The 72,089-nt window shown below is 44.4% G+C and overlaps 2 long non-coding RNA genes across 2 annotated transcripts; one reads left to right on the top strand and one right to left on the bottom strand.

Moving 5' to 3' along the window:
• Positions 1 to 25,623: 25,623 nt before the first annotated feature.
• Positions 25,624 to 57,397, bottom strand: LOC122221572. Its single transcript, XR_006203301.1, has 3 exons — positions 57,304 to 57,397; positions 55,183 to 55,404; positions 25,624 to 26,371 (listed from the first exon to the last, which is right to left on the bottom strand). It is a non-coding gene; the product is annotated as an uncharacterized LOC122221572 (long non-coding RNA).
• On the top strand, positions 49,884 to 53,913 carry LOC122221576. Its single transcript, XR_006203307.1, has 3 exons — positions 49,884 to 50,094; positions 53,114 to 53,408; positions 53,786 to 53,913. It is a non-coding gene; the product is annotated as an uncharacterized LOC122221576 (long non-coding RNA).
• Positions 57,398 to 72,089: the final 14,692 nt, after the last annotated feature.

Genomic DNA, 72,089 nt, shown 5'->3' with positions numbered 1-72,089 from the left:
AGGAGATCAGTTCTCTCAAATAAAGCCTTCAAGTAACTCATAGAGAGATCACGTCTTTTATCTTTATCCCCTATTTCTTAGAATAGTGCCTTTCCACAATTCAAAAAAGTGAAACAATGAGGAAGAACCCAAACTCCAAAGTAAGAGAATGGGAGGCAGTGTTTGTTATCACCCAATACTCATCCCCCTTCCTGCCCACTCTTTTTCACTGACAGAAGTCTAGTTTATACAGGAGCTAGCTAGAGACCCACTGGTTCAGCCCCTTTCCCAGTCCCAAAATATAAACCATGATTACTCAAGACCAGCCACAATAATCTCATTTTGCTCGGCCTTTGGCTGAAGGATAGCACAGGACCCTGTTTTGACTAGTGAGATGTAAGGGGGAGTCTACCGAAATAAGTTCAGTTTCCCAAATGAAAAGGTAAAGTCTCCCCACAAGCTGTTTTTCTCCTGCTTTTTCTACTTTCCTGAAATGGGGAGATTGTGCCTTGAAGTGCAGTGACCACGAGATGATAAGCGTGAGGGTGCTAAGACGCTAGATCAGCAAAATGGAGGGTGCCTGGGTCCCCGAGGGCAACGTGAGCAACCGAACCCCTCTAGCAATCGCTGGTCTTCATACTTACTGTTAAGTAATAAAGGTGAATTCCTACTTAAAAAAAATTTTTTTTTAATGTTTATTTATTTCTGAGACAGAGAGAGACAGAGCATGAGGGAGGGAGGGGCAGAGAGAGAGGGAGACACAGAACCAGAAGCAGGCTCCAGGCTCTGAGCTGTCAGCACAGAGCCCGATGCGGGGCTCGAAATCACCAACCATGAGATCATGACCTGAGCCGAAGTCGGTCTCTCAACCAACTGAGCCACCCAGGCGCCCCATGAATTCCTACTTTTAAAGGCTATACTAAGTTTGATTTTTGCTTACACCATCAAAAACATTCCTAAGTGGTACACAGAATAAATAGAACAAGAGTGACTTGATTATCCAGGGCAATGAACTCTCGAGCCAGATTGCCTGGGTTTAAGTCTAAGCTCTTCTATGTGCTAGTTTTGCGACGTTGGTTGGGTTCAACTTTTGGCACCTCAGTTTCTCTATATGTAATATGGAGAAGCTAATAGCTATTACTTCCCAGGTTGTGTGTGGTAGTCTGGAAGAAATAACAAACATCAGCTTGACTTTTTTTGTGGGGTCCTATCAGTATATAGGTGTCCAAAGTTAGAAAATTGTGCTTAGATTATTTTTAATCAAAGAATGCAGGGATGCCTGGATGGCTCAGTGGTTGAGCGTCCAACCCTTGGTATTGGCTCAGGTCATGACCTCACAGTTGTGAAATCGAGCCCCGTGTCCAGCTCTGCACTGACAACACAGAGCCTGCTTGGGATTCTCTCTCCCTCCCTGCTCCTCCCCTCCTCACACTCTCTCAAAATGAATAAACTTTAAAAAAAAAAAAACGCAAAATCTCTGGTAACACACTAAGTACACTTGGACTGAGAAATGGTTTGTAAGTTTTTTTCAACTCTTCTCATATTTATTATGGCCAAATGTAAAAATCATGAGTCTTAAAGATGGTCTGGAATAGATGTTTGGGATTTTCCAGTCTCATTAAACCAAAGAGCAGAGTTATTCCACATGTAAGTCCTAGCCTTAATCTGCTCTAAGGAGTGGAACCTGGTTGTTTAACAGCTATAGTTCTAAGTTCATATTTATGTGGCCACCTTTTTTCCCCTCAATGTAGTGTTCCTTCTTAAGTTTCTTTTCTTTCTTTTTCCCCCCCGAAACTTCTTTAACTCTGCGTTGGTATTTCCGCCTCTTTGTTTCTTTGGGTTGTAGCTTTTTAAAAAGATTAATCATCAAACAACAGAAATGCAAAGGAAGTAGGGAAGAGGTCTTTGCTCTCCTGCTGTTTTTAGTTTTGCACATCGGGATATGAAGTCACCTGATGTTCTGCTTCTACAGGTGGGTTTATTAAGCAGGAGGCATTGGACATTTATATCTCAGTTGACCAAAAAACTCAGAGGTCTTCCCATGCCATTTCTGATGAGCAGGTGGTTACCTGAAGAGAACAAGGCAAAGACCTATTTAAATTTGGTGCTCATGAGAACCCTTGGGATTGTCTCTTATGGGGTATCCAGGCTTCTGACTCTAAGGTAGTTGTGCTTGTCTGCTAAGTTATGCAACGACAATGGAGTGCTAAGAGGTAAATCCAGCATTCTCTATGGGATAGCGTCCTTTCTGACTCAAAGGAGAAAGATAGATCAGTTTTGGCACAGCTGGTAAAATGGGATTAACCATAGACCAACTCCTCCGGGCTGCTAATCACAGCTTGGATGTCATTTGCCTCAGGACCAACAAGGATTCATTAAGCCCCCATGTGGTACACGCCATTGGATTAAGAACTCAGATAATGCTGAGGCTCTGAATGTGGACTTCAATCTTACACTTTTGCTTGAGGTAATAAAACATTCATAATAACATTCCATTGAGATTCATGACTCCGCTCTGCCTTCTAATTTCATAATACTCTCACGATGACTCAGGAAAGCATCATTTCAGTGAGCCAACATTAGGTATCTATCCCATCCTCTAGCAACAGAGGCTCAAGGTCTGCTAAACTAGGGAAGAAGAATTTAAAAGTACTAAAACCACCTCAGTTTTTAGTCCAACCACCTGAAATCAGACATTTATAGACACAATCATAGCATGTGAGAATCAGGAGGTTATTTAATGAACATTTTGGCCCAAAGTTCTCCAACTTTCACGTCCATTGGGATCACTTGGAAGGCATGTCAAAACACAGGTGAAAGTGCATAGTTTCTGATTCGGTACGTCTGGGGTGGGGCCCAAGAATTTGCATTGCTAACATGTTCCCAGGTACGGTTAATACTTCTGGTCCCCTGTACCACACCTTGAGAACTACTGATTTAGACAACCCCTGCCCTTCACAATTAAGGAAGCTGGAATGCAGAAATGGGGGGGGGGGGGCGGAGGGGGGACTGTCCAAGGTAATTGAGGAAATGGAAGAATGAGAACCCAATTCATTTCTTTCGTTTCGGGTTTTTGGCTTTTCTTTCCATTCTACCATTGATGCCACAGATTAAATGCGTTCATAATAATTGCTTCAGAACAAAAGGACAGTAGAGCTCACAAATCTTAGCTTTCCCATCAGGTAACAGATGGACATTGGGAAGCCATGCGAGCTCTTTATGGTTTCAGTTTCTAAAACAAAATAACAGAAGTATAGGACCTGCCTCATAGACTAGTTGTAAGGATAAAAATATACTACCTTTGTAAAGTCCTTAGAATCATGCCTTCCCAACTGCTACAGTTATTACTATTATTTCTTATTAACTTGGAAATAGTTTATATTCCCAATGTTCACTTTATCTGGTCAAACTGGTGGGTACAAGAATGGTAAAGGTGACTAAAAGGAAAACTTCAGAATTTGTTAGTCCCAAAGATGGTGATTCAAAATAGCTAGATTGTAGAGTTTAGGTGTTAGATCTTTTTTTTTTCTTTTTTTTTTTTTTTAATTTTTTTTTTTTTAACGTTTATTTATTTTTGAGGCAGAGAGAGACAGAGCATGAACAGGGGAGGGGCAGAGAGAGAGGGAGACACAGAATCGGAAGCATGCTCCAGGTTCTGAGCCATCAGCCCAGAGCCCGACGCAGGGCTTGAATTCACTGACTGTGAGATCATGACCTGAGCTGAAGTCCGACGCTTAACCGACTGAGCCACCCAGGCGCCCCTAGGTGTTAGATCTTCTAAGTTATCTGCTCTATCCCTGTCTTCCTATGTGGGGAATGGAAAAGTTAGAGACTTTTATACCTAGTTAGCAACACTGCCAGTTTGAGAGCTCAGTTTAATTCAATTCATTACTTTCTTGATCTACGCAGTCTTTTTGCATGTGGCATTGTAGTGTCCCCTTACAGATTTTTCTCTTTCCTACTGGTAGGGATTCAGCTCAGCCATACAGTTGACAATGGACCACCACTTTAATCTCATTTTTTCTTGGCTCTGAACGTCTTTTTTCTGGAACCCTTTTTTTGTTATTGTTCCTGCATGCAGTAAAACGAGAGGACCTTATTTCTATCACGTTCTAACAATACTCGCAAAAGTATTTGAAACCACCCAGCTTATTCTACACTTTCTTGCCCAGTCTTCCTTGTGTGGAAAGGAGTCAAAACCATGAAAATCAAGTATTACTCAGCTTAAAAATAGGGATTCATTTAAAGTATCTAAATTGCAACTTGGACAGCAAAAGGTTAATAGTGCATTGAAAAAAAAATTCCAGCAGTCCACAAATCTAAGCATAATTATGTATGAACATGAGGCTTTTATTGCTGTCAAAATTAATCACTTTTCAACTTCCAGCTGTTAAAACCCTTCTGGCAGTTCTCCAAGCAATTCCCCTACAGTTACTTTTCCTTCAATTAAATTCTGGTGCGGTTCACAGGCTCCTGTTACATAAGCAGCAATTTAAAAATGGACTTCTCGGGGTTTTCTTCCTGTCTTTTTTGGTCTTTGCTTGAAACTAGCAAAGGACAGAAAATGAAGTTTGCTTCTCTTACTCTTTCAGCTCAACTTTGACTTAAGCTTCAGGCCTACAAGACAAGCAATAGGGGATTAAAGCATTAGTGTTTATTATAAAGCACTTTCTATGTGTGTAGTGATTTGTAATAATTTTTATTAGCCATTTCTCTCAACTGTCCTCAGAGGTCAGTGATCGTTGTTATATTTGCTCTCTGCAACCTCCCCCTCCTCCCACTTTTCTTTCCCCCACAGCAACTCTGCAGGAAATGTCGTTTACAAACCTTCGGTGGTAGGTTTAGTCCCTATGTGATGCTACTGTGAATTTCTAGGACAGTGGTAACACTTGGTCCTCCTTTGTCATGGTAGGAATGATCCTGCAAAGTGAAGCCACCTGAAGTGTCTGAAGCTGCCCAGCTTCCTGGACGCTCCAGTGGTGGACCGCACCTGCTGATTCCAGAAGCAGCTGCAGAGAAGCCCGTTGAGCAGTGAAGCACAGAGGCTCACGGCAGGCTAAGGCCACTGGGCCGAGTATGGATCCTCAGGGAGATTCAGAAATGGTCCCAGAATACGATTTTGGTTTACAAATGGAAAGGAGTCCACATCTTTGCATTCCCTTGGCACAGAACTGAGTGCTTGCACACACAGATGTTGTATTGGAATTATGGTCTTTCAGAATCCCAGAAAGGAAACGTGGGAAGAATTGACCTTTTGTCCTTTTTCAGAGCTGTCCAGGGATGAAATGAGAAGTGAAGCTTTGCTCTACAGGGACTGGCGATTCTGAGCCCTCTCACCTTCCCTGTGGTATCAGGGCACACGCCCTTCAACATTGGAGTTCATTCAGCCAGGGTCACTTCCCTGGCTTGTCTCTCCCAATTCCCTCTGATGGTGCCTGCTGTGTTTGAGTCTGGGCTGGAGAGCACCTTCCCTGGTCACTCCTGTGGGTCTCTGAGCCTTCTTCCTCACTCATGCTGTATCATGCTGTGGCTGTGTGTTAAATGCAGTAATGAGCACATGTCTCCAGTTGGCAGTCTCTAATTTCTGCTCTCATCCTCTACTTCCATGCAAAATTAATCTATTTCCAGATGCTCATTTCTTCCTGAGCTTTTCTACCTGATAGTAGCAGCTGGCAGGAGATCAAAGACGGGTCACGGGGTATGAAGAGGGCTTTGTGGCAGAGATAAGAGTATAAAGGTCTTGTATGTCCAAGAAAAATAAGAACGCAGCAAACACCTTGTAGTGTTTCCATTGTACCATGAATATGCAGTTCTGTGGTGTGTGGTTGGCAAGAGAGACTGCAGGTGCAGGGGAAATCATTCCACGATCATCATCCACACTTTAAAGTGACTTGTCATTAACAACTTGGACTCTGACAACCTCAGCCAGTCACGGTTTAGGATATGGAGCAAGATTCTTTGTCCAAATAGAAGTCTTGCTAGTCAGTGGCCCAGGGAGTCAACGGTGTGAATTTACTAGAGCACTATTCCCCTCAGGCTGCCCTGGTTGAAGATCGCTGCTGGTCAAATCATATCCATGCTCCGGGAAATAGCTCCAGGCCTGGGCACCTTTGCAGGAATTTGGAGAAGGGACAGATTCATTGAGAAGTAATCAGGTTCTCTGTACTGCAGTGAGAAACTTGTCAATCCCTCCCTCATTCCTTCATAAATTAGTTACCTCATTAGTTTGCTCTACTATGATGGAGTTGATTTACTCCAACCAGTGTCATTTGGACAAATCTTCCTGAGCTTGGCTTGATGGCCTAGAGAGGACTGAATCAGGATTAAGAGCGGCTTGGACTTGGGGCGCCTGGGTGGCTCAGTTGGTTAAGCGTCCAACTTCAGCACAGCACAAACTCACAGTTTGTGGGTTCAAGCCCCATGTTGGCCTCTGTGCTGAGAGCTCAGAGCCTGGAGCCTGCTTCAGATTCTGTGTGTCTCTTTCTCTGCCCCTCTCCTGCTAATGATTTATCTCTGTCTCTCAAAAACATTAAAAAAAATTAGACAAGAAAAAAAGAGTGGCTTAGACTTGACACCCAGAGGCCAAGACTCCTCCATTGGGAAGCTGCCAAGATGTCCAAGAGACAAGATGGAGGTCATGTTGGCAGATCCAAGGCCAGGAAGCACTGGTTACAAAGTTTTGCCCTTCTCTTCATTATTAACATACCTTCTCTTTGCAGGGCATTTCTTAGAAATTGCCACATGCATAGTTTTTCTTAATTGACTTATATACCATATTTGTATATACCATAAATATTTCCAACGCAAATATTTTGCATGTATTTTATTTGCTTGTTTTCTTAGTTTGATAATCCATGGGTGGTTTGGCCAAACTTGGTGTCCCTTAGACCTTTCGATTCTAGGATTCTAACTCCCAACATCTCACCAAACCCTACCCGCTGGTAATTAAAAACGAATATATAGGCAATCAACAAGTTGGGGAGAAAAAGTTCTGCTTGGAGTTAGAGTCATTTTGCATTTGGCAAAATACAGTTACACTAATTTATATTGCTCTTATTCCATCTGCTTTCTGGTTTAAAATGTCCTGGATTGCTCCAGACTCTGTATATGCAATAGTTTCCATTTACAAAATTTTCCTGCCTAATCCATTTTATTTTCCTGAGAGCTTTTAAAAAATGATATTGGTTAGTTTCAAATTTGCAGAGTTCAGTTTTATGTGTTGATTTCTGTTCTTTTAAATGGGTGATACAGCCTAAAGATATAACGAAAGGAAGCTTTTAGAGCTAAAATGTTTGTGCCAGGAGCTCAGTGCAAGTGATGCCAACCAATGGATGGCTTGGAGCAGCTGGTCTGTGTAGAGGCAGAACTCATGCATTCTCAAGTTCTTCTAGGGCCTAGAATTTTCTATCACCACTCTCTGGTTTGCTTAAATGCATGCTGCCTTAGTGGAACTGCCTTTTTTTCCCCCCAGATCCACGGAGGCATGAATAAATTTTTTCTTCACTATTCAATTATGGAAGAGGAGTAGAAATGAGTAAAACTGTTAAAGATAACAGGATAACAGTACTGCATTAAAAAAATTGTGTTTGATGTCTTGACACTGCTTCACAATACAAGTGTCAGAAAACTCTTGGATTGTGGGAGCTGGTGAGAGGGAGGTAACCGTCTACCAGAATCTGGTACTTCTCCTGTCTGTTTATTTGCTGGCAGTTACACTTACACACTTCTGTTTACAGCCCTGGGGAGGGCGGGGTGGGATGGGAACCCCAGAGTAAAGGGACTCATCCATTCCAGCCTTATTGCCTGAGTCTCAAGTGGTAAATAGGGTTGTTCTGAAGACAAATTGGCAAGGCTCTTGTCATGATGATAGGCATTGTTTAAAAGGCAAATGATTTGAATTTGTTTTGTCTGGAAACGTTAGCAAGGATTTTGTTTTGCCTCTTTGAGCACATTATTTAGTTTACTGTTATCCTCCAAAACTGCCTTCAGATAAATTTTCACAGTACCTTACGTTTGAATGTTACTTTCTTTGTCCACATAAATTTCGAAGTTATCTCATTCAATACTCAAATACTCCTGTGTGCATGACTTAATTGAAACTGGGAAGGAAGCTGTGATTTTGTTGATGTGGGCATATAAATTAACCTTTCCTGCTGGAGTTTTTGGATACTCCACAGCCTTTGCCCGAGCGCTATATAGGACCCATTTCTGGAGCTTTCTGCTGGTCTGCCCAGGGCACTCAGGTTCCAGAGGTATCTGGCTACTTTGAGCTGCATGAAGTTGTGCTTAGGCACCTGGGAAGGGCAACTTTGGCTTTGCAACATGTACCTGCCCTAATGCTCTCCTCTGGTTACTGCTGTTCTCTCCCCTTTGAGCTCATCTCTTGTGGGGGTGTTCAGGGATGGACATTATTCTGCAACGGATAGTTTGGCTTCATTCCAGGAACTTTTGGTGTTGTGGTCTTATTGGCGGACATTCTGAAAGCTTCAGAGAGAAGGCTGATTTAACTGGTCTAGAGTGACCGTGGAATATCTGAGTTTTGCTGATGTGTAATCTCTCTGCTTTTGATTCTGGTGAGGAGCTTGATGGAGGATTGATGTTACAATCACCAAAAAAGCATGCTGGTTTTCTTAAAAGTGCAAAGATAGAAGATACCATCGTTAGCTTGTCGACAACTTGCACATTTTATTCTCCCCAGCTTCCCAACTGCTAGAGCTTAATAATGATGCCCAACAACATCTACTCTTTTCTTGCAATTTAAGCTTGTTAATGGACATACATGACTTTTTGGAAAGAGCTCATACTCTTGGTTTTTAGAAATGTGGCGTGGTTCTGTTTAGGTCAAGGATGACCTTTGTTCCCTCTGCATATTTTCCAAGCTTCAGGCAGAATTTATAACCAGGTATGACTTGTCTTTCGCTCTGTTCAGTCTCCACTTGAGAGCCTTCTCCACTTTCTAGATTTTTCCCTTTCCCATCATGGGCCCAGTACCTCCCACCTGCTCACTAGTGTTGCTGTGCAGCCCCAGCTTGGTCTGCCTTTGATAGCATCTTTGGGTTATTACTAGACTGACTCCTCCCTCAAAATTCACCTCTTGGCAGCCCTTCCCTTTCTGTTAATGGCAAACCATAACCTCCCTTAAAAAAATAGCCATTTTAATTGCCACTATCATCACTAACACATCACCATTCCTCCTAACATGTACTGGGCCAAGCCCCGAGGACACACAAGAAGATAAAAAGAATTTCCACCCCAGGAGGGTTTATAGTCTAATGGTAGCAATGTAAACATTATTGATAGCTCATGGATTCCTGTTTTACTTCTAGAATAAAACGTCTCTGCGTTGTTATAGAGAAATTATAGAAATAGGAGGACTTAGCCCAATGGTATTTTTGGTAGACCAATGGGGATATTCAGAAGAGGAAGAAACCCGTAAAAATCATAGGACATCAATGGGGGTCTACAAAAGCCTACACCATACTTCTTCCCTCTCGCACCTTTCCAACTGAAGACCCTGTAGTCATTGATAGACAATAAACCACATGGAATCAGCTTGTAAGTGGGCCCATCTGTTGCTGGAGGGATTCAATGGCTGTTGCTAGAGCTCATTCTAAATCACTTTTGTTGAGCCCAGAGCAAAGCGGAAGTGATGTACAGGAGCATCAGACCAGAGCTCCTGCCAAACAGAGGCAGGATACAACAAGACACACAAAAGCAAAAGTCTTCCTGTTTCTGTAACATTTCCAGCTGGAAAACAAATCAGAGCCACACATTCCAGCTATGCTTAGGAAACACTCAAATATCCAACTAGTAATCATCTAGGTATGCTAACTGCAGTGCAAAATAATTCTGGGGTTGCCAGTGCCCTATGCTTTGTAGGCTTCCAATTAACTCTTTTCTCCAAGGGCCAATTATTAGGCAAATTCAGCATTTCTATCTCCCATCCCCATCTTTTCAGAGAAAGGTTGTTACACACCAGAATGTCTGACCATTACATTAAGCCATTAAGCCATTGAAACGTAGATGTTGGAAGAATTTAGCCGTTGAAACATAGATTAAAGACTTAAGCATTAAATGAAATTCTACATTCATAAATCTTAAGAGTTAGAAGAAACCCAAGAGCAGGGTGACCATACATTTAATTAGGGGACCCTTGTCTCAGTAGTAATTAATGTTGCCTTTCTTCTCCCAAACATGACCAGTTTGGACCTTAAGTTATATGGTCATTTTGCCTGAAATGTTATCCAGTCCAGCTTTTAGTTTGCTTCCAATTTAATATAGAATTTACTTTTCTGCTTTTTCCCTTTTCCAAACAAGCAGTGGAGGGCTCACTACTTTGCAAGGAAACTCTAAGGACTTCTTGGTTCTGCATCAGAATCTTCCTTCTCCTAGCCTGCACTCTTTGATTGTCATTCAACAGTATAGACCAAGTTTCTTCTTTCTTCCATAAAATATTTTTCATGTTGGTAGATTTGTTTGTTTTTTTTTTAAAAAACATGTTTACTTCTTTCAACACTTGAAATTCCAAGGAGCTGAGTATGATTTTGCACTGATGCATCGGAGAGACAAAAATCAAGAATTCTGTTTGGTTTCCATCCAGGGGTTCTATGATTAGAACCCAACACATTTGTTTGGGGATGGTGGATAAAAGATAATTCAGAAGTTACTAACAAAGTAACCATGCCAGCATCCTGTAGTGACAATTTCTTTATAATTTGTTTTATGAATGCAGGTGAATAATATTTCTACAACTTTATAGGCAGGAAACAAGCATAACATGAAGAAACAAGGCTTTATTTTTATTCATTAATGTTTATTTACTTTTGAGAGAGAGAGAGAGAGAGAGAGAGAGAGAGAGGTGGGCAGAGATAGAGGGAGACACAGAATCCAAAGTAGGCTCCAGGCTTTGAGCTGTCAGCACAGAGCCCAATGTGGGGCTCGAATTCACAAACTGTGAGATCATGACCTGAGCTGAAGTTGAACACTCAACCAACTGAGCCACCCAGGCATCCCAACAAAGCTTTATTTAAAGGCTATTCTAAACCAATGACAGAAGTAGGATCCACGTGCTTTGTTTTTTAAAATATATTTTATGATTGTAAAAATAATACAGATGATTGGAGATATAGAGCGTCTTAAAAACTAAAGAAATCCCTACTTGTAATCTCACCTTCAGAGAGGCGATTACTGTTAATATTTTTGGTACTTGATAAATACATTATTTGACAAAATAGGGATCAGGTATTGTTTTCTCTGATTTTATAAGTGTATGATAATCATTTTCCTATATCATCGAATAGGCTTAAAATCCTGGCTTTAATGGTTGCTAAATAGGCACTTGGCCTTTTTTCGAAAGATTCTTCTATTGTTGGACATTTAGGTTATTTTTAACTACTCCAATAATGCCATAGGACACATCCATAAATTCTTGTCAACCTTACCGACTATTTCCTTAGGATAGACTCCTATAAATGGAAATTCTGCTTAAAGGATTGTATTAGCCTGCTAGGGCTGCCATGAAAGAATATCATGGATTGGGGGGCTTACACAACAGAAATGGATTTTCTCATGATGCTGGGAGCTGGAAACCTCAAATCAAAGTGCCAAATGGTCGATTCAGTTTCTGGTGAGAGTGTTCTTCTCGGCGTGTAGATGGTGGTTTTTTTGTTTTTTTTTTTTTTTCCACATGTCCTTGCATGACAGAACTCTTCCTCTTCTTGTCAAAACTCCACCTTTTGGATTGGGATCCCACCCTCGTAACCTCATTTAGCCTTTGTCACCTCCTCATAGGCCTGATCTCCAAGTGCAGTGTTATGGGGAGGAGGAGGGGGGCAGTGGTTAGGGCTTGGACACATCGATTTTGGTGGGGGGGGGACACACAATGCAGCCCATACCAAGAGTGTAACCATTTTCATCTTTTTGATCAACTGAAAGGTTGAACCAATTTAGAGTGTCACCAGCAAGGTGGGGAGAGCTTCTAAAGAGCATGATCTTTAAAGATGGAAAAGAACTGATCATGTGTTTTTAGAGAAGATTTTGCTTTAATTTGGGTTTGATTCCTAAATAAGGGGAATATTTTTTTCATGCTTATATGCTATTTGTGGTTCTTGCATGGATGAACTCTTCAGGCTTTCCGTTATTTGTTAACTTTGCTTATCGATTCGTATGAGCTATTTACGGGGTGACAATAAGGGACGATCGATGTTACTTAGCATTTTCTAGACACCAGACCAGGCACCAGGCACCTCACATTCTGAATAAAAACTCTATTGTTTTCACACCCCATTGTAGAGACAACAACCCTTAGACACAGGGAAATGAAGCCAATTTCCTGTATGAGAAATTTACCTTTGCAGACTGCCATTTCTACGTGTGCTCCTGGCCTCGGTCCTACAGCATTTGTGTCTGGCTTTTATTGACAACAATCATTTGTTGATAGAATTTCTTTTCTTCATCCTCTGCACATGCCATTTTTTTTTTTTTTTTTTGACTTACAATACCAGCACATTTTTTTGCCTCCCTCTTCTGCCTCCACCTTTTCCCTGTTCTCTGGGAGAGCTTCTCAAGTTCATTCTGCACATGACGGACTTGAGTTCCCGGTGTCTGTTTCACTGTCTTCAGTGAGGTCTTGCATTTTAATTCCTGCCCCCAGCTCCCCTGGCTCCCCCCACTGCATCTAGTTGCCTTTTCATTTGCTCACGCTCTTGCAGTTCAGCTGCTTGGCATTCTGCACCTGTTTCTAAGAGGCCATAAGTTCTTAGATCCTAGTGAAGATATAGAACATTTCGTAATACTTTCTTTTTATGAAGAGTCAATCATTTTCAAAGGTGTGTGCATCTTCTGGATCTTTAGGGTATTGTTCTCTTTCCCCTGAGCTTTTGCCCTTTTTTCACAGGCCTCCCTGTGCAGCTTATTGTTTTCTAACCCGCAGATTAGACAAGTTCCCTCTGGATTCAAGGTTTGCCAACAGATTTTTGTGGCTCTGCCATGTACAAATGGGATCTTCTCACCTTCTTGCTTGATTTCTCCGGCACTCTGAAGCCCAGGGGCTCTGAGAACATACAACTTGAGCAGGCACTGCTGTTCAAACTCCATACAGCCTTCTTTCTTGCGATCTGGCTTCAGTGTCAGGGCTTCAGTGTCAGGGCTCCAGTCCCTAGGATACGAAGCATCAGGTAGATCCCTTCAGCTCCCTGATCATTGTGTTCAGTCCATAGATGGGACAGACATTTGGGTGGGTTGGAATTAGGAAAAGAGGACACAATGCGGAAGAGAGGGCCAGGCACCTTAGAAAGAAACACCTGTACAGCGGCGGGACAGTTACGCAGTTTTCCCTCTGGCATTGAACCTGGACCTGCCGGAAAGGGCGGACGGTGGGCGAGGACAAGGGCCCACCTCACTTTCTTCGCCTTGTGTGTGCTTTTCCACTTCGGGAGAGCAAACGACAGCCTGGCTGCTCACCCTTTCTCCAAATCTACCTTCAGCCACGTTGGAGCCGGGGGAGATTGTTCTCACATTCTGGCAACTGATCTTTCACTTTTGTGTAGTTTTCGTGTTTCATTCTTCCAAATGTGTAGTCCTATGTAGGTTTAGTGGGAAATTGGGAGAAGTTGCGGCAGGGGCTGCTAGCCAGGGATCATTTATTAAAAAATTTTTAAAAATATTTTTGAGAGAGAGAGAGAGAAGAGAGAGAGAGAAGAGAGAGAGAGAGAGAGAAGAGAGAGAGAGAGAGAGAGAAGAGAGAGAGAGAGAGAAGAGAGAGAGAGAGAGAGAGAGAGAGAGAGAGAGAGAAGAGAGAGAGAGAGAGAAGAGAGAGAGAGAGAGAGAGAGAAGAGAGAGAGAGAGAGAGAATTGAGTGGAGGAAGGGCAGAAAGAGAGACACACACAGAATCTGAGGCAGGCGCCAGGAACTGACCTGTCAGCACAGAGCCTGATGTGGCGGGCTCAGTTGAACTCACAAACCTTAAGATGGTGACGAGAGCTAAAGTTGGATGCTTAACTGACAGAGCCATGCGGGTTCCTCCCTGGGGATCATTTTTTTTTTATGTTTATTTATTATTGAGAGATAGAAACAGAGCATGAGCATGGGAGGGGCAGAGAGAGGAGGAGACACAGAATCCAAAGCAGACTCCAGGCTCTGAGCTTTCAGCACAGAGCCCGACACGGAGCTCGAACCCACAAACTGTGAGATCATGACCTGAGCAGAAGTCGGACGCTCATCCGACTGAGCCACCCAGGCGCCCCCGCCCAGGGATCGTTTTAAACTGGGAAGTCTTCACATTGCTATTTTTTGCTCACGGTTTCCTCCCAGACACTGAGCCTGCCTCAATGTGTGTCGATGGCACTCTAGGAGCAGAATCATTCCAGACACCTAAAGTTTTCTTTTCTGTGTGGTTATCTTTCCATCCCCACTGTTTCCACCATGGGTGGTTTAGGTCTTCAATATTTGCCAAAGTGTTCTGTGGTTGCTGGGATCCAAGCCACCAGTCTCTCCCCCCACCACCACCCCCAATTACTTTAATTACACTTTAATTGAGGTCAGACTGGGAGTTTCTTAGCTTTCCAACTGGCAAAGCGGATCCTCTCTGTGATACTCATAAATTCCAGATTTACCTTGACATTCTAGGTCCTCTATGACCCATGCTCTACCTGACCAATCTGAACACCTTTACTCCTGTGCCTTATGCTCTTATGAAACTGGCTGGCTCATCGTTTCCAAATATGCTCCATATTCTTCTGCTTTGATCTCTTATGTCATATGTCTTCTTGGATTTCCCTTTTTTTTGTTGTTGCAATCTTATCCATTTTCTAGACCCTCGTTAAAACGCAATCTTCTGAGATCTGAATGCAATCTTTTCTCTGTCTGAGCCCTGACATCTGGATCATCAGATTAATTCTTTGTTTTGGAGTTTGTATGTGCCTATGTGTTGTGCGTTACCTGCTTTCTCTTTTAGATTATAGCTTACTCCATCTTGCTCGGCCTTATTTCCAGGTCAATACAATTAGTATATTATTAGTGCTTAACTCATTCATTTGAGGCATTGTGAAATGGGCTAAAGCATCCGAGTTTTAAGCACAGAGCTTACCACAGTGGGAATGCTCAGTGAATACTGGTAGAACAAATGAACATATGGTTCTTCTGATTTGCTACCTTGATTCTATATTATTTCCAGGGTAAGGCCTTTTCTTATCCCAAACCTCGCTAAGTTTGCAAGGGTCTCAGTACCAGTAGCCTTCTAGATTTTTCCTGAGCACTGCCAGAAAGTTTAGGGGCAAGGAGGGAATGATCCAATGTAACAACCCTGAGTGAAAACCACAGGCGCTAAGCAGCTGGGTAATGTGAACAGACAAGTTCAGCTGAATCTCCAGAAACGCATCAATCACAGGATGATGGCAGCCTTTTGGGAACATTAAGAGATGTTTGAAAAGAAGCCAGAGCACAGAATAAAAAGATTGTTAGAGTTGTTTTTCAAAACCAAAGTCTCCATCATGCCCAACACCCTTTGGAAAGATGGCAAATTGACGTGTAAACAGAACTCATTTTCTTGAGACCCTTAGGAAATTAGAGAGGTTTTTTTTTGTTGTTGTTGTTTTTTGTTTTTTGAGCAACTTAATAGAAACTGCCTCAGGAATGGGGTCTGTCATTGCTTTTCCATGCAATACTGTTCCCCCTAAGGGGCTTTGCCACAGGCTTCCAGGGTGAATATTATAAAAGACACTAATAATGGTCCTTCTCAGGTAACATTTTCTGGCATAAAATATTTTGGATTCATATAGTCTAAACACATTGAACTATAATGTGGTCAACACGACAGTGTTCTGACATACAAAGCTATGGTCTTTACTGCTATCCTGGTTTCTGTAGCCTCAAAGGTCCACAAGGAGTCAAGAGGATAAATCCTTAGCGAGGGCAACATAGAAGCTACCATGGTCCCATACAGGATTTATAGTCCATTGTTTTTCTCCAGAGAGAAAGCACGGACCAACGTAAAGCATAAATTAACGTGAACAACCCTGGCCGGGGAGTCAGGCTTCAGTCCTAATACTGCGAGAGGGCAAAGCCAATAGGACCTGGGCCCAGCATTTAACCACTGTGTGCCTTATCAATTAGTTAAAAGGAATTGAGCAACAGAGTCCTTAAAGGTTTTCCAAATATGGACTTTTTAATTGTAAGATTTCTTCTGGCTGGAGAGTAGTGGGTCTTGATGACTGGGAATCTGGCATCAGCAAGGTTGCTTTTGAATCCAGACTAAGCCTTTTTGCAGCTAAGATCTTAGACTCTTACTTGCTTATTCTGTGCCTCAGTTTCCTTTACTGTGAGATGGGGAGAGTAACAACTTCTTGTTTCAGTTTGGATAGGTAGCAGCTATCGATTCAGGGGCTCAGACTTATTAGGGATCCAGACTTTTTATGTCAACTTGACCATCTTAAAAATTTTTCCTGCCTATTTGTTGCTTTTAGAAGACAATGGAGGTCTCTCCAGATAGGGTTTTCTTTCATAAGAAGAAGCAGGGGGTGGTGGTAGCAGGATTTAGGGGGGAAAAAAAAATGGTATAAATGGAGGAAAGGTCCGTATTTCAGGACTGCTTCCTCCAAAAAGAAGGAAACCTTCCCACAAGTTCCCAAAGGATTTCTCTTTCGATTTCATCGGCCAGAACAGGGCCACAAGGCCCCTCCTCTGTGAGAGAAGGTGGCAAAGTCTTTCTCAGCTTTTGTACCAGTGGCTGGGAGCGCCACGGGGTTGGCCAGCAAATAGGTGCGACACACGGCCCCGTTGTGATGGCAGGAGGTCACAGGGGGATCACAGCGAATTCTAGTTGAGGGCTTGGCCCAGAGACTGACCCAGAGCTTCTTTCCTTTGCATCGGATTCAACCTCACCACAGTGATTTTCAACCATAGGTGTAAACCTGGAATCATGGACGTTTGGTACTGTTTGACTTCTTCCCCTTATGGTAATATCACTTTCCTGTGTATGCTCGGCTCAGGAATTAACCTAAATCAGTCCCTCTATCTTAAAATGTTTTTTTAATGTTTATTTCTTAGACACAGTGTTGGGGGGCGGGGAGGAGCAGAGAGGGAGACACAGAATCCGAAGCAGGCCCCAGGCTCTGAGCTGTCAGCACAGAGCCTGGCGTGGGGCTGGAACCCACAAACCGGGAGATTGTGACCGGAGCAGAAGTCGGACGCTTAACCGACTGAGACCCCCAGGCGTCCCAGGCCCTTTATCTTAGAGTCACTCCTTGAATGCAAGGTTTTAGAGTTCTACAGAAGCTAAGGGGCACAGTGAGGGGACAAGTAAGCAGAGGTCATGAGGAACAGAAGCTATGAATAGGGGCAAGCCGGGAGGTAAATGGCTGAGGTCATTGCAGAAGCTGTAGAAACAGAACAGAGAGGGGCCGAGTTAGCGTGATGGGAACAGCAGCTGGTACTGCAGGGACAAGAAGATCAGACACCTGAAGCTGCTGCTTTGCCCAAGGTTGCTGGAGCTACCCTGTGTCCTGAGCCATGTTCCAATTGTACCCTGGCTGGGTACCACCTTCCTTGCTCCCCTCATGTCCCTATATTAGCCGCCCCCCCCAGTCTGGGGTAACTTGCAAAAGTCTCCAACCCTTGTAATTGCTGAGACTGGCTCACAAAAGAATTCAAAGAACTTGGAGAAGCGTGCTATTCTGCTCCTAACGGAGAACGAGCGAGGGAGACCAATGCACAGCCTCTCCCACACCTGTTGGCTGTTATCGAACAGCCACAGTCACGATGGGAGAAACCTCTCCAAGCACGGGCTGAGAATCTGTTTTGTGCGGTCCCAGTGGCTCATCAGCCTGCGCCCCAGGGCCCCACGGCCCCCTGTTGATGGACCAGGAGTCTCATCGGGAGGGAATTCAAGAGACCCGCTTTGCCACCCTACCCTGGCTCCATTTACATAATCCTTCCTAGGCTGTTGCTTGTGTAGTTCAATTACTTGATTGACTTCATATTGTGGGATGCTGGACGAGGTGAAGAAACAACAGGTTCTTGGCTGTACCCTCTGGCCTGTTCTGTTCGGTCTTGTTGGCTTTAAGGATTTCACGAAGCTTTGCATCGCTGCCAACTGTCTCCCCGGGTGTTTTTCACAAGCAGCATCCTGCTTCCATGCGCCCATCTCCCAAGGGATCCCTAGGACGTGGGACGGGGACCTAACCCTTCAGCTGCAGGCACGTGGGTGGGGTGTGCGGGCCACAGAGGATCCTGAGAAATCCCTTCAAGGGCCCCCCAAGTTGCAGAATTTAGCACTCTCCTTCTGGCTTCTTCCTATCCTCCTCCCCCCCCACCCCCCAGGAGAGATGGGGGTATTTGTTCAGGAGGATCTCGTGCTGTCTGGCAGCTGTGACACCAGGGAACACAGCTTGAAGAACTAGCTTCCCTGACATTTTGGCTCGGCAGATTTCCGACCACGGAACTGTTAAGCCACATTTCAGCTTCGTTTCCAGGCATGTGTCTTTTTTATTTATTAACTCGAAGACTCTGCCATTTCTTACAGAGCTCCATCCCTAGGTTCTGTTGACACGTTTTCCCCCCTTTCTTCTCAGCTTGAGCGGAGCTCAGCTCGAATCAAACTCCCCCCTGACTTGTAAACAGCTTACGAGAGGTTTCCCATACGTGACTGAATGGCCCTGGACTGGGTCCCAGGAGGGGGTAGATCCCCCAGCCTATTTGTCCCCCACCTTCACTGGCTGAGTAAGCTTTGGACTCTGTGGGTGGGTGCGACACTGGGGTGGGCTGGGGGCTGGCTTGCGTCTGACAAGTGAAGTCTAAATGCATTTTCCCACAGAACAATATTACTTGTGAAGGCCTGCAAGCCCCCTTTACCTTCACAGCGCTAAACGTTGTAGTACAAGCTACATTCGTGGTTTCTAGACCATGACTATACATTAGAATCACCTGGGGGTGCGTTTAAACGCTGCCTGAGGCCCTTCACCACAGTCGGGCTCAACCACCCCTAGCAGAAGCCCTGGCACAGGTGCTTTTAACAAGCTTCTCTAGAAATTTTTAAATTTTTTTTAACATTTATTTATTTATATATTTATTTATAAGACAGAGCATGAACAGGGGAGGGTCAGAGAAAGAGGGAGACACAGAATGTGAAACAGGCTCCAGGCTCTGAGCTGTCAGCAGAGAGCCTGACGCGGGGCTTGAACCCACGGACCCCGAGATCATGACCTGAGCCGAAGTCGGCTGCTTAACCGACTGAGCCACCCAGGCGCCCCATCTTCTCTGGAAATTCTAACGCAGACGGTGGGGGGGGGGGGGGGGGGGGGGGGGGGGAAGAGCCCTGGGATTTTGCAGCCAGGCCAAGACTGGAGGGAGGCACCAGAGGCATCTGGGGGCAAAACTGAAGGAGGTGTTCACTTTCACAGCGGTGCAAATCGGCCCTGTTTTGGGGATTCCACGTTTCAGACGGACGCAAGCTTTTAGTTTTAAACATTTCTTTTTTTTTTTTTTTTTTTTTTTTTTTATTTATTTTTGGGACAGAGAGAGACAGAGCATGAACGGGGGAGGGGCAGAGAGAGAGGGAGGCACAGAATCGGAAACAGGCTCCAGGCTCCGAGCCATCAGCCCAGAGCCTGACGCGGGGCTCGAACTCACAGACCGCGAGATCGTGACCTGGCTGAAGTCGGACGCTTAACCGACTGCGCCACCCAGGCGCCCCGCTTTTAGTTTTAAACTTGCGTGAAAAAGCTTCTCACAGGCCTCCGCCCGCTTACAGTTTGGAGATTTCTCCCCTCCTTGCCTGTTTCTCTTATTGTCACATCTCTTTGTAACCCTTCCCACCCCAAGCGTTTTTCTTGTTTTTCCTCTTCCCTCCTTATGAGAACTTTCTTCTTCCCCTTCACCTCTCCTCCTCCTCCCCCTCCCCCGTCTTTCCTTTGAGAGCATGCTCTTCACCTTCCCTCTGCTTGTGTGCTTTGGCTCTTTCCCTCCCGCTCCTTCCAAGCCTGTTCACTTGTTTTGGATCTCTGTCTGGTTCCTCGCCCCGGCTGCTCCTTCCCTACAACACACAGACCATCACCCATGAGTCAGCCAACTGGCTCCCATTTAAATACCTCCCAAGGTTCTTTACGTTAAGCAAGCGTCAGCTGTGGCCAGCGCTCCAGCTGCTTTTCATGAACCACCGCTTGGCCCTCGTTGACACCAGGCGGCCCTTCTAGGCAGGGTGGGCAGCAGTGGAGGTGGTTTGGGAGCAGGAAATACAGATTGGCAAGGATAGAAAAGATCCAACAGCCACTCTTCCTCTCCCTGAAGCTACTTTGAGGAGGAAAGACACATGTCTGTAAAAGTCTTAAAACCTTGGATCCTGGTGGCCTCTAAGGCAGGTTTCCCTCCTGCCCTCCTGTCTCTGACGGCGCAGCTGCTCGGTCTAATCTTTTGACTGTTTCTGCCCTCTGGGTTTTCTGGAAAGATAAACAGTGCCATCATCTTTTTCTCAGGCCCTCCAGCACGATTGGCACTTCCGCAGCTGGGAATCAATCTTTTTATACCACAACCATGCCAGATCTTGAGAGCTGGGCCAGCATCCCCTTTCCTTGTGTGGGAAAAATGAGGACGAGGGAAAAAGTCGAGAGCCAGAAGCATCAAGTCGGAAACTTCAAAAGGCTTCCTTCCTGCCAGGTGTTGTCCACACAGGCAGAAAATGCAGTGTTCTTGGGAATTGGTCCCAGGCGTGGCCTGTGAGAGCCTCGTGGGAGAGGAATGAAGCACACAACTGGGCTCTGCTCCCTCATCTATACGCACTCGTGGTCGCTCCGGTGGCCTTAGCCTGTCCCCACGGACTTAGTTCCCACCTGCCCCCCACCCCCCAGGAGGCAGGACTGGAGGGGGTGGGGGACACGATGTGGAGCAAGCCCTCTGCCCAGATGGTGGGAGGCCCCGCCATGGCCTGACTGCTCACAAACAGTGTAGCCTGTCCACATGTGTGAGATCACCTCATCCTTGGTTGGCATTAGTAGGATGTGGCAAGGAGGCTGGCACTGCTCGTGTCATACCGGTGAGAGGAGGGGCGGCATGGTGCCCACTATAGCCATCTCACTGCAGGGATGCACAGGAGGAAAAGGAATCAGTGACCTCTTGGGCTTTGAGTGGGGTGGCCGAGAGGGGATGGGCATATTTTGGCAGGGGAAGAGCATACGGAAGTGGTGTGAGGGCAGCTGTAAGCAATGGCGACTACATGTTACATGCTATAGTCTTCCACTCATTTTCACATACACCTAATTTGAGCCGGAGGATAAGCCCGTGCAACAAACAGAGCAGAATCTCTTAACTTCATCTCACAGGAATTCAGAGGGGAAGGGAGGCCCAGAGTTCACAGTGCTAGCAAATCACACAGCGGAGTCCTCTCATGGCCCAGGCCCTGGAATTCTCTGTTGAAATGTCATCGTACTGAGCAGTCTAGAGATTGGCCCAACTGCTTTGGTGAGACCCACATTGGGTGTCATAAATGCAGTGGCATAAATGGGTAAGACAAATAGCTCCATGCTGATTTGGAAGGGGTACGAGAGCAAGGCCAGCATAAAGTTGGAGCTCTTAGGAAGCGGTGGCCAAAGGGACTTGCCCTCCTGGGAGGGAGCAATGACACACGTGCCCCCTCAAAGGCCATTGACGGAGCTCAAAGTCAGTTCAGACTGGAATGGATGTTGTAGGAGGCGTTAAAGGGCCTACGGGGGAGTGGCAGTGGGCTCTCTCAGTTGGCCAGGTGTAGATTAGGAAGACGGTGTGTCTGTTGTGGTCAGCGTGGCAATCATCTGGAACAGGGCTCAGCTGGAAGGGACTAGAAGCAGCAGCAGCACTAATAATCCAGGTACTGGTTGTAATAGTGTCGCAGGATTGTCGCATGGGGAGATGGGACACCGAGGCTTTTCTGCCCGGGAAGCAGCTTGACTCATTGCACCGGCTCGGGTTTACTGGGCTCACACCCGAAAACCTGAGCCCCGAGCGCAGCGGGGTGTAGCCTTTCGTACAATTTTTCCTCCTTTGTCTCCCGTATATGGTAACATCCAGTCTGAACGGGCGGTCTACGTTACAGACTTGTGAGGGATATTGTGCATGCACCGGTAGCCAGGTTGCCTTCCCGCGTCTTGAGGTTTTTTTTTTTTACCACATTCCGTAGGGAGGGACTACAGCAGTGGCAAAAGACTATGGGTAGCATGAAAGATTTCTCCTTCTTCAAGAGGTTCTTGCCATTACTTGGTCTGCCAGTTTAGGCAGAAGCATGGTTCTAAGAGACAAAGACCGTGATACTCTCCCCAAAGCACGATCCTGGACCGCTAATAATTCGCAATTTATCAGTTTGCAAATGACACTGTTAGATCTTTCAACCTCCATGGAAGGCAAGCAGATATTCATCATCGCCCCCATTTCCAGATGAAGCCTAGAAAATTCACCAGCATCTAAAAATCTTAGAGCCAATAGGTCTAAGCACACAGATCGGAACTTAAATCCAGGGCCTCCAATTCCTAATGAGTTCTATTTTCTCTGCTCCCTTCTGTGTGCTGAGGCATTTACTAGGCTAACGTCCTCAACTCTCCCTTGACCAGGTTTGAGTCTACAGATAGCAGCAGGCCAGCTATTCCTAAGTGTGGGAAGCTGAGGCCAGGGAGGCTGGGGACTGGATGGAAGAAAATGATGCTTTCTTATACCTCACCTCTCCTCAGAGAAAGGGTGCTCGAGGGTGCTGCTGTTGACCTAGTGTTGGCGTTAGGATGTGAGGGCAGTGATCGACTCGGGGCCTCCGGACGTCACCAGGCCCTTCGAGATGAAGGAAACAGCAAATTTCTCTCCCAAAGTCTTTGTGCAGTTTCCTTTAGCAGCAACTTGGTGTCTCCTTCCTCACTGCAGAACACATTTCCATAAACTTATTTCTGTCACAGAATAGAGCTTGGTTTTAAAGCTGCCCATATGTGAACCATGCTTTCTTTTTTCCCCCCCCTACCTCACATAGTGTTAAAATGTAGGCGTGTAAAACACTTCTGCTTAACTGCAAGTCTGTGTCACGTTAGTACTATGTGCCTGTCCGTTCCGTAACCTGATGGAACTGGGGTCTCAGAATTGTGGCTGAAGCCCCAAAGGTGAGGACAGTAGGCAAAAAGTTGTGTCCGTAATCTACCGAAATCAGTCAAGGGGTTGCAGAACAGCTCCCTCTAGGCTTTTATCAGAGGGGGCCAAACTGGCCTTGGGCCCTCCACCTGCACCATCCCATGTAGTCCATATAAGCAGAGTCATAGAAAGGGGAGTCCCTGAGTGGTGGGCTAAGAGCTTTGGGGGATAAGACTGTGGTATTTTCCCTCACTTTCCCATGGCGTGCCCTCAAGTCTCATGAGGGAAGGCCAAGAAAACACTTATCAGAACCACCCTAAAGTGGGGTCCCTGCCCTGACCTCTACATTTTAGAAAGAGGATCTCAGGAATTCCCCTAGCATACTCCTTATGGAGCAGGCAATCTGTGGCATTAGGGGACATGTCCTCTTGGAGCCCCTCCCCAGCACATTCCAGGTATCCAGTTCTCCCAGAGTGCCTTCCAGGGCCTGTTGAGGTCCATCAGTCCAAGATGGATGTGCTCAGCCCTGGGCCTGAGCATGGCCAGGGGGCAGCAGTTTTGGGGGGATGAGGGAGGATCCTGGATGTGCAGCTTGGATGGCCATAAGTGTGTGAGACAGTTATGAAGTGAGACACTTCTGGTAAGGGATGCAACTGAGGGTAGGAAGAGAAGCAGAACAGGCTATTGGCCACGGGCAGGGCCCTGGGATGGGAGACACATCTCTCACAGATTAAATGCCAAGGAGAATGAGAATCCTAAATTCAGACGGACCTTCCAGGCCATCATGAAGGGGTACATGTCAAGGTAGGAGGCTAGAAGGTACTTTTACTTAACAGTATTGTTAGCTACATCTGTAACTTTTTTAAAACATTTGGATATTTGGTATGTGGGCCTCCATCTGGACTCTTGCCTTGGGCCCTGCAACATTAGGGGTGGGCCTGCCTCAAGGAGACCTGGGGGCCTGCCCGAGGAGAGGCTCACCCTTGTCCTCTGGTTGGCTGACTTTAAGCTACAGAAGAGCAGAGGTTCACCCAGCACCTTGGGAGAGGTTTGTACTTCCCCGTGAAAGTTCGGGGGGATATGAGACCCTACAGCCTGGAGCTTGCCTGGAGCACCCTGAAATCAGAAAGCTAGCTGGAATAAGGAGAAGAAAGTTCTCATATCCCTTGCCATTAAAAAAGTATTTATTTATTCATTCATTCCTTTATTAATTTATTATTTGTTTTTAAATGTTTATTTTTGAGAGAGAGAGAGAGAGAGAGAGAGAGAGAGAGAGAGTGCAAGTGGGGGAGGGGCAGAGAGAGAGAGGGAGACAGAGGATCTGAAGTGGGCTCTGTGCTGAGAGCAGTGAGCCTAATGCAGGGCTCGAACTCACAAAACATGAGATCATGACCTGAGCCAAAGTCAGACACTCATCGGTTGGAGCCACCCCGGCACCCCTCTTTGGCCATTTCTGCCCTGACTGGTAGCACTCCTCAGCTACAGGAAGAAGAAAGCTTCAGTGTGGAGGGAGAGAGAAGTTTTGACTTAAATAAAACTTTTGTTTTTAATACCTGAAAAGATTTTAAGTGCCACCGTGAGGCTTGTTGATAGAGGTGGAAGCAGCCCAGAAAGTTCTAAGGTGAACCCAGGATGCTGTATGGGGGCGAGGGGGGTCTCAGAGAGCTTGGATTGGCATAAGGATAAGCGGGATTTCTTTTATATTCCAACGAGTCCGTTAGGCTGCTTATGTGCCAGAGATTCTGTGCTCACCACAACCTAACACCAAACTACTGACCCTTTGCCTTGGCCTTGAATCTTACCGGAACATTCTTCAGCAAGGAAAACGATGTTGACTTGGTAACTGGTCTCTGAGTATGGGACCATCCTCTCTGAACGTCATCTTGAAGATGAGAATGATGGTACCTGCTCACGGGGTTAGGAAATGCTCAGGCGCCCAGCACACGCTTACTTCCCTGCCCTTTCTTTACGGGCCAATGAGCGTACAAATATGGCATGGTCAGAAAAATGTGAAAATTCTCAATTTTGCGTGAGTGATGCCTGTGACTCAGCCTCCCAGCCTTTCTTGGGGTGGCTCCAGCCCACTGACTGCTGGGCTGAGCTTGCAAGTCTGTGTCTAGATGGCGAGCCCAGCCCTTTCCTCGGTGTCTTCAGCGATGTCTTATGCTCATGCTGAAAAGGGTGAAGGTTGCTAGCTCAGCTTCCTCCTTCAACTCTCACATATTTAGATAATAAATATCCTAATCAATGGATGTTGATGTAGTATTTATTTTAGCATGATTACTATATGGCCAAAGATTACCTTTGATACTGGCTCCTGTTTTGTTCCGTACATATTACTTTTCAGCTCAAGGTCGAGAACATTGGGGTCATTTTTTCCATCCGAGTTAGCGGGAAGGATGAACTTTCCATCGAAGACTCGCTGGACGCCTACCTGGAAGTTCGTGAATCCACTTTTACGAGCAGGCTGTGCCTTTGGGCCTGAGTGTGGTGGGAAGGGAATATGTTTCTATTTTCCTTGCTGTTCATTGCTCTGCATTAAAAAAAAAGAAAATGCCTCTTGACCCCTTTGACCAGAAAGTGGTGTTTCATTAAGACAGAGCACATATTGATTAGGCCAGCAGCAACCAGCTTAGGCCACACCAAATCGCTAGCTTCTCTGTGAGGGGACAAATGGCCTTACATCCCTTCCCGCTGGATATTCTCTCCCTGCCTACTTTACTCACCACTTCTGCTTCTGTCCCCATTTGCTTGTTTGGTTCAGAAGAAGATGGCCACCCCACTTCTGTGAGACATGAATGGGAAGACCATGGAGGTGGCCAGGAAGCTAAAAATCACAGGGTAGCAAGTAGCATAGGGAGGCAGGGATATCAGAATGGTCTTGGGACCCCACATGGAAGACTGAGGTGTGAGGAAAGCTGAAATAAATAAGTGCCGTGGTCCTTCCTTAGCTAAACTTTTGATCTGTGATGGGAGGGTGACCACGAGTTTCTGGGTGGTATGGAAAGGCCCATTCTGGAGTTTCCTTGGTATTATTTGCCCACTGCCGGAGACGATACCTAAGCTTTGGGGGTGTGTCTGCTAAGGAGTCCCTATATGGGGATGCTCTCTTTGGTGGCCAGATCTAACAAGGCACTGGTGTATCAGCCATATTGTCCTCCTCTCCCCCAGCTCAGAAAGGCTGAAGGAAAACAGCTCCTCAGGGTGTTTAAGCAGGTCTGATTCCATAAGGGTATGTGTTGGCCTTGCCTCAGACCGAGTCCTCTGGGAGCCAGAAGTCCTGAATGATGGTATTGTTGCATTTGAATACCTCTGGGAAGCTGTCTGAAAGAAAAGAAGAGATAAAGTTGAAATGTTAAACGTTTCCAACAAAAGCTATTAGGGGAGAATTTCCTGACTCAGCACTTGTTGACATTTTTTGAGGGTTTCACAGACAACAGAAAGTTACTCTTTTTTTGCGTGTGGTTTTTGTTGTTGTTGTTGTTGTTTAGGATTTTTTTTTTTTCCGTTTTTAAAGCTTATTGGTTTTCATTGATGAGAGGGTTGTGCAACCCAGGGCCCAAGGCACTGCCAGGAAATGCCAGTAATCAGTGGGTGAGCGCTCATTCTTGGTGCCAGAGAAAGCCTGAGCTGGCCTTTCCTTCAGCCTCTGCTGAAGTTTGACCCACCCTTATCTGAAGACACCAGAGCTGTTCTCCAGGTAGCTCTGAGTCTCACCTCTCAGGAATTCATTTCCTCCCTACTCCTGTGGAGCTCTGGCTTCTTAACCAACAGGCCGTGTGGCCCTAAACTTGTGTTATGGGATGAATTATGTCCCCTTCCCACATTCATATGTTGAAGTCCTAACTGCCAGTCCCTCAGATTGGGACTTTATTTGGACACAGGGTTTTGGGAAAGGAAAAAAATTGTCCCTGCCCTTCAAGATTTTCCTGGCTGGTCCAAGAATCAAATTGACATAAAACAGATTAACAGGAGAAAAGGAAATTTAATTAGGTATGTGCAGGGGCTCCATAAGAATATAAGGCCCACAGACAGTCAGGCAATTAAGGCTTAGAAGGAGAGAAGGGTGTAGGGATTTGGGAAGGAAGACGATCCACAGAAAGATGAAAAAGAGTAAATGTTTGGTGAACAAATGTTGGCTGGCCCTACAGACACAATGGGGCAAAGAGAGGAATTTTCACAGACTTGGCTATGTTCCTCCCTGTCTACTGCCCCTAGTTCATGTTATACTGTACTTATATTTGTGGTGATAGCTCCCTTCCTGGAGCAGGACTTCTATCTACGTTCTTTCAGGCAGTTAGGAGGAAAGTCGAAGTTTCTTCCTGAGTATTTTGTTTCTTAAAAATAACCAGCCTAAAATAGTCCACATGACAGAGAGACATATTTGAGGGTGGCAAATTTTGCTCATCTACAGGGTCTTTATAAGAGGTAATCGAGTTAAAATGAGGTCGTGAGGGTGGGCCCTAATCCAATGTGACCGGTATCCTTATAAAAAGGGGAAGTTTGGAGACTGACCCACACACAGGACGGAATCCGTGTGGAAGATAAATGCAGAGATCAGGAAGATAAATGCAAGATAAATGGTGTTTCTACATGCCAAGGAACGCCAAAGACTTCCACCACACTGCTAGAAGTGGGTGAGAGGCCCGGAATAGATTCTTCCTCACAGGCTGGGAAGAAAGTACGCTGCCATCTTTGACCCTGTTAGGTCAAAGGACCTTGACCTTGGACTTCTAGACTCCAGATCTGTGAGACAACAGACTTCTGTGGTTTAAGCCACCCGATCTGTGGCACTTGGATACAGCAGTCCTAGAAAACTAACGTTTTTCTCCATCTTCCTACTTATGGTTTTTCCCTCTGTCCCTCCTTTTCCCTCCCTCTTCTCCCCAACTCCTATTACATCATAATAAATTAGACCATGCTCTGGAATCAGACTGTGTTCAATTCAGAGCTCTGCCATTTACTAGTATTGTGTCCCTAGACTCTTGTCTGCCCGTGTTTCCTCGGCTGTAAAATGGAAATAATCATAGTAATACTGACTTCATAGAATAAATGGAAGAATTGACGGAAAGCCTGCTTTAAACATGAGAAGAGTCCAATCACTGTGCGGAATCCTAGTCTGAAGACTTCACGTCTTTTATCACTCCTGGGACTTTATACTGTGATCAGAGACATAAAACATTTGTGTGTGTGTGTGGGGGGGGTGGGGAGGGGAAACAGGCACCAAAAGCACATTTGTGGGGGAACAGTTCATGAAGCAAGGCTTTATGTGATGATGGGGTCACAGGATCTTTGTGCCGGCTCCATCAAGAAGTTCTTGATCACAAGACCCCACGGGTTGTGCTTTGAAAACAGACTGCTGCCCGGGCCCTTTCCCCAGACCGGCAACAGAGTTTCCGAACCTTAAGCGAATTGACTGATGAGCCTTCGGAGCTTCAGTTTCCTCATCCGCAAAATTAGGGTGACACGTGTAGCCCGGTTTCTGAGGGCTGGGGTGATAAGCCGTGGGCGTGTGCGGCCGGTTGTGGTGCTGTCACAGGGCAAACACTCAGTCACATGCGCTCCTCTTGGTGAATAAACGTTCAAATATTCTCCCTGGTAGCCTGTGCCCCAGCTTGACAACATGTCTGTGATTCCTGCCGGTTTGACAAACTCTGGCGTCTCTGTCGCGTAAAGGCTGTGGCACTTTCAGAGTGCTTAACACCGAGCGTGTGGGCTGGAGGGGGGGTCGCCTGGCTAGAGGGTTTGTCCTCAGGAGCAAAAATGGGACAACAACCTGTGGGTCACTATTGAGGAGCTCCATTCTCTTTTTTTTTTTTTTTTTTAATTTTTTTTTTAACATTTATTTATTTTTGAGACAGAGAGAGAGCATGAACAGGGGAGGGTCAGAGAAAGAGGGAGACACAGAATCTGAAATAGGCTCCAGGCTCTGAGCTGTCAGCACAGAGCCCGAAGCGGGGCTCGAACCCACGGACCGCAAGATCATGACCTGAGCCGAAGTTGGGCGCTTAACCGACTGAGCCACCCAGGCGCCCCAAGGCTCTCCATTCTTTAGCACGTTCCAAGGCAGCACAGAGTTCCGGATCTTAATTTTCGGTCTTGTTCCGCATCTCTTGTCTCCTTCTTCTTCCTCACTTTCTGGGCCTCCTTTTTTTTTTTTTTTTTTTTTTTTGTCTCTTCATTCTCCAGCAACACGGCTAGAGGCTGAGAGAAAGACCTAGGCTCCAATTCTGACTCCTACCTACTCCGATCCTACCAGCTGTACAGTGGAAAGTGAGGCTCCCAGTGGCTCTCAGCTTCCTTGCCCTTATGAATGAGGAATTTCAAGTCGCACGTTAAATGCCTCTCTTTTGATATTGAAATGAAAGGCTGAGAAGCCCTGTTAACCCAGTGGACACTGCTCCGTCAGTGTCATTCACGATCACTCATGTGGCCTAACTCTGGTGGGGACATTTGAGGCCAAAAGGTGCTGCTCTTGGTGGCTGGGGCTCAGAGGCTATCTTTGGATAAGGTGGGTCAGCTCTGCTAAGGTGGCAAGGAGGGACTGAGCCTTCAGGAGGCTGGCTTTTGTGAGACTCCGGCTGAGGTATCTCTTTCCCAAGAATCTGAAGCGCTCAGGCCGGCACGGCCTGTGGATTCATGCTTTGAAAGAGATACAGCAACAACAGCTTGTTTGGGCCCACATCTTACTCCCGTATCTCCCACCGCTGGCCTGTGCCAGTACGATCAATTGTCCCTCTGTCTCGTTTGGTAACTTGGAAACTGTGCTGGGCATCTACGATAACCATTTTGGCTGGAACTAATGTCCTTTTGGAGGTGAGGAGGGAAAAAAGGAAAGCGATGTGACATAGACAAGGGACAGACGATTCTGTAAATGTTGGCAGGAGGGGACCAAGTTTTTAAAAGCAAGCCACTAGAAAGAGAATATTGTTCTACTTCATTCTTTTTTCTTCCTTCTCTGGGCTCACATTTCTAGGAGCTTTAATTTTCAAAACTTGAACAAGAAAGTGTATTATCTTAAATGTCTCCCATTAATCACCAAGTCCAGCCCAGTGGCGAGAGAAAGATGACTCATTTCCACAGTTGATTTCTTGGTAATGGTGGGTCAAGGCTTGCCCTTACATTTCCCCCTCCTGTCTAGCTAATGGGGAAAGCTTCCCCTTAGGAAGTACCCATCCTGGAGCAATTTTTCAAAGGAAAATTGCAGACGGGAATAGCCACTGACATGAAAATATTTCTCATAGGGAAACAAGGTGAGCAGGGTAGCACAGTGATTATAAATACGGCCTTACCTTAGAGACTTATAGGATTAAATTGGAGGACCAAATAAAGTGCAGAAAGTCTCATTTAGCAAGGTGGGATATGTTGAGTAGGTCTCAATAAGCAGTACATACTTACCATTCCCCTTCTATGTGCCAGACCCTGTGCTAAACATGTAACTTTTGGCATTATATGATCCTCATTATATTTTATGTGACAGGTGTCATTTCCCCCTAGTTTATAGAGAGGAAAAGCAAGATGCTAAGTGAGCTGTTTAAGGTCACTTATCTAGTAACCTATGGAATCAGCATCTTTTCCCATATTGTCACACTATGTTATTGTAGAATTATGTACCTTCTTCTACTCCAGTGGCTCTGGGATCCCTGGGAGCAGAATAGCAGACATCGACCCGTGAGGAAATTAATTGATCCTCCCTTCCCCGACAGTGCTGACCAATATGGAGGTCTTCTCTAGAAACTTCTCTAGAAACCAATATGGAGGTCTTCTCTAGAAACTTCTCTAGAAACCAATATGGAGGTCTTCTCTAGAAACTTCTCTAGAAACCAATATGGAGGTCTTCTCTAGAAACTTAGAGTTCTACAACACTGGTGAGTCAGAGTACAGGGGTTGCTTTTAGCCCCCCCAGGAAGCATTGCAGGGGTTAAGATGCTCTTTAAATGATTTTAAAGGGATGCCCTTTCTGGCCCTGGCGAATTTCATCTCATAAATGTCAGAGAAGCTGCTCTGTCACCCTGCAGGCCGTCTGTCCCGACTCCTTGTCAGTGCTGAGTCCTGGTGGGGCAGGGGGATGGGGTGTGGGTTCTACAGAGTGCCCGGTCCAGATGTGTGCGCCCTGGGGGCCTGGGGGAGGGCTCCCTGAATGTGGGGGTGGGAGGTAGTCCTGAAGGGCTACTTCAGACTCTGGGAATACAATGAGCAGTGAAAAGGCAAGTTCATTTTTATATGGGTGAAGAGAGCCATGCCTCTAAGAACGTTGGCAGAGATGCGAGTCTAGCGGTTTCTTGAAGTGACTGTGTTCCCAACTGGCAGAATCTAGAAAAACCCCATGGGGTTGGAACGGCCCAATCTGGTGACTCTTAAGCCAGGCTTTGGTCACCCTACAAGCCATTCTGTCTGCACGCGGTTGCATGGGGGTGAGGCTGCGAGGGGAGAGCGTGTTCGGGAACACCTTAATGATGTCAGGATGCTTTTCATTGCTCATTTATCACTTAACAGCTCAGATTTGTAATGTGCTACCCGCGTTCTCCCTTTAGCCCAGACAATGCATTCTTTCAACAGTGTGCGGCTCAGGGGGAAGAGCCCTGCTGAAAGCAAAGCGGGGGTGCCTGCAGCCTGCCCCCTCGGGGAGGAGGGGCGTGTGGGGGGCAGGTGGGGACCAGATGCCTGGCTGCAGCCGGGCTGGGGGATGAGCACATGGAACAGCCACTTCTGGTTCCACTTATTCATTTCTCTGTGCTGAAAGGTGTCATATAAATGCTAAATAGGACAGAGAGAGATGGGGGCCTATCTATTTGCATTTTGTCTAATGTGAGCAGAGGCAGAGAGAAAAGCGGCTTAGCCGCGCGGCTGTTCACCTGCCCCGCCAGGCTAAAACATCTTCAGTTCCTTTCAATGCAGCCCACGGCAGTTCCGCTCCGGTGCCGCGGCAGACGTGGTGCGGGGCACAAAGGGCCGCAAGCCCTCTGTCCTCAGTGGGTTTACGAGACCGGTGGGGGAGGCAAGTTTCACCGCAGGAACCATCCGAACACAATACAACCCAGCATGTGGTTAAGTGGGAAGTCACGGGAAACAGATGAGGTACCGCGGGAGGCTGCGGAAAAGGGAGGACCACGCTTGCGGGCGGGGCGGGAAGCCTTCCTAGGGGCAAAAGGACTGGACTTGCCCCGTGACCGCTGGCCGGAGGGCAGATGGGCAGACGCGGCCGTGGAGATGGTCTGAGCATTCCGCAGGATCTCGTCATCTGCTGTTCTCCCGATACGTCCCCTCAATACCCCTTCTCTCTCGAATCGCTGGGTCCTCCTCCTCTTTTAGGACTTGGCTCCCATGTGACGCTTCCAAGAGGTCTACCTCAGCCATTGTGGCAAAGTGGCAGCACTCTCCGCTGCACCACCCTCTCTCAGCGTCTCCTCCTTCTTCCTACCCCCACTTAACACAAGGGGCAATTAGGGATTTGTTCGCCACTGTCTCCCCCATTGGATCGCGCCATCACCCAGGAAGGGACTCCGCACATCAGTTTCACTCACCCTTGTATTCAGAGACCAGCACGGTGCCTACAGCCTGCGGGGCTCAGTAAATACCCGTCGAATGACAGAGTGACACTTGAGAAAAGTCTCCTTTAGCAGACGTATTTGTGGGCCAATTGAATCGGAGCTCTTGTTTTACATACCGGGAAGAAAATCTATAGATTCCGTAGGTTTGGCATGCAGCCGGATGTCTTTCAGGAGGAAGGGTTTTCATTAAAACACACAACCACAACAAAGCAAGAAAAACAGAGCAATTGATGTAAGCATGCCAGTCAGGGCTGCGTGTTAAGAAGTAGGCTAAAAAGAAATAAAAATTTATGAAGAATTGCAATAGGGCCCTGCACAAACATGACCCACGATTATGCATAATTCAACGCATGGCATTTTAGTCTTGGACCCTGTCCCAGGTGGTTTATTCCTGGAGGAAGCAGGAGAATCTTGTGAAAACACAGCTTTACCTAAAACATGGTCCCAGCCATGGATCCAGGGAACAATGTCTCAGGGAGGCTCCAGGATAGTTGTAAGACAGGAATAGAGTTCTGATTTCATTCTCTGCTCAACTTGGGGCAGTGAAGAGATGAGTAGCCTGGATTATTCCCCTTTTTAAAACCAATTGTTGTGTTTGGTGAAGATGAAAAGAGCCACGTCAGCTCGAATACGGAACAAAAATTTTTAAAGGGAAATTTCCTTGGGTATACGGTGGCTGCTCTTTTATTTAAATTTAAACCGAGAAATACTTCATTTTAATTGTAGAAATTGGAGGCCACGAAATCAAAAATATCCTCAAGTTTCCTTAAATTATTAAAAATGATCTCTCTTCCCTTTGGTAAAATTTTATTTGGGAAAAGACAGGGGTGGGGAAGGGAAGAGGGGGACGATGGAGGGAGGATGATCAGAAAATAGAGAGACTGAATTTTGAATGTTGGCTTTGTGCAATGAACATCTTGCCATTTCTTATGCAACTTCAGCGGTAGAACCGGAAAGTTAGCATGTCTGTAGAGATTACTCCTCTCCACTCCCCCACCCCCACCTTCCACTGGCCCATGAAAGTCAAATTGTTGGGAGAAATACATTCTCATATTGAAAACAATATTCTGGTTGGCCTGTGGCTGATTGTCGAAGCTGCCATCCCGCGGTCTTTTGCAGGAGCTTTGAGATTCTACAGATCAGGTAATTTATGGTTTATAGAATACGAAAAATAAAGCTGTTGGTTTGAGTTAAAAAAAAAAATTTTTTTTTTATCAGGCCTGCCTACGATCTTCTTAACATTAACTGAGAAGAAGGCCGTGTTTTTAACCATTATGTTTGGGTTGAGGTGGTGATCCAAAGTTAGGCTCCATGAGATGCCGGTTCTTGGACTGGCCCCACCCTTCCCAATCCCACCCCTCCCCCATCCTCCCCGCCCCCTACTCCCAGGCCTGAGGTGGGTTTCTCAGAGATGCTGCTACAGCCAATCTCAGGATGACTGTGAGGGATCTATTTCATCCTTGCTCATTTGTACTTCAGAGTGTTGTGTGCAGGACATCGATCCATCCTCACATTCTGTCTATGGTGTTTGTAACTGTTCCAGAAGAGAACTTTTCCCAAGTCAAATTCTACACCATAAATATATAGAGACAGCCGAACCCTGAAAAGTACTATAAACTACAGGTCATTATATAGTTTGGATAGTCATTTACAAAAAGCAATGCAATTTAAAAATTTGTTCTCTAAGCTCTGAAACTGATTCCACACCCCCCCAACCCCCCCCCCCCCCCCGCCCCGCCAGTCTTCTTTATACATTTGTCCTTTCAAAAACTGGGATATTTGGTCCATCTAAATTAATAAGAATGTTGATTATGAATGATGCATGGTCACTGGGATTTACTCAGAAGATGTTAGAGAATGGGTATCAACAGTGGGGTATCTCTATTGATGGAGAAATCAAGACTCATCCCTTTTTACTCACTGTACTTAGAATTTATTTTTCCTTTAACTGTACTCCAAATACCTAGATCCGTCTGCAGTGCAAGTGGGATCTCCAACATAGAAACCAAAGGCACCATATGCCTTCTAGCCTACCTTCCTAAAGAACCATAAGGCGCTTACCAAACTTGTAGGCTTGTGTTTCGCATCGGGACGATAAAAAATGTATAAGTAGATAGAATGTATTAGGCTCAGTGATGCATTATTTCTAAGCTAGAGAATTAAAATGAAAAAAACTGAGAATAGAGAAATAGATCAGTGCAGTGGTATAGAAAACAAATGGCTCAGTGTATATATGGAACTTGGTTGTTTATGTTAGAAGTGGTACTAAAAAATCAGTGGGGAAAAGGTAACTTATTAAATTAATGGTGTTGGAATGATTTCCAAGTAGGAAAAATTCAACTGTATTCCTTCCTCATATCATACAGAGAGGTAAATTCAAGAAATAAAATTATAAAACTATTAGAAGAAAACCTAGAATTTCTCTACTACCTCAAAAGTGAGAAGGCTTTCCTTAAAGTACCAGAAGTGCGTCCTATAAAGAAAACGATTTATAGATTTGACAACATTGAATCGAAAACTCCTATATGACAGAAGACAAAGATAGGGTCAGAGGCAAGAAGTGATGGGGGGGTGGTGGGGAGGGACAGGGAATTTGCACCAGATATAATGGGCACAAGATTAATGTCCCAATTATATAAAGAAACAAGTACATAAAAGAAAATAGAAGCCACTTTAAAAATGAGCAAAGAGAAAGGCAATTCAGATTAGACTAAACCTAAATAGCTAATAAACATATATACATATGTTTATTATATTTATATTATTTATATTTATATAAATATAAATAATATATATAAAACTTTTTCTTTTTTTAAAAAATTTTTTTAACTTTTATTTATTTTTTTTTAATTTTTTTTTAACATTTATTTATTTTTGAGACAGGGAGAGAGCATGGACAGGGGAGGGTCAGAGAGAGAGGGAGACACAGAATCTGAAACAGGCTCCAGGCTCTGAGCTGTCAGCACCGAGCCTGATGCGGGGCTTGAACTCACAGACCGCGAGATCATGACCTGAGCTGAAGTTGGACGCTTAGCCGACTGAGCCACCCAGGCGCCCCAAACTTTTATTTATTTTTGAGATAGAGAGAGACAGAGCATGAACGGGGAGGGTCATCGCCCCAAACTTTTATTTATTTTTGAGATAGAGAGAGACAGAGCATGAACGGGGAGGGTCAGAGAGAGGGAGACACAGAATCTGCAACAGGCTCCAGGCTCTGAACTGTCAGCACAGAGTCTGACGCGGGGCTCGAACTCACGGACCGTGAGATCACAACCTGAGCCGAAGTTGGACGCTCAACCGACTGAGCCACCCAGGAGCCCCAATATAAAACCTTTTCTACCTTACTAGTAATCAGCAAAATGCAAATAAAGACAAGGAGATACCACGTCACATCCAACAAACTGGCAAAATTAAGAAGACTAATGATAGACAGCATTTGTGAAGAATACACAAATTACATAAGTGTATTAGTATAGTTTATTAGTTCATTAGTTTAACAATCGAGAGCAATCACTAGTTTTTACTAAAACCTTTGGCGCATATAATCTAAGACTTAGCATTTCTATATCTAGGTTCTCTTCTTGGTAGGGGTGAAGAATTGAAAACCTATGTTCCAGTCAATATAGAACAGGAGGGATTTTCAAAATACTTAGCCATAGAGTAGATACAGGCTCCAACCATTCAGAACAGATGCTGGCCATCGACCCGAGGAGAGTCCTACTAGGTGACGGCAGGGCTCTGAGGACAGTATTTGCACAACAGGTATGGCTGTACTGGTAGGGATGCATGAGCATTAAGCCCAAGTAATGTAGAGTAGAAGTCGAGGGTAGGGGTTCCAGAATCATCTCCTCTGGGGTTGAATTCTGGATCTGTTGCTTATCAGCTGTGAAACCTTGGACAAATTCCTTATCTGTGGCTGTAGTTTCCTCATTGTGTACAACAGGGGTTATAACAACCCATTTCTCATGGATTTGTTACAAAGATTAAGGGAGCTAATACATAAAAAGCTCCTAGAATACTTCCCCACATGCTTATTGAGTAAGCGCTCAATATATACAGTAGGAAAATGGAAACGAATAAATAGAAGGTACTGTATATTTATATAAGAGAATATCACATAGCAGTTAAAATGATTGAACTTTATGCACTAACCTAGATAGAGCTCAAAAAACATGTTGAGTGAAAAAAAAATCTGCAAAAACAATTTATTTATGGATGCAAATCGGAAGTTAAAATGGAAAGGTCTGGACCGGGAGGATACCCACCAAATGAACACCGATTATCTCTGGGGAGTCTGTAGGGTACCAAATGGATTTCAACTAATTTTTTTTAAATCTAAATGAAGAAAATTCTCAAAAAAAGGACAAAAATTCAACATTTGTTAATTCTGAGTTTGTGGCTAGACATTTGGAATATTCTCTGAACTTTTCTGTATTTCAAAATTTTTAAAAAGACATGAACAAAAGTAGGGCCAGGTGTCAGGAGATCTGAGTGCTAGGACCAATTTTCCTCTAATTGACTTTGAGCCAATTGACTTAAACCTTTCAAGATCTTAGTTTCCTCCTCTGAAAAATCAAGTTAAGAATACTATTTATTTCAAGGGAGAGGGGGTTGAGAATTAAATGATTTTTGGGGGAAGTTCTATAAATGTTAAGGCTCTATTCACATGTTAAGTAAAATAAAATTGAGTTGTTGGCTTGATAATTCCTAAGACTTCCCTAACTCTAATGGCATAAAGCTAGTAGAGGTGTTTTGAGGAAGAAGCAAGATAATGTATACAAAGCTATTAGCCCAGGAGCTGACACATAGCTTGTAGCAGAGACTGCTGGATGCCTATTCAGCAAAGAGTGTTTCCTTTTCCTCACCAGTAGAGTCTGAATTTATTCTGGGTGGTGATGTGCCTGGATAAAGAAATACTTTGCCAAGTCTCCTATGAAAAGGAGTTGTTGATTGGGCTTCTCAAAATTTTTAAGAATGCTCCCTCAGCTGGGAGAAGTTTCTTTTTGCCCTTTTTCTACTTCCCTTTTCTGTCTCAGAAAGTAAAGATGATGGCTGACATTCCAACAGCCATCTTGAATCCTGGAGTGACCTTGAACATGTAAGACATATGCTCGGCCTGATGGAGAAGAAAGATAAAAAGTGTCTGAATCCCTGATGACTGTGGAGCTGCCATTACAGCCTTGGGCTGCCCACTTGAGGACTTCTTTTACATGAGGGAAAAGAAATGTGTATATTATTAAGTCACTTATTTGAGTTTTTGTTAAAAGCAGCCGAACCTAATCCTACCTGATATATTTTTGTCATTCTGAAGCTGTTTGCTTTCCTCCAATGCATTTTGAATAGGTAAACTAATAAAGAGGAAAATAAGGGCACAACACCTGTCCCTCTGCTATATGGAAAGGACAGGAAGCCCTCAATCACTCTCCTTCTTCCTCACTCACCTGTCTCTTTGCAATGAAGCCTCTCAAGGGTGTGCCTCCAGAGGAGACAAAGCTCAGGGAAGACTGTGTCAGGCCCAGTGTACCTTAGCTGGGCACATTAGCTCCCACTAGACCATTCTTGGCCTGTTGGTGAGTGAGGAGGAACCCTTCTCCCAGGAGTCTGAGGTGGTCAGTGTTTTATTTGTTTCTCTAGGTCATACTCAAGGGTAAGACAATAGGAGACAAGATAGCTCTCCCTGGAAGTGGAAAGGTGAGGAGAGACTATGATTACAGGTTCATTTTTGTCAAATCTTACACTTTTGTGATCCAAAGCTTTCTGTGACCTGATTCTGGAAATGGCAATAATGTACCCTGTAGGGAGCTATAAAGGAATACTAATCAATATTAACCAATAGGCAAGACCTCAGCTATACTCAGGACATATGGAGAGCTAGATTATCATTTTTTAATATAGTAGGAAGAGGAAAGAGAGACACAAGATATTTCCCTAAGCGTTAGTAATAAAGAGGACATAAAAAAGATCCATCAGCTCTTTGGACATGTGTGTAATATGCAAGGTCTCCTGTGAGCAATTCTCTGGAACCAAATGCAATAGCTCCAGCATTTTTCCCCAAGCTACAGAGGTTGGTAAGCAAGTATATTGAAAAAGTAGGCAAAAAGACGGAAAGAGAGAAAGGCAGAGGGAGAGAGAAAGAGCGAGAAACAGTAAAGAAGGAAGGAAGGAAGAAAGAAAAGAAGAAAGAAATGAGAAGTGACAAGAAGCAAAGCAAAGAAGAAAAGGTCCAGAAGCTCCGATAAACTTTCTCCATTTCCTTGAATCAAATGGAAGAGACATAGGTTTAGTGGTTCACTGATGTTCAAAGGGTGATTTCCCTGAATTGGGGAGAGAGCCCAGGAGAGGTGAAATTTATTCTAACTAGAGCAGTGGGACTAACTGCATCTGTACACAGGGGATTCTAAGTCATGTTCTTAGGGGTGCCACAGAATCTGAGGTGCTCACCTTCAGGAGGTAACTTGAGCCTTGTTCTTAGCCTTATCTGGGTTTTAATTCAGATGCTGCCATTTGTGCCATGGGCAGGCCCCTGAGCTTCTTGTCGTCTGTTTTCCCCCATTTCCAAATACTGGGATTAGAACCCCTCATGTGGGGAGCACCTGGGGGGCTCAGTTGGTTAAGCATCCGACTTTGGCTCAGGTCATTGATCTCATGGTTCGCGAGTTCGAGCCCCACATTGGGCTCTGTGCCGACAGCTCGGAGCCTGGAGCCTGCTTCGGATTCCGTCCCTCCCTCTCTCTCTGCCCCTCCCCAATTTGTGTTCTGCCTGTCTCCCTCAAAAATAAATGAACATTAAAAAAGTTAAAGAAAAAAATGAAACCCTCATGTGAACAGTTGTTGTGAAGCATGAAGGCGCTGTTGTGAGTGGAAATGCCTGGTGGTGGGCTGGACACAGAGCAGCTTCTCAATAATGTGACTCCTGCCCAGTACCTTTCCTCCTTACTCTGGTCCTGTATTGGTGCACATGCCCTGGGCTGCCCCCACTGAGATGATCCCCGAGTCTGGACTCAATGGGCAGAGAATAACAGGCAGAGGCATATAAGGGTGAGGCCATGAGATTCCACCCTGATCTCCGCGACAGGGGATTGAAATGCGTGAAGAATTTAAAAACAGTTATTAAGCCAGCTAAAATGGGCTTTGCTACCACCTTGGGCTCCCGATTCGAAATAATGTCACGATAAAATATCCTCCCTGAAAAAATCTTGTAATGATCTAAATTTGAAACAATAGCTGCGATTATTGTTGGTTAAGTTTTAATGCTATGTGTAAGCTTGAAATCAGCATGTTTTTATTACGTATTCTTTCATACACATTATACTTTATACGAAAGTAAATTCAGAGACTTCCTGGCTTTGTGGGAATAAGCTACATGCTTTTATTTCATGAACCAGTTCCTAATGGTTCAGAATCAGTTGAACTTATATATATCTGTTTCCCTACACCATCATACCACACATTCCTGTGTCACAACACTAGATTTGGGGCGCCTGGGTGACTCAGTCAGTTGAGTGACTCTTGATTTCGGTTCAGGTCAGGATCCCAGGGAGGTGGGATCAAGCCCTGAGTTGTGTTGAGCGTGAAGCCTGCTTAAGATTCTCTTTCTCTCGGGGCACGTGGGTGGCTCAGTTAAGTGTCTGACTCTCTATTTAGGCTTAGGTCATGATCTCTTGGTTTGTGAGATCCAGCCCCTTATCAGGTCCTGTACTATCAGCTTGAGATTCTCTCTGCCCCTCTCGTGGCTCACATTCTCTCTCTCTCTCTCTCTCTCAAAATAAGTAAATAAACTTAAAAAAAAAAAAAAAGATTCCCTCTCTCCCTCTGCCCCTCCCCCACTCATGCACAAGTGCCCTCTCTCTCTCTCCGTCTCAAAAAAATTAAATTAAAAACACCCACTAGAGGGGCGCCTGGGTGGCTCAGTCAGTTAAGCATCTGACTTCGGCTCAGGTCATGATTTCACGGTCCGTGAGTTCGAGCCCTGCGTCGGGCTCTGTGCTGACAGCTCAGAGCCTGGAGCCCGTTTCAGATTCTGTGTCTCCCTCTCTCTCTGACCCTCCCCCATTCATGCTCTGTCTCTCTTTGTCTCAAAAATAAATAAACGTTAAAAAAAAAAGAATTAAAAAAAAACACCCACTAGATTTGAAGTAAATAATAATTTCAGAAGATAAGAAAACAGTTTGAATTACCTCATTTCTGTCATTGTCTTTGAGCATTTTGAGTGTTATTTCTGTTTGAAATTTGAAACCAGGACACTGATAAACCTGTGGGGTATAATGTTTTTGTTAAGTGTAAATTTTAGTTTGTACCTGAAATATCTTACTGAATGTGAACAATATCTTTAAAATTGAAATGTGGTCTTTAACAAAATTTTTTTTAATGTTTATTTTATTCTTGAGAGAGAGAGGGAGAGACTGAGCGTGAGCAGGGGAGGGGCAGAGAGTGGGAGACACAGAATCCGAAGTAGGCTTCAGGCTCTGAGCTGTCAGCACAGAGCCCAACGCGGGACTTGAACTCACAGACTGCGAGATCATGGCCTGAGCCAAAGTCGGACACTCAACCGACTGGGCCACCCAGGTGCCCCAAAATGTGCTCTTTTAAAAGTATGATTGTTTTTAAATGAAAGAGTGAATCCAGTAAATAAAATGTCACCACAATGTTATCATTTCATAGTTAGCCAATTTGTACTTCTTGCAAACATTTTGATTTGATTAAAATTTATTTAGAAGCTAGTGAATGATTCTTTATGTAAAGTAATATTATCACATATTATAAAGAAAGGATCAAAGTTCAAACTGTAATTTGAATGTAAAATTCTTGGACAAAAAGTGCTTTTTCCTTTCACGTACATACAGTAAACTTTTTCTTTTCTTTTTCTTTTTTTTTTACTGGCAAATTATAAAGTATAATAAAGGAAAATTTTCACTGCCTGTGAGATTTTCACTGGCTTTTCTGGCAATGCTATTTTTAATTTTATTTCAAGATTTTGATGAAAATAATTCGGTTGAATGGAGGAAGGGATGTTAACAATGATCTGTTTGGGGGATTAAATACACCAGGTAAGGCCAGTGATCATGTCCTGAGCATGGAATACCCGAGGTGGCTGCTGGGGCCAAAAGTATAGGGCTTCCCAGCTGCTTGGAGAGAAAACTCTTTCTTGTTTCAGGGCACTGGTTTTTCACAGTCCTGTAGACTCTAACCTTAAGGAAAATAGCAGCAGCAGTAGTCAAAACAAATAGCTTCTCCAGGCATCAGGCAGATATTTCCATCATTTTCTTTCCCAAATGGCCCAGACTCAGACTTCCTTTAGTCTCTTTCAGACAATCTAACAGTCTCACCTTAAAACCCACCCACTCAGCCATCTATGCAGGAAGGAGTGGCCAAAGCGTGACCCTTTCTCAGTGAAGTTCACTGATTGCTCCCTCTGGTCCTGTGCTGGGCTGTTTTTCTAATGCCCCCTTGACACTGAATTAAACTTTAATTCTATCTGGGGAGGAAGCTCTGGGTTGGGTTGTGTGGCCCTGCTGTACCATCCACGAGACCGTCTGGGAGTTAATTATGCTGTAACTCTTGCTGCTTGGAGCTCATTAATTCCCCACCTCCCCAGCCCCTTCCCTTCCAAGCTGTTTAGTTATTTGCAGCTGAAGCTGCTCATCACGCTGAAAGAGTCCCTAGGACTCAACTGCACCTCCAACAGTAACCGGAGCTCTTTCTGCCCCTGCTATCAATGCTCTGCTTTGCTGGAGATGGCTCTTTGGGTGATAGAAGCCTGGATTTGCATGCAGCCAGGTCAGAGCCCTCTGTCAAGCTGTCCTGGGCCAGGCTAAGGGGATGCATCGAGTCACTGGCAGCCGGCAGCTAATCTACCTCCTGCATACCATTAACATAGGTGAACACAAATCCACATCAAACCTGGCTCCTTTTTAAAAGGCCATGTTTGGGCGCCTGGGTGGCGCAGTCGGTTAAGCGTCCGACTTCAGCCAGGTCACGATCTCGCGGTCCGTGAGTTCGAGCCCCGCGTCAGGCTCTGGGCTGATGGCTCGGAGCCTGGAGCCTGTTTCCGATTCTGTGTCTCCCTCTCTCTCTGCCCCTCCCCCGTTCATGCTCTGTCTCTCTCTGTCCCAAAAATAAATAAAAAAACGTTGAAAAAAAAAAAAATTTAAAAGGCCATGTTTACAGCCCATTAGTAGTCAGGGCGAGTGAGAACAAGGCTTTTGGTGGCAAATATGCAATCCATCATAGTAATTAAACGGGGTTAAGTACGTACAGCACTAACCTGGAGAGACACAAAGAGTGCTCTTTTGACATCCCAACTTAAAAAACTGAATAATGGCAAGGAAAAGTTCTTGTCTATGCCCCCCACCCCCATCGGTCTCTCTTTCAGTTTATCTCTGCTTCCAGCACCTCTCTCCATCTTTGTTTTCCTCTGTGTTCCGGGTCTCTTTGAATTTCACTCTATCTCCGTCTCTCTTTGTTTCTCCAGCAGATTCCTTTCTCTTTTTATAAAATCCTTCTTCCTCGATATAACATTACAACATGTAATAACTTAAGTAAAGTCTTCCAGAAGTTAAAACAAAACAAAACAAAACAAAACTTCACCCCGCTGCCCCTGCTCTCAGCATCTTGTGCCTTTTTTTAGGCATCCTGCCAATTCTAGCCAGAGTAAGGCACTTGCCATGTGGTTAGATTTTTCCTCAAGATTTCAGAGAAGTCCTGGTACCGCCTTCTATCTCACCTCCTTTGGTTTGGGTTTTTTGGCTCACAGGCAAAATTTCAAGCCACTCAGCTGATTATATCACCCATCCATCCCCAACTTGAACTTCCCCATAAAATATGGATCTCTGGTGCTTACAAAAGAAGTGACCAAAAGCGCATCTCCAGCCTGGAACATATAATTTCTACCTATACTCTGGAGCGTGTCATAGACCCTAGTGCTGATGTGCTGGGGTGGCAGGGATATTAGACTCATTTCACAGGGCCTTGTTTAATACACAAAGTAGTGCACACCAGTTTAGGATGGGAAAAGAAGAAGTGGACCATATCCAATTGCAGCCATGGTTGGGGGGTGGGGACTGGAGTAGACAGGACGTCATCACCTGTGATACACCTCTCTTCCCTCTAACATCGAGGAAGTTTATAAATTACTTCCCATTAAAAAAATAAAAAATTGCATGTGGTCATAATGTCAAGCAAAGCTGGATTACAGACCAGCTTTAAAATTTGCCTCTGTAGAAGAGATGACTCCGGGAAGGAGAAAGCAAACACTACGAACCGCATTTCTGAAGGTCCTGCTGCAGGCAGACGAAACAAAGCAAGAATTTAGCATCTTCAAAAAAATATATGCGGAATCAACTTATTTTCCATAAACACATATTTTATGCTACAGTAGCCGTGGTATACCCTTCTTCTAAACTGACAAGTTTTACATTGATTCAGGGGGCTTCCCTATTAATAAGTGACTGCAAGAGGGGTCCCTCTGTCCATTAAAATGGACTCTTTAATTAGGACGATGATGTCTGAATTTCTTGTGACATTTCTTTTATTTCCTTAAGTTTATTTATTTTGAGAGAGAAAAAGAGAGAGAGGGAGAGGGAGAGAATACAGCTGATGTGGGGCTGGAACTCATGAACTGTGAGATCATAACCTGAGCCTAAATCAAGAGTTGGATGCTTACCCGACTGAGCCATCCAGGCACCTCATGACATTTCTTAACCATGAGTGTCTGTCCTCAGTTTTTTTCCCCTTTACCTCTTTAAAAAGTTATTAAATATAGATACTTATAGAGAAGTGCACAAACTATTAACGTACAGTCTAACAAAGATTGAAGAGGAAACTGCCTTGATCCATTTCAAGGAATGGAACAGCATTACAACCCAGAAGTCCCCATACCCCCAACCCTCTCATCTTTCTGTGGAGGCTTCTCTGTTCTTGCATTTATGGGGATCACAGCTGCCCTTTTCTTTATAGTTTGATTATATGTATATATGTATATATCTATATATCTATATCTATCTATCTATCTATATATATCATTAAATACTATAGTTTAATTTTGCCTGCCTTGAACTTTATATATAGAAAATCATAAGAGTATATATTATTTCATGTCTTGGCCTCTTTCAGTCCACATGTAGTATCCCACTGTATGAACATACCACAATTTACCCACTCCCACTGGCTCTTTACTGCTATGAACATTTGTGTTTGTTTCCTGGTACACATGTTTCTCTAGGATTTTTAATCTAGTCTTGATGATGCTTGATCTGGAAGTCTTAAAAGATCAGGAGGAGTTTTTAAGGCCCCCACAAGAAAAAGGACATTCCAAGCACAGGAAACAGGGTGTGGTAAAGCACAGAAGAGTGAAACCACATGATATGTTGGGGGAATCACAGTCCTGTATTATCGGGGTGTGACACAAGTAATTCCAAATAGAGTTCCCAGTATGAGCACGGCAGTAAGTGTTACAGGTGCATTTATAATCCAGGGTAATAGACACATGTCGAGTCTTCACGGTGTGAAGGGGGACCATGTAGTTTGACCCAGTTCTTGTAGGACCAAGATCAATTCTGGGCAGTCTTATATGCTAGGGATCATCAGATTTTAAATGGCAAACAACATTCATCTTGTAGCCAGGTCTGAGCTGGTAAGCAGGTGCCCAGAATACGACGTTTTGAAGAGTCTGAGGCTCTGTCGGGCATCAGCCAGAAAGTCTTGACTGATGGTGTGGAGGTCATGTGTCACGGATGTGCTGACTTTTATTCAAATGCCCCTCTCTGCGGTAGTTCGGGCGCTGCGGAGGAGCGCTTCAGAACAGCTCATGCTGTTTCACATATTGTTTACTTTACTGCATGTATAATGCTGCTCTATTCACCAGAGTTGCCATTATAAACGGCATCAGCCATCTGTGTGCCTGGAAAGAACAGCTACTGGGGCAAACTAAATTTGACCCCCTCCCCCGGCTTTCAAATGACAGGACTAGGAGGTACTGAATATCAAGGTCTTATTTAAGGAATAAAACGATAAGCTTTGAGCCTTGCGTGCTCTCATTAGAGCAACCGCATTTATTAAGAGGAGAACAAACAACAATTTATGTGTTGAGCCTCTCTCTCTGTCTCACTCTTAAACCAAAATGATCTCAACACTCTGGCCCACAAGCCGAAACGGTACAATGCATTTATAGCAGGTGGCTTGGTTCACTACTCTGACATTGTCAATTTTCGGGTATTAAAAACAAGCCCTCTGAATTCGAGCAAGGCTTTGCCTCAGGTAACCTGGTTATGGAACACGTGCGCCTTGGATTCGGTGACCAGGAAGAAACAGGTCTATATGCTAAATTAATATTATCAGTGGGTTATTGGCACACCTATGGAAGGCAAAGAAGTGGCAGCCACACAGGTGGACAGACCACAGTCGCACGAGATGGTTGGTGCCTGGCAAACCTAAGGGATCTTTGACTTAATAGAGACAACAAACGAGACACTTGCAATGCCATATGAGCACGTCTAAGAGTAGCTCCTGGTCATGGTAGGAAAGAAAGGTCCCAAACATTTTAACACTGATATGCAGGCCCAAAAATCCCAGTAGAAACCATTCTTTGTTGTGTGAACTTGGATGCATTCTTCGTCATCACTGAATTTCACTTTGCTTGTGTGTACAATGAGAAAAATGCCTCATAGTGTTAAGTGAATCTAATCAAAGGAGATCATGTATATAAAAGTCACCTTTAAATTATAGAGCACTGAACAATATTAGGTATTATTATTATTATCTCATAAGGTTATTGCAACGTTCAAAAGAGATTATGTACAGGAAATCACTTGGAAAAATCTGTCTGGAAGGGTAGAAACATAAGGTGGTAGTTGCAGTAACAGTATCAGAGCTTTTAGTTACGGGGGGCTAGAGATACTGTGAGAAGTACGTTAAAGAGGGCAGAAGAGCATTGTGGGAATAAAAAGTTAAGAGCATTTTTTAAAATGGGATACGAGCCCTGGAATTTTCCAGAACGGAAGCATCGGTGTCAACAGAGCTGTACACAGGTTAAAAGTCATCATTCAGCTGAGTCCATGTGGCATCTTATATTTAATAGGCACTTTTGATCATAGGAAAGGGAGACTGACTCAGGTTACAAGGAAGAAATGGAGATTCATTGATGGCTACATGCAGGCAGAAATCTGTACCACACCTCATGGGAAACTACAAAGAGCCAAGTCTCATGGCAAATGGAATGTATAGCAGGAACTGGGAGGTTATGCAGGATGAAAAGCAACTCTAGGAAGTGGATTATCTTGTTGCCCTAGAGCGGCAGGAATTGTCTAATTTCTGCTGTTCGTGTCACTACACAACCGAGTAGCTCATCTTCTCTTCTGTATGTCCCTTGGTTTCTGCTTTCTAGTACTCCAGACTTACCTTCGCTCCTGCCTACCCAAGGTTTCTCTTGCCTGTGGCTTCTGCTCTTCTAGGTTTCCCACCTTCCAACTCATGAATCTCTCTCTCTCTCTCTCTCTCTCTCTCTCTCTCTCTCTCTCTTTTTCTTTTTCTAATTCACAGACTCTTCAGGCATGAGAATCTGAGAGGTTCCACTTGTCCCCATTGTCTTTACTGGCTGTGACTTTTGTATCAGGCCAGCTCAGACTGACTGCTCTTAGGTCAGGCATCTGTGCCTGGACCAGTTACCTGTGGTCTAGGAGGTAGAGTCACATGATAGGAATATAGTAATTTATGCTTCAAGAACCTATTAGCTCGGGCCTCTTAGTGGGACCCTCTTGGATCAGTGTGAATCAGGGGTGTGTTGGTGGGCATGTATTCCAAAGCTTCAGTATGTACGTGAGGGAGCTAGGAGTTCTGCGGTTTACTTCTCATTACTAAGTCAATCGGAGCAGTGCGAGGAACTTTCTGTAAAGACAAACAAATGAAACGCCCCCTTCCCCATACAAAAATATGACGACAATAGTAAAGAAGGTGAAGAAGAAGGAGGAGGGAAAGAGAAGGAAGAACAACGTGAGGCTTCTGAGGTATCTTGTGGGATAAGCCTTTCTATGAAAGCCATTCTGGAAAGAGACAGGAAATGCGTGCTCTAAAGTGTTAGGAATGGTGTACTTGGCCAAAGCCAAGCATTATTTTGGATTCCGGTTATTTTACCTAAAGTAGAGTCTAAGTAGCTGCTTTGACATTGTTAAGAATCCCAGAATTTTGGAACAGAAAGAAAGCTCAAGGTAACCCCCTCCTCATGTTGCATGGCCTATCCCCTTCACTTAGAGAAATGGAAGTGAGCGTCTCCAAGGCTGAGTGGCTTGAGCAAACTGAGGGTGCCTCTGCTCTGGGACAGCAGAACAAAGGAGCGATTTCAACCTAGCGATTCTCTGCCCTAGAACTGCTAACTCTGGTCAGCTGGATTCCACTTGGGCCCCTGTAGAGATGAAAACATCATCGGCTTGAAAAAGTTACCCCTGCCGTTTGGAGCAGCTGGCCTGGAATTCTTGTCAATATCGCCCGTATAAAATAGAAATCTGCTTTTCCTGTAAGAGTGTGGCATATTTTCTATGATTTGCCTTCAGCTCTTGAGTGTTTACATGCCATTTCTGTATGTCCCATCCTCGCCTCCAATACTCAGCCTCAGAGTTGTTACCGGAAGTCTAGAAGAGGAAGCCATCTTGATTTCCGGGTGCTTGTGAAGGCTGTGGCCCCTCGTAGCAAAAGCAAACCAAACAGCAATAGCAAAATGCCCCTGCTGGCTTAATCAAACTCTCAAATTTAATCACACAACAATGGCTATCCTGGGCGAACCTTTTTCTAAGTTTTGCATTCTGCCAAAAAAAAAATTTTATGTATATTATATAAATTATTTATAGTAAAAATTATTATATAAATTTACATATTATATAAATCTAAATATATATATACATGTATATGTGTATATATATATATATATATAATTGAATGTATTATAACAGTAGCCAAGGTTCTCATTATTCTAAAGTGATAAACAAAACAACCACGATGTGTGTTAGGTATCTGCTGTTTTAACTGTGTGGCCTTGGGCAAGTTACCTAGTCTTCGTGATTTACTTTGTTTCTCATCTGAACACTGGGGTATTTATTTTCTTAGCACTGTGCCTGGCTTATAGGAAATGCTTAATAAACATTGCCTAGTAATATATACCATTTCAATTAGTCATCATAAGAAGTTTATGAGGAACACAGCTCATACGACATGAAGTAATTTGCTTAATTTCTAGGACATAGTAAGGATGGAGTTAGACTAGGGAACTAATTTTTTTACTGCAGTTAGGTGGTCTTTTTGCTTCAAACACCCCCTATAGTTAGGAGGATGTCCTGGAAAAGGTCTCAGTGCTGGAAGATTTATTTCTTCCCAAAGTGGGCTGGGCAGGGGGAATGCCAGTGAACAATCTGGATCTGAGTCTCTTCACCCAGCATTCGGGAACCCCAGTGTAGTCCCTGCCTCAAGGCCCCTCTCGTACTCGGCACTTGAGGGCTTCCTGAATGCTCACCACCCCTCTGCTCTGACAGGTGGAAGGATCTGGGACTCTGGAGGTATTTGACGAGAGCCGTGCTCCTGCTCCACCTCTGCCTATGGTTTGGACTGTCCACCATGCCCTAAGGGGCCTCAACACTTCATGTCACACAATCTAGGCTCCTCACCTTGGAAAATCAACACGGTTGATTTTCCCTTTCTTCTTCGGGTAGTCAATGTGTGTGGAATCATTCAATGAGATTTACTGAGGGCCCCCCACAAAACTTGATAGGCTTTTCCTAGGTGACGAAAAAAGGTGGCCTGACCGGGGAAAAGCCACACTGTTGGCCACCCAACACTTTGTGGACTAAAGTTCTGAAAAGTCCAAAGCATGACACGGGCAGGATTTTATTGGCACCTGGAAATAGGCCGATCGGCAGCTTGTTCTCAGAAGCCAGAGGCTGATCTGCCCGCATTTGGTGCCCTGGGAGAGAGGAGCGAAAACCTAAGTGAAAGGAAAACTGGGATTCGGAGAAACCAGGAGGAGTTTGGAACAGGACTTTTGTGTAGGTCATCTGGAAAGTGTGCCCCGTTAGGACTTACGCATAAAAATAGCCTCAAGAAGAGGATAGGGGCGGGCTGGGGTGGAGAAGTGTCTGTGTGCCCAGAAATCCACCCAAACGCACACATGGCCACATGCAAACACCTCAAACAAATGTGTCCCCAAGGACTTAGACTCCAGCTTATTATGTAATCGCTGAATTTGTGGGCTTGCTTGTCTAATTCAAGGAAAGATTTAGACTATTTCCACTATCCTTCCAGAGACCGTGGCTAAATGACCAGATGGGAAAAAGCCTACTGCCTGACCTAACTGCCAGCAGCCCATGAGTGTCCCAGACGGTGCAGATTTGTAGCAAAAGAATTATTATTACTCCTTTTCCTCCCATGAAGAAACAAAAGCCTCCACTCTTGACCTTGGCATTCCCTTGCTGCTGTCTTCTCTTCCGTGACACCTACACTTGATTTTCTTTATCTGAGGTATTCCAGTGAATATTTGCTGAATTTTAATTTAGATTGAATGAAATTCAGAAGGCTGAAGCTTTCCGAATTTCAGACCTGCTGAGAAAGGTGTGTGTGTGTGTGTGTGTGTGTGTGTGTGTGTGTGTGTGAAAGAAAAGTTCTCAGCTTGTCTCATCACTGAAAGTCCTCCTGAGACCTCTGAGCTCAATTGGAGGAATAAGGCAGATTGGTTACCCTGTCTGATGGGTTTTATCAAAACGTGAGAAAACATAGTAATGAAAAATGGTGGGCTGAATTCCTTATCATTCAGGGAGGGGTTCTGTACAGGTAAACCAGCCCATAACTCACTTGCCTCACGACAGTTTTTATTGCTCTGTTTCAGTGCAGTTTTGAGGAGGGAGGAGAATTGCCCGAGACAACAGATGTGGGACTCTTTTCTTTCTCCCTGTCCTGCGGATAGGCCTAAGGCTCAGCCCAGTGACTCACTGTTGTGGTATTATATGGCTCAAGATTAAGTGTGTGCTGTGGAAAGTGTGGGGCAGGATTTATCAGTGAGAGTTCTTCCTTTGAAGTATCAGGGCAGGCTACTTTGCTGATGGTTTCTGGAACCTGGCCAAGCCCCAATATGCTGTGAAAATAGCCGTCTTAGGTTCTCTTGGCACATGAGCACATTTGCACTTGATTCTCAGACCTCCACTGCTTTCTGATGTTTTCTGAGGCGAGTGTTCTTGGGAATTAGGGCCCGGGGCCAGATTGTAACCCTGCCTGTTTGTGCCTCTTCACATGCCCCATCCAAACATAGTTTTGATGGCTCCAGATACGGGTTGTAACATCAACTTGAAAAAGACTATCCTTGAGTTCCAAAGTGCAGGCTGGCTTTGAGTCGCTTTTGGGCATTTAGGTATAAATTTCTCGATAACTCACATTTCCTGCTGCCCTGCCCCCCCTAACAAAATGTTGACGCTTAAGGGGTTTTACTGCAACATTGCTTTCCACCGCAATGTGTCTTTGCATTTCCAGCTTGAAACTAATGCAATATGCATGATGGAGAAAAACCTCAGCGATGTCATTACGACTCTACCAGTAAATTAAGAAGAAAAAAAATCTATCCTTCTCTGGTGAAAAATCCATCATCTATCTGCCTGCATCTTTCTCCTCCCACCTCTACCCATCATCATACTGTTATTAATTTTGAGAACAAAGGACATAAAAAGCTAATTATGTGAGATTCCCAGACACCCTTCCAGAGGTTAAAATATCAGCCACATTTCTCATCACCCAGCTATGTGTAATAAATAGCTTCCTTGTAAATGCAGATTTCCCAATAGACTCCCCACTTCAGGTTTCCCTCTAGCCTGGGAACCAGACTCTGTCCTTCATCTAAATCTTGCCAGCCTGTGTTGAAGAACCCATGTGTAACCTTGCTGAGCATTTATTTCTCTCACCTTTCTGAGAGGGCAGACCCTTTAATAAAAACAACTTGGTGTGACAGGGCTTGAATCTTAGAGAGGGCTCAGGCAGCTGTCGGGTCTGTATCCGTGGACCTCCTGCTTGAAAACATAATCGAATGTAGTTGCAGGCTGAGTTCTGTTGTGAGTTGAGTTGTGTCCCCGGCCTTCAAATTCACACATTCAAGTCCTAACCCCAGTACCTCGGAGTGTGACCTTCCTTGGAGATAGGATCTTTGCAGAAATAATCAAGCTAAAATGGAGTCATTAGGGCAGGTCCTAATCCAGTATGACTGGTATTCTTATTAAAAGGGGGAATTGGGGGACATTCACACACAGGGAGAATGCCATGTCCACATAAAGTGGTCATGTACAAGTCAAAGAGAGAGACCTGGAACAGATCATTGCCTACAGCCCTCAGAAGGAACCGACCCTGCTCATACCTTGACCTTGGGCTTCTAGCTTCCAGAACTGGGAGACCATACGTTTCTGTTTTCTAAGCCACTCAGTCTGTGGTACTTGGTTACGGTGGCCCTAGCAAACTAAAACAGGTCCCTTGGGTAGCAGACTGAGGAAGGGGTTAGCACGAAGGAGGTTTGTAAGGGAGTGCTCTGGGGATACATTCCTGTGGAAGAGAAAGAAGCAGACTGGGAAGGAGGAGACATCAAAGTGGGTTGTAGTCCCAGGGAAGGCCTCAGCTGACTCCACGGGAAGTTCAGATCTAGGATGGCCCTTCATAGTTGGAACATGGGTCTGGGCCTTTGTGGGCTCCTGTCGATCTATCATTGGGTGTGGGCTTCCTCTGGAAGGAGGTATGACCTTAGCTAAGGCAGTTTTCTTCAGCTGAGGTAATCCGTGAAGAGGGCTAACAGTGGGAACGGTCTTTTGGGAGCAGTCCCAGCGGATGGAGGCATGAGTCAGTACTTCCTTCCTCCGGAAGGACCTGGGTGGCACTTCACAGCATCCACCATGACGCCCGTTATAATAGATTCGTTGACTGAACGATGGCTTGTCGAATTTCATGATTTTCAAAATGGAGTTTAGCTTTCTAAGCTGTGGTGCTTTGTTGAGTCCTCCTTTCCTCCTCTGCCTTAGAGATGAAGCAGGCTGTGGCTCCCTGTCCTGGAGCCTCTTCTGGGAGAGAGGTGGGCTGTGGGAGAGGTATCACTCAACATCTGGACAGAAAGACAGAAACTGCTCTGGATGCTTCAGACAGAGAGGGATGAATAGAGAAAAAAGCTTACAAAGGTGCTGGAAGGTCTGGAGGGAGCGCGAAAGGAGGGAGATATTCCCCAGAGATCAGGAGGCTGGTTTTGCCTGGCGTTGGAACCTCGAAGCTCACACTCTCTGCCCAGCTGCTGCTGCCGTCACCGCTGCTATCGGATCTTGCTGTTTGCTCTGAACAAGAACTCAGGACTCCGCATTTTGATGTTGGTGAGATGAGGCTGACACTGCCAGAGCTCAGATTTACCTGGAAGCTTCCGGACCCCATGGTTGCTGTTCCCATTACTACTGCTATTAGTGGTACCACCAATACCAGACAAAAAAGCCTCTTTTTCCCCCTATCTTCTAGTTTCCCTTGTTTCCAGGGGACAGGTTCCCAGTCTCCTGCCATTGAGAGGAAATCATGGAAGAAGGGGCAGGCATCTGGGACAGCAGACAATCATCCTCTGAGGGGCTAGTCTAAGAGACATCGGTCAGCGGATGGTCCTGGGAGGGCAAACCAATGACTGGAGCACTGCAGAGAAATGACCCCTCCCCAGGAGCAGTGTCCAGCTCTGGAATTTGACTGATCATCTGCTGCTGTCTACTTCCTGCTCCACATCCCTCTACTCCCTCTGAGAACAGAACTTGCCCAGGATATCTCATGCCTAGGCCAGCTTGGTAAAAAGGAGCTTTGTTTCTTTTTTTTTTTTTTAACGTTTATTTATTTTTGAGACAGAGAGAGAGCATGAATGGGGGAGGGTCAGAGAGAGGGAGACACAGAATCTGAAACAGGCTCCAGGCTCTGAGCTGTCAGCACAGAGCTGGATGTGGGGCTCGAACTCACGGACAGTGAAATCATGACCTGAGCTGAAGTCGGCCGCTTAACCGACTGAGCCACCCAGGCCCCCCGAGGAGCTTTGTTTCTAGAGATGTTAATTACGATCTGGTAGAAACGAAGTTTACCAGCGCTCAGCCAATATGCTCCTGACCATACCATGTCATTGCTGCAGCAGTGGCAATGACCTTCCTTTTCCTTTCTTTCTGATTCCTGACAGGAATGCTGGGTCACCAATAAGCACAATGGGACATTGGCCACAAAAGGGCCAACTGGATCAACTAAACTACCCAAGTACTTCAATACCCGGGAAAGCTGATGTCTCAGTTGAATTTATGGTTATTTGATTGAATTCACCAAATAAATGTTCTCTGGACATATTCATGTCTCTGGGACATTAATAAACTAATAGCATCTACCTTATCATGAATAAAACTTCTTGTGTTTATTATCTCTTAACTTTTTTGAAGTGATTTTGCATCATTTTCGCCCTTGTTTCAGCAGCCTTATGATACATCCTAAGCTGTCCTTCTTCATTCATCCATTTGTGCCTTCAGGAAATATTTACTGGGTCCAACTATGGGCAAGGGTTTGTGTTATGTATAGCAGCAGCAGCAGAAGAAGAAGAAGAAGAGGAGGAGGAGGAGGGGGAGGAGGGGGAGGAGGAGGAAGGGGAGGAAGAAGAGGAAGAAATATCCCTACTAAGGAATTTATCTTCACAAAGTAGGAGTCTGCTTTTGCAAATAAAGTACCTAAATTCAGAAAGAAAACTAGGCACTGATACCAAGACTTCAGATTGGCAAACCCAAGCCATTCGAAATAACTCCCTTCTTACTGAAAACTAACACGACACATTCAGTAAGCATTCGACTCTGAAGATTCTAGTTGATGTCTCTTGGTATCTCAAATGTCATCTGACTATAGATTGATATGCATTTGGTATCAGGTTGCCGTGATGCAATTTCATTTGTCCTCATGGAAGGTGACCGAGCAAGGCTTGGTGTTTTCCACATCGCTCAGCTTTGTAGATACAAAATAAGCAATATATTGTATTCCTTCTGCCTAAGCATGTGGTTGGTATAATTTTTTCCACGGACAGCTGAATTCAACAGCCTGTGCGTGGCGGTTCAAGATGAGTACGAAATGGTAGGCGATGAAAGCTGTTAGAGAAGATCCCTGGGGCTTCACTAGGCACTGCCACCGAAGCCAGTCAGATTACTTGGCGAGGTCAAAGGTGCTGCCAACTCTTACATACCAGATTCTTCTCTCCTGGGAATTTAACCCACAACCAGACCCCCCCATCGCTCCTGAATTTAAGAGATGTGGTGAGAATTTTTATCCAACCAACACTGTAGTTAGTAACTTGTAACTACCACCAAGCATCTTGTTCTAGCCCCCTAGCAACTTCTTTAAATCACGGAATATTCAGGATATCTCCTCCAATCATACTCCTGGCTTAAAATAATAAGCAGAACCCATTCTCCTCCCTTTGGAACTGCTACTACGCTCAGCAGAAGCACTGTTGTCATCATGGTTTCCTTTTGATGCAGGTGTTACAAAGGGGAGAGAGAGAGTGTGGTTGGAGGAGGCAAAGAATAAGAAGGAAAAGGGACTTACTTCGATATTCCTTGTCTGTAGGGTGCCAGCAAGATTTCCTCCTGCACGTTGGGGATGAAGGCCCATCTGGTGAAAGGTCATCCTTGGCAATAAAAGCTTTGTTCAATTCACTTAAAAATTGTGAAGTGTGTCCTGTGTGCCAGGCTTTTTTTTTTTTTTTTTTTTTCATTTTAGCTCCTAGAATTATCGACTAATTTTTCCCGATACATCTGGGATGTTTCCCTAAAATAGCAAAGAAGAGAAGACAATTTTGTGGTGCCACGGTTGTATATGGGCTTAATTTGAAACTATTAGTTTCATTAGTCTTTATATTCTAATTATATCTCTACATTTCACCCTGTAACACTTTGTTGCTCAAACAAGTTGGCTCAGAAAATAATTGCCATGTTCTTGCACAGCGAATGTACAAAACAAAGGGCCATTGTGCCAGGGCTGGAAGGAGTGTTTTTTGATTGTTTCTCATTCCCTTCAGCGTTTTCAATAGGAGCCAGCCCTGAATGTTCAGTAAGGCCTCTGCGCAATTAATTGGGAGCCATCAAGCAAACCCTGCCAGGGTGTGGGCTTACCCGGACAGGCTTCTGACTAGTCATCTGCTTCTGTCAGGACTTAAGGACATTTATCAAAGTTGTATTAGGCTGTTGGAAAATCTGTTGTCTAATTCTCGGATATTCTTTCCTTGGTAGAGGTACCTACATGTTGCCACCAGGACATTTAACTTTGTAACCATCCCCCTTCATCTTGTAAGTCAGAGGAACGCGGCAATAATGTAATATGTTGTGTTTGCAAGATGATGGAACTCTATAAGAGAGTTAATCTTTACAGAGCCACAGACTAGTAGGGAGCCTCCATTAGAACCACTTTGAAATGAAGAAAATATAACAGGAGAAAAGGAATTAAATCTCTTAGAATCTCTCCATTCATGATTTAGTTTTGATATGGAGTTCAAGAAGAATTAATTATCCCAGTGCACGTTGGCCATTTCTCAAGATACCTTCTCTCTATGAGGATCAACATAGGGCATCACCTCTCCATGGCCATCTTTGGAGACCCTAGGGTTCTGCTTCCAGATCAACAATCCATGATATTTCTCGAGCATCTGAAATGTGTCCAGCCTTGTATTTGATGATGTGGCAAAGAGACGGAAAACATTATTCTTAATCTTTAAAAACATCTCCAGTCTGGCTGGAGAGGTAAGGTTTATGCAAATGAATTAAGAAAACTATCAGATAGTATATAAACCAGTGCTACGTGTTCATGGGTCAGAGTTTCTTCTCTTGCCATCAGAACAGAGAAAGGGCAGAGAACATAAAGGCTCAGAATAACCAGGGAAGGCTTCTTGAAGGAGGAGAGGCTTGAACTGTAGAGAAAAGAAAGGTCTAACAGGTTCTTTAGATTTGTGAACTTCCAATTTCCTCAATGCCACAGTGGAACTTCATTTCTCCCATCAGCCAGAGTGAACCGTGGAATACAGAGAGTTTTTGCCTCTGTAGTGACAGGCAGAGAACACAAGGCCATGTCGAGATACAGATGATGGCAGGCTCCCTCCTAGTTGGTGACTCACACCTCCACCCCGGGGGTGCAAGGCTCAGATCCGTGACAGAAAAGTACAGGCTATGGGCTTTCCAGCTTTCTCCTGAATAGACGAAATCAGGACTATTGTATTTCAAGATGGGGAGATTTTCATGTAGCACAGAGGGCATTCTGATTGAGAGTCTGATCTGGCTAGAAAGGAAAGCTCGTATAAGAAAGCAGTAGGAACCAAGGTTTGCTGGGAAGGGTGGTAGCCTACTGCTAAAGGGTACCGAGGTTTGACAGGATGCAGTGATTAGGGGAGATTAGTACCTTTTGCTGGGCAGGCTAGTACATGGGCAAAGAAGCCTTTTAGATATACTTGAATGGAAGTGTCTTACTAAAAGGACTGGAGGCAGGGAGGAAGCCAGAGTCAGGGAGATGGCTTAGAATGCAGGTTGTAGGAGGGGGTAGAGACAGCAAAGTCAGAAAAAAAAAGGGCAATCAGCAAGATTTTGCAAGTAATAGCCTTGACGACCAATGTACACAGTGGATGAGGGAGACTATACAAAAAGGAGGAGGGTATGGAGCAGGCCTTGATCTTAGCGTCACCTTGCAGCTTCCCAGTGCTCTGTCTTCAAAAGCGGTTTTCCCACCTTGCACACCTGCTGGGTGACAATTCATGTGCCACTCACGATCCCAAAGTAGTATTCTGAAAAAAAAAATCTTTAGGGGTGCCTGGGTGGCTCAGTCGGTTAAGCGTCCTACTCCAACTCAGGTTTGTGGGTTTGAGCCCCGCGTCTGGCTCTGTGCTGACAGCTCAGAGCCTGGAGCCCGCTTGGGATTCTGTGTCTCCCTCTCTCTCTGCCCCTTCCCTGCTCGTGTTCTGTCTCTCTCTCTTTCTCTCTCAAAAATAAATAAGCATTGATAAAAGATTTAAAATTAAAAAAAAAACAAAAATCTTTAAAAATTTTTGGTAAAATACACATAACATAAAATGTACCATCTTATCTGTTTTTTGAATGTACAGGTCAGTAATGCTCACTCACACTGTTGAGTACCTGATCTCCAGAACTGTTTTCCTATTGCAAAACTGAAACTCTCTAGCCATTGAGCTGCATTTCACTCTCCCACCAGCCCCTGGACACCACCTTTCTACGTTCTGCCTCTATGAATTTGACCATTCTCATATAGCATTTGTTTTTGTGACTGGTTTCTTTGACTTAACGTAATGTCCTCTAGATTCATCCATGTTGTAGCCTTTATCAGAATTCCCTTCCTTTTTAGGCTGAATATACTATTCTGCTGTAAGCATATGCCATATTTTGTTTATCCATTCATCCATTGATGGACACTTGAGTTATTTCCACCTTTTGGCTATTGTGAATAATGCTACTATGAACATGGTGTACAAATACCTTTTCAAGACACGGCTTTCAATTCTTTTGGATATATACCCAAAAGTAGAATTGCTGGATCATGTGGTAATCTTCCTTTCAATTTTTGAGGAAACTCCACACTGCTTTAGACAGCAGCTGCACCATTAAATTCCCACCAACAGTGCATAAGAGTTCCAATTTCTCGGGGCGCCTGGGTGGCTCAGTCGGTTAAGCGTCCGACTTCAGCTCAGGTCATGATCTCGTGGTTTCTGAGTTCAAGCCTGGCGTCGGGCTCTGTGCTGACAGCTCAGAGCCTGGAGGCTGTTTCGGATTCTGGGTCTCTCCCTCTCCCTGCCCCTCCCCCATTCATGCTCTGTCTCTCAATGAGAAATAAATGTTAAAAAAAAATAAAAATAAATAAATAAAGAGTTCCAATTTCTCCATATCCTTGGCAATGCTTATTTTCAGTTTGTTTGCTTTAGCCATCCCAGAGGGTATGAGGTGGCCCATCGCTGTATATTGAGGATGTGCAGTTTCTTTCACTAGCTGTAACTCTCTTTCTTTGCCATTTAAGAAAGTGTAGTGGAATACATGGGTTTTTGAGTGACTTTGAAAGGCTAAGCAAATTTAGTCGGTTCTAATTCAGTTTTTGTAAGGGAACTCATTCCCACACTTTGGTATTCTCTTATGAGTAATAACTTACTTGTGATCTTCCTTATCCATGATTGAGACAGAGCAGTCATTTATGACATTATGTCATAATGACATTATGACATTTATGACATTATGACATCACACTGAGAATCACTCCTCACTGAATTCTTACACACCCAGTGCAAACAACACATTCTTTCCTAGATTGATGCTACATAAAGGAAGGGGAAAAGCAAAAAGAGCCAATCACGTAACAAGATTTTATTTCTTCCCAAGCGGTTTAGTCAGAGACACTTATCAGGAACAACATCCCTCTTCAGCTACAGAAACTCTGAAGAAGGTTTGGAACCCACATCAGAGCATCTATCACTCCTCTCATGTCACTATTTAGTAATTATATTTTGGGGGAGTGATACTTACCTGTCCAACTTGGCCATATAATAGCATCCAGAGAGAAAAAAAATTATAACAATAAAAAAAGTTTTTAATTTTTTCTGAGGTGTTATCCATTGGGATAGAATTTGTTTGATTTAATGGAAATTTTTGTGGGTTTTTTTTTTTTTTTTTTGCTTTTTTTTTTTTTCCAGCAAGGAATTTACAACTGAAGAGTGCTATAGACCAATTAAATAGTATTCCAAATACACAGTGGCTTTTCTGGCCCTGCAAAGACTATGAAAAGTGCTAGACATAGCAAAAAGAAAAAAAATGGAATAGAAAAAAGATAGGCCTTTGGCCAGGGCATCTGGTGACAACTTTTTCCCAGCAATTTCTCCTCAAACCAAGGGGAAGAAAACAAGGTATGTAGGTAGGATGATGTCAGGCCAACAAGAATAGTCCGGTGGATTCTGTGTCTGCATGATTTCCAGTATTGCTCTACCTGACTGCTTTATCTGTAGTCATTGACCCCTTAGGTAATGACAATGGAATTGTTTTTTGTTTTTGTTTTTGTCTTCAGCTGTAGTTTGAGTTTTTAAGAAAGATTTGAGTTTTGAGTTTTTAAGAAACTCGAGGCTGAGTATTTTAAGGCAGACGATAGGGCTATGAGATCATGACACCCCTGGGAAACTCTTCCTCTACTTACCTAGGGAAGAGAACCTAGGGAACCTAGGGAAGTCAGAGATTCTGTGCTCAGTCTGTCCCAGTGTCCTGTGTGTGGAGCATTGCTAACCATCCAACTATGCAGACGGACTTCCTTCTAAAGGCTGCCTCACTGGCCCTCCCACACTCAGCTCTGGTTCAGATTATTTTCTAAGACTGCTTGACGTTTCTCTTTACCCCGTTTTTTCCTTTATTAAAAATGTAATTTGGCTTTTAGGAAACCACTTCTGAGAATAACAGTGAACATACACTTAAGAACTACGATCCTGGAGAAGTGATATAGGGTAGTAGTTAAGAAGATGGATTCTGGGTCAACCCATTTGAGCACCTGTGCTCAAATCCTGGGTCTCTCTCTCACAAACTGTGTGACCTTGGGCAGGTCACTAAACCCTCTGGGCCACAGGTTTCATATCTATAAAATAAGGAGAGTGATACTGTGCCCTGCCCCTTCCCCCCAGTACCCCCAGGGTTGTTGTGAGCACTAAATCATGAGAAGCACTCAGAAGAGCATGTACATGTATATGTGCCATGTAATTATTAGCTATTACTGCCCTCCTGGGCCCTCAGGTCCATTTCCTCCTGCCCAGCTTGCACAGGGGACAGTATAAAATCCAACTCTATGATCTGTACTTAATTCACACTTTTAATCTCTTCATATTCCACTGAGGTGAAGTCTGAAGGTTTATTTGCCCTTAAAGGCCTCTTCTCTACCTACTCCCGAGTTATTCTTCTCTTTCCTTTTATTTATTTTCCACTTTGGTTTTTTTCTGTCTTCTTTTTTTGATGTACCCTCCCACCAGAATGTATTACAACCTTCCCCACCCCTCTATGCCCCAGGGTTCTGGAGGAAACAGAAGTTTAACTCCAGTATACACGCTTTTCTTTACCTGAAAACTGGAGAAATTAATTTAGCTTTATATTTGTTAAATCTGCTGTACTTTTTTTTTTTTTTTCATCTCTGGAAAAGGAGAGGAAAAAGTTGCTGCCTTGCAATTAGGGCAGTACACAGAGACACACACAGCACACACATTCATGTATTTGTGTTATCCTCCTATAGAGTTGGTCCAGTCTGAGAGCCAAAGGCAACTGTGGTGGCCCAAGAAGTTCTGGCAAGAGAAGGAGACTGATGGCTCTTTCTGAGGGTGCTTTAGGAATAATAGCACTACCTCTGACACAACCTTCCAGAACCTCCAGAACCTTCTCTGCTTCTCTGTGGGCTGCCTCTCCCCACCAGCCTCAGGGGTCTTTCAGGCTCTGACTTCCCTCCTAGCACCTCCCACGATTTCTTTGAGGTCCTACTGCTCAATGTGTCCCACGTGAGTATGAGTGTCAGTCCCGCGAGAAGCCCTACTTGCTGGCACTACCTCAGTCTCTGCCCATGGGCCTGGTGCCTGGCAACCACCCTTCCAAATATACCCAGATGGCCAGATAAGGCTTGATGACAACAGCCTGCAGTGCTGTAACAGGACTTCACCACGTGGAGGCCACTGCTTCTATACCTTGGTGCCCATTTCACATGGGGACCCCACTCAGGCAGAAGATCTGTTCTGTGAAGCCGGGGGCAGCTGAGATGTGGTCCTAGAGAACAACAGTGGGACACTCACCTCTCCAGCTCACTGCTAAGGAAGGAAAGAGAGCCTGGGAGGGTTCTCTGGGGATTCCCAGGCGGGGTCAGTGCAGAAGCATTCCAATGAGTCAGCTTTCTGGTTGCAGACCAGGAGCCCTGCCTGGGAAATAAGCCCTTCAGTAGCGATATGACAATTGCTCCTTTCTGTCAAGTGGTGACTGTGTTGCCAGCACAACTGGGACACAAAACCCATGCATATTTACACATTTTTGTTTAAAACCGGGCATGCCGCAGTTCGTTATTGATTTACGATAAATTGAACTCTGCCCTCATTTTTAAGAAGCAAGGACGTTAGATTCTCTATTTGCACCCTCAGAATGCAAGGTGGCACCTGAAATACTGGGTCCATATGATGCATCTCTTTGAAGCTTTAGTTCTAAATGCATAAGTCACCCAAGATATTTGCCTTGGACTAACCATCCAGGTGATGTGCTAACTCTGTCTTTAGGAGATTATGGTAGAAAAGTTTAAGAAGTGCTCCTTGTGATTTGGTGACTGTTGACTTTGACTGTCTCTATAGCCATTCTTGGAAAAACAGTGATCTCTTGTGGACCCATGCCCAGCAAACTGGGAGACAGGGATTTGGAGAAAATGCTGATGAGATTCTAATCTGGTAAAATTTCCAACACACAGTTATGTAATCATAGTTATATTCCCACCATGCTGGTCAGTGTTGCTTTAATGTAATAAAAGAAATACAGATGGCCCAGAAATGGTGATGAGGTCAGCTTGCCCGTATGCCGAGAACCAGTGTTCTTCAACATGGTTCTCTCCAGATTTTAATTTTCTACACTAAGCAGAGCATATACATTCACATATGAATTATACTGCACAAATATGTGTTAATTTATGATTATATTGTGTCTGTGTGCAACCATACCATTCGGAGAACTTTCTAATGTGTGGTAAAATTGATTTCTTTGATCTTTATCTCTTTGTCAAGAGCCCAAGCAGGAAGGTTTGCACTGGGTACCAGGGAGCTGGTAACACTGGGTGGTTCACATACCACGTGAATGTTTCATATTTTCACAAGCTCTAAATACTTCTTTCGGCCACCCAGATCAGCCAGTTACACACTGAGGTTCAGTTGTTGATTCTCACCTGCAGAGCAAGAAAAGAGGGCCCATGTCCGTTGTTCTCCATTGACTGGGAGGAGTGGCAGGCTCTTCATTGACAAGTTGGGCAAAGGCAGATGTGTTCTTATTTTTCACATGGGAACACTGCAGGCAGGTTTATGTTGCTGCAGATTATATGCGCAGTGGCGGCTTCTTCCCCATTCTTATGCACTGGGCCAAGCTACAGTCCTGAGCTTGTAGAGAAAGGACACATATGGGGCTTCCAATTTTTCAGTCATTTACCAGCGCATGACTTTGAGCAAGAGACTTAACTTCTTGGAGTACTGAAGAGGTGATACTTATCTTTAAATGAGATCATGTGTGTGCTATGGACTAAGCACAGAGCCTGGCACATAGCAGGTGAACCAGAAGCTCGAAGACCTCCATAGTAGATAGCTGCAACGGTGATAACATTATTTTCTTTCCCCCAAAACAAGCATAAGAAATTCCCCAAAACTCAGAAATCCAGCCAAAGCAGAAGGTTGAATTCCAGCGAATTCTGAAGACAGGAGAGAGCGTCATCTACACAGACACCATGTGACTGGTCACCCCTCTTGGGCTATACCAATGAGACATGAGGCTAAGGCTTTAGCACAATTTCCCTCTAAAACATCTGCTCATAAAGAATATGTCCATCTTCAAGTTGGTAGATAAGCTCAAGGGATTTTAACTTACCCTATGAAGTGTAGATAACACCCGTTTATCTTTTAAAGAAGATACACTGCTGCCTCCATATCATCAATAATGAGGCCCTTACCACCTGAGAGTGACTTTCTCCTGAACTCTGGCAGAGCCGTAGGCCCTACAGCCGTGATTCATCTTCTGTTTAGTAATTCGGCAACTCCCTTGGTTGTGCATTGCTGCCTCAGTGGAAGGAAGAGGCAGAGAAGAAGGGGACGGAGGGGAGGGTAATGGGATGCTGGGCTCATTGTTGTATTTCAGGAAATTGTTATCCTTCGTTACCCCTAGGGGTATGAGAATAGCCCTATTTCTGCACCATATTTTATACTCAATTAATTCCTGGAGACATCACCAGAGATTGATATGTGCATACTGAATAAGCTTGGGATTTTTTTATTGTCGTTATTTGTTTAGATCATATTTTTTGCAGACAACAGTACTATATTAAGTATTCATTGGGGGCATAGAATAGCTATCCTGAAACTATCATTCTTTATTTGATTCGGTTCATTAGTTCTTATCACAAATGCCATTGACAATGGGGACCAAGAGCTGAGGGTCCTACTTGAACCTATTTTTGTGTGTGAGATACTGAGATGTTTGCTCATTTTTAAGTTTCAACATTTTTATAAAAAATAAGGGTGAGAAATGATCATTGGACAGCCTGAAACCTTTGAGAACTCCTGATGTGAAGACACCATGGCCATATAAGACATGGCAATGGACACCTAAGTCCCCAGGCCCTGATTGGTTCAGGTGGCATCTGGCCATTTCAATACTTAGTTGGTTTCACTGCCTAATAATGTAGGAGTTTATGTGTTTTATAAATTATTATTGGACAGTTGTTGATAGGTGGTATGGAATCCATACTGCATGTGCCAAAGAAGCAGACCAGGCCCCACTTGTGAGTTTCATGTTCCCCCTGGAGGGTCAGAGGTACTGAGTGAGTCAACCACTCATGCCATTTGGGCCCAGATCCCTCCCCTTTGTGTTGGCTGTTGGAAGGACTGAATTGATAGGCATTAGAAGTCTGCACAAAGACCAATAACCTCCTCTCTAGCTGTTCCTTAGTAATAGGTTTTTTTCTCCTTCGTTTCTTGGTCAGTTGATAAAGTCAAATTTTTGTTAAAGTTTTTGAAGGACTCATCAGTGCCTGAAAAGCTCCAGCCAGTGCCTTCTTCCACATTACCCTATGCTTTGTGGGGATACTTTTCTTCCTTATCTGGAGGAGTTAGAAAGCAAGCAGGTTTTCCCTCTGAGTTTCTCTTGCTGTCATTCTGGGTTCTATTAAGGTACTGGGTTAGATTTCAGAGGAATTGTTTCATGCTTTGAGCAATTAGTACCTTTTTAAAATTCAGACATCTTTCAGACCCTGTCCCACAGATTCCTCTGAAATGCTTTTGTCAGGATGGTTTATCTGTCCTGGATCATGTTTTGCCAGCTGCTCAGGCCAGCAGCATAGAGGAAACACTTAGGCATATGGTTCAGATGCTTGCATTTTTATCTTAGTAAAATCTATGTGAAAAGACCTCAGACTTTAAAAAGTCAATCAGAGCATATGATGTCAGAATGTTTACTGTTTCTCTCCTGGGGCATTTTCTTGGCATCCCAGTCTGATCTAGGTGTGTCTAATTGTTCCAAAGGCACAGCTGTGTGAGTTTGATTTGCCTGAAGGAAAAAAAAAAAAGCGCCATATCTTCCAACGTCATGGAACAATCTCTAACTTCCCTCTTCACTCTCACCTTTGAATTTCTATGAAAACTCCAGACTTTAAACTTTTTTGGCGGCTAAATATAAAGCATCATTTCCCAGTCAGCCCCAGAGACTGACTTTCAGTATCTTTGAACTAGCTCTGAAGAACAAGGGCCATTCAGAATTGGCCTCATCACTTGGACTTTTAAGCACATTCATAGCTCAGAGCTAAAAGGGAGGAAAAAAGAAAGAGAAGAAAGGAAATTTTTGCTGATTTTTCTCTTTGTAGATGCTTGTGTGACCCTTTCCTGTAGGGCTTTGTGGGGGTGTTGCAGCAAAAGATAGCTTTGCTTCAGACAGCAATTCTGTTGAAACACAACAGGCTCATTTTCCTGGAGCTGAAATAAGCATTTCAACATTGATGTTTAAGGCTCCCTCTGAGCCTGATCTCAGGGAAGCAGGAAGCTACTATTTTTAGTTGGGAAAAATATCAACATAAGATGAAGAGAATTGGGTCATGGCCAAGTCTCTACTGCTTCTTCAGGTTACTCAAGGTTAATAATGTCAAAGATACTTGCTAAGCAATGGGCATAGCCCTCTGGGCAATTTTCTGACATGATTAGGTACTCAAGTAATGTAACAAAGCTGGCAAAATCCAGTGAGTGTAGACACTTCTAGGAAGAACCTTCCTCTTGAGAACTTTCTGCTTGGAGTAGTATGCTATGGCCCCACCCTGTTACCTCCTCATCTGCTGCAGAAAGAGTTCAAGGTGTGTGAGCCTGGGAGGCTCTGCTCCAAGAGTTGGAACGCCTATGGTTGTCAACTTTTCCCACAGCTGCCTGGCCCCGTCCTCCTGCTTCTGGAGAAGTCCTCCCTTCTTGCTTTGGAGATTGCCACCCAAACACTGCTCTGACAGTGACTCAGCCACCAAACCTCCCTCACTGACCCATTTGAACTGCTGTTATATTACTTATAAAGTAAATAGCCCATTCTCAATTATCAACACTCAGAAGAAAGCAGTGCCATAACACAAAAGACACACCCAACCAATTTCCAAAAGTTTTGTTTTTGAATTGCTATATTTTCTATTGGTAGGGTGTGATCTTTCTTAAGATCAGCATAAATCCTACCAAAGCAGCCTTTTCTCACCATTTTCACGAGACATTATTATCATTTTTGGCAGGTGTCAAGAGTCAAAGAAGGCCCTTATAAAGGTTTATCTCAGGGGCACTGTGTCAGTTACAAGTAACAAAAACTTCAAAAAGGCTTAAGCAGAAAAGGGAATTTATTGATGAGATGTAGTCAGGGTATAGGAATGAGAGGCTTTGGGACTCAGTTGATGTAATCATGGCTACTATTGTCATCATCATATTTTGACTTGGTCTTCCATTTTGTTAGCTTAAAACTCTCAATTCCATGTGACAGCATGGAGTTAGGTTCAAATCCAGCAAGCAAGAACAATGACAGGACCTCCGTTAAACACCTCAGCAAAAATCTCAAGATACCTCACTGACCCTTAGGATCACGTGCCCTTCCTAAGCCAATAAGTATTGAGAAATGCAGTGGTCTGTTGGGTTGGCCCAAATGAGCCTGGGGTAGAAAATCATCTCCCCCAGAACTCCATGGACTGGAAGTAGGACATAAATAGGTTTCCAAAGGAAATAGGGACTGTTTCCACAAAAAGGGGAAGTGGAAACCGAGTGTCACAGAGAACACAAGCATGTCCACCATAGGCACGGGTACATCTCAGTAGCTGTGCTCAAACGGTGCCGACTTCATGATGGACACTGGAAGTCTGGGTGAAAGGAACAAAAGAGGCAGACAGGTGCCAAGATGAATAAAACAGAATCTTTGTCAGTGAAGAACTCAGCATTTTAAATTTGGTTTGGGCCAGAGATAGCAAAGACATGGTTCAGGTGCTAACACATCTGCCTCTTGTGCCCATGGCAGACATCACCAAGGAGCCCTTCCTGTTGAGCCCGGATGTGGTTTTAGAATTCTTCACTCATTGCGCTCCTGGAAGCCGCTACAAATCAACGGATACCGGTGCCTGAGAAGATACTTATTTTGCAACCTTAGACTGATACTTAGTGAGTTGGACCAGATGAACATTTACTTTCAGTATGGTTGGGTAAAGTGGGCTGGGTGTGAGCTGGAGAGGGAATACAGCTGGTCAGCAATTTATCACCAGCCGCTAGTTGTCTGGAAAACCCTGAGGCTGTGTGAGGATAACAGCAAGCTGATTATATTTCAAGGTCTGCAGATATCTAGCTTCCTTCAAATAGGTCAATGAGTATATCACACTCATTTCTTTTCAAAGCATTTTAAATAATACTAGAGGAAAATAAGAGTGGATAACTAAGCTCTTTTTTTTTTTTTTTTTTTTTTTTTTTTACAATTTTGTTGAGTGAGATCTTTGAGGGGTGGGTGGAAATTCTTCTTTGACATAACTATAGCAGAATTAATCTAGCTCTCTACTCTCAATATTTAGAAATCACATTCAATTAGTTTAATGGGAGAGTAAACGGCTAAATTTTCCATATAGTGATGCACGAAGCCAGGAAAAAGGATACACAATACAAAATCATGACTGGATACACAAACGTTTTGGAAGCACATGCTTTCTTTTTTTTTTATTTAAAAAAAAAATTTTTTTTTTTTAACATTTATTTATTGTTGAGACAGAGAGAGACAGAGCATGAACGGGGGAGGGTCAGAGAGAGAGGGAGACACAGAATCTGAACAGGCTCCAGGCTCTGAGCGGTCGGCACAGAGCCCGACGCGGGGCTCGAACTCACATACCGTGAGATCGTGACCTGAGCCGAAGTCGGACGCTTAACCGACTGAGCCACCCAGGTGCCCCGGCACATGCTTTCTTAAGGCTCTGAGGACAACCATGAAAGCAGGTTAACTGAGAGAATATGAAGTGATACCTTAAACGTGTCTAAAACATTAGAGGTAAGCAAGCACGTTTCAATTCATCTAGACAACAAATTAAATCAACAAACATTTATTGAGCTTTTACCAGGTACAAGTTATTCTGAAATGCTTTGTGAGATATAAGAGGATAAGCTCATCCCTTTCCAAAGAAGAGGTAGACAAAATGAAAGACATAAGATTTACAAAATGAAAACTTAAATCACAGCAAAGCATTTAAGAGTAAAAAAAAAAAAAAAAAACAATTGAAGAGACGTTAGTAGGCAGTCGGTGGTTAATTGCCAAGTGAATTATATGAATAATTACAGGAAAGTTTTAGGAAGGAGTGATTAGTTCAAGCTAGAGAATGAAGAACCTCATTAAGGAAGGGTGGAACTGACCTTAGCCTTGGGAGTCAGAGTCGGGTTAGGAAGGCAGTCCTGGTGCAGAAAGCAACCTACACGAAAGCAAGATGGATAGAAGGAGCAAACCACATTTGGAAGAGAATGAGCAAATACACGTGTCTGGGGTTGACGTTTTGTGTAAAGGAGTGGGATGGAGAGGAGGTTGTAAAAATATATTGGGACCAATTGTGGAGGCCAAGCTGGTTTTAGGTGTAATCACGTAAGCAATGAGGAGTCATGGAAGGTTCCTGAGTGACAGAGTGGCAGGGTCAAGCTGTTTGGGGGAAGGACGATTTGACACAGAGGTGGGGGATAAAATGGAGGTTAACAGATACTGGCTGAGGAAACCATCAGGTAACTTTTTCAGTAATACTAGGAAAGTAAAAGGGGCCAAGTTAGTTGTGTTGGTGGTAGAACTATTATCACTTTGTGGAAATAAGAACATGATGTGGTCACCGATGAGACACTTTCTGTAGAGGAGAGAGGAGACATAACATTGAGATTTCAGTCTCAAGAGATTGGAATAGTGGAGGAATCTGAAGAGGAGACCATTCTGGGCTCAGAGGTGAAAAATAGGCCTCGAAGTGGAGGCTTAGGTGAAGGCCCAGTGACCAAGTGCGATGTCCAACACCTCACTGTGTTGATGGCCTGTGAGGTTTTGGTTGGAGTTTCAGGAGTCATCTGCATGGAGGAGATGTTTGGAATAATACTTATCATCCAGTTTGAACAATTATCCATACCTGGTCAGGCCTGTTTCATCCGCTCTCCACCAATTTATTTTCTGGAATGAGGGAGCATGCTTGCTGCCTTCTCCTATGTCTCACTGAGGGTCCACCCTTTTCTTTCTAGCAGAGAGCATGTTGTTTCACATTAAATTTGTTTTTTTTTTCTTTTTAATTTTTTTTAACGTTTATTTATTTTTGAGACAGAGAGAGACAGAGCATGAACGGGGGAGGGTCAGAGAGAGGGAGACACAGAATCTGAAACAGGCTCCAGGCTCTGAGCTGTCAGTACAGAGCCCGACGCGGGGTTCGAACTCACTGATCGTGAGATCATGACCTGAGCCAAAGTCCGACACTTAACCGACTGAGCCACCCAGGCGCCCCTCACATTAAATTTGGGATGAAAGTGATACAGCTGAGGTTTGAGGAAGAAAAAACTCATTGTTTCTGTTTGGAATTTTTAGACTACTTGTTTGTTAACTACAACAAAAGAAATTGGTTGATATATCCTATTCTTGGGCCTTCTCCAGCTTCAGTTCAGGATGTCCCTGAGCTTCAGACGCTATATGCATGTGGTACGAGCTGTGCCTTGGAAATCCCTGTATTGTGTGCAGCCATCCTGCCTTTTTCGTTAGCTCTGGCACAGATGTGTGACAGGCATCCTCATGCTGACAGTCACTCAAATAGGGACCGAAGTGTGGAAAATAGGCAGGAGCGAATAGCTCTGGTCTCTGTGGGAAGCAGGGGTCAGAGTAAATTGACCTCTGCTTGTCTTGCCTTTGGAGGTATCCAAAGCCATAAAGAGAGAGATCTACTCACAAGAGTCCACCTTCAGGACATTACCACCAATGCCTTCCACAACAAAACGGCAGTGGAAAGGGTTCCTAGAGAAAATTCTTTTTTTTTTTTTTCTGGTACTTCCCCTCCTTGCCATACTCCTCTAAAATATAAGCCAACAACCCCAGCAGTGTGGGAAGTGGCCAGGTAGCAACGATTGGTTAAGAGCATCACTATGGTTGCTTCCCGAATCCATTGTGGAGTTTCACTTAGTGGCTGCCTTTCTATCCTTGTCTACCTCCCAGGAAACTCTTTGGACAAGACTGCCTTAACCTGATGGTAAAGAATGTGCAGGGCTCCAATAGAACATGCTGGAATTGGATCCTCCATGCCTGATGGGAGAAGTGGAGACTTGGTGGGCTGAGCTGACGTGTGATGACCACCTACGCTGAGGACTTTTGCTTCCGAACTTCCCAAAGTCCTCTGTCAGCCGATGTACAGCCAGCTTCTGTGTGGCCCAGGTTTCTACCTACAGGGAAATAAATACAGGCAGGGCAGACCCCTGGGGTTTCAGTCCTCTGTCTCTCTTCAGGCTAGTGTTCAAAGAGGAGAGCAGAAAAGAGCAGAGGTGAAGAGCTAGGGTATCAGTCACCGGCTTCAGTCTTATCTTTACCTTGCGTATAATATTGGAATAGGATAATATTCACCTCAGAAGGCTGGGATGGGACTCAAACATGGCGATGCATGTGAAGGGCGGGGCAAAGCATCTGGCACATGGTGAGTGCTTGATAAACATGAGCTCCCACTATGCTCTAAGCACCATTTTTCCAATGAAAGCATAAGGGTATTTTAGGTTGTCAGAATGCAACATTTGCCAGGCTTTTGAATACATGAAGTAACTGGCCAGGATTTGATTAGTGTTTCGATCCATACACACCTCTGGCTTAAGTTTCCAAAATCCAGTTGCCATTTTATGGCATCGATACCTCAGAGGCATCACCCTGCATGGAGCTGTGGGACAATGGTGGACTTTGTCCTGCCACAGATGTGCGTGCCAGCGGTGGGAGACACATAAAGATGAAAAAAGGTTTTGGTAGAAGTTATGAAGAAGAAAACCCTCTTTTTACAGTTTGCAGTAAGGTAAGGGGAAACTGGATTGATTTTCCCATTAGACCATTTTATATTAAAATGCAGCCTCTTGGGGCACCTGGGTGACTCAGTGGGTGAGGCATCTGACTCATGATTTCGGCTCAGGTCATGATCTCATGGTTCATGAGATCGAGCCCTGCATCAAGCTCTGCGCTGACAGAATGGAGTCTGCTTGAGAATCTCCCTCTCTCCCTCTTTCTGCCCCTCCCCCCTTAAAAATAAATGAATAAACTTTAAGAAAAATAACATAAACTACAGCCTCTTAACCACAGACTAGTGGAAAACACAGTGCCCTCTCCACATGGATCTGAAACTCGTGGTTCTCTAATAGTCACTGCGGATGTCATATTACTCTTCCCGGCATCCTTCGCCTGACCACTGGCCTGTTGTGTTTGCCTCCTCTCTCCAGTCTGCTGCTTGTGGCCACCTTCATCAGGGCTCTATTTTTCCTTGCACTCTGTGTCTCTCTTGGAACCATTTTCTAGAATGAAAGTCCTGTGTCCATCACTTACTAGCTGTACAAAGTTGGGGCAGATTCTCACACTTGTCCACTTTTCTCCTTCATAAAGTGGGACTGTGGACAGCCCCACACTCATGGGACTGTTGTGAGCAAATGAGATGATGCACGTAAATGGCTGAACACAGAGCCTGGCACTCGTGGGCACTCAAGAAATATAGGCTGCTGCCATTGTTATCAGCAGCAGCAACAGCATTTCTATTACCATCATCAATTCCTGAGCAAAAGTCTTATCAACAGTCTTTCTCATGTTCCATGTTGTCTCCTGAATTTACATCTTTAGGTCATGCACTTGTCTAATATATTTTCAGATGCCTGGGCCTCCAAAATGTCTACTCACCCAGTTCAGAATGTTGTCTGTTTCACGCCTGAGCACCTCGATGAGAAATGAAAAACTCAATCAAATGCTCAGGTATTCAACATATCATGTACCAGCCACTTAGGTTGTTCTAAATATCTGGAGGATTGACTGACATTTTTAGTCTGAAATCTGATGCCTGTCACCAGGCAACACTGCCTTATCCTGAATAAGGTTTCGAACAGACAAGGCACTTTCATATAACTGGTTTGTCATACAAAAGACATTTTGAAGAATCAAAACAATTTTCAAAATTGTTTTTTTTTTTTTGCCAAGAATTGAGTAAATCACCATATATTCCTGCGAGAT

Source organism: Panthera leo, chromosome A1, assembly GCF_018350215.1.
Source record: "Panthera leo isolate Ple1 chromosome A1, P.leo_Ple1_pat1.1, whole genome shotgun sequence".
Classification (NCBI taxonomy): Eukaryota; Metazoa; Chordata; class Mammalia; order Carnivora; family Felidae; genus Panthera; species Panthera leo.
The sequence above is the reverse complement of the archived record's forward strand: the minus strand, read 5'-3'. Positions and strand labels throughout refer to the sequence as shown.